Here is a 72089-nt window from a genome sequence, read left to right on the forward strand (position 1 = left end):
CAGCATCAACCACTGTCAAGTAGATGGCTGAGATGGGCATGCCACATCACCCCACTTTCAGTGCCCCACAACACGGCATAGATCCTTTTCCACTGGCATTCTCTGCTCAGCAACCCTGCCCTTCCCAGTTCACCAAACTTCTTTCTGCCTTTCTACTCCCTACACTCCTCTCTGCTATCTTCATGGGCAGCTTTTATTGTCATTCCCATCTAGCTCATCAGAAGATCCTTCTCTACCCAATACATCGAACCAGCCATCCCTTCCATGGCTTCTGCAGTTCAGCTTCTGTTCTATTTAGCCTCCATTCCAAGTTAACTCGGCCAGGGGCCCTTCTCACACTCTCATGGTTCCACTATGTTTACTTGTCGTTGTCAACATCTGCTTTCTGCCTACATTAGAATAAAAAAGCAGCTGTGGCTAGAGAGATGGCTCAGCAGTTCAGAGTGCTGGCTGCTCTTCCAAGGAACCAGGTTCTGTTTCCAGCATCCACATGATGACTGGCAAACATCTGTGATTCTAGTCCCAAGGGATCACTCATCCTTTTTTTTTTTTTTTTTTTTTTTGGTCCTTGGGCATTGCACACACAGGTGGTGCACAGACATACATGCAGGCGAAGCACCCATACACTCAAATAAATAATATTTTAAAAAATCCAATCATTTATACTTAGATTTACAATAGCTAGACTTAAATAAAACAAAAAAATTCTATCTAAATTCATGTACTCAAGAATTCTGTACTTAGTGATTATATTCGACACTGGAGACAAAGTATTCTCGCCTTTCTAGAAAGTTCCATTATCTACTGTCTCCCTTAAAAGACTTGCTTTGTTTTTGTTTTAGTCTAGCTAGTCTGCATCTCTTGGGCTCAAAATTAATATTTACTCTGTGAATGGGCTAGCTTCCTGAAGCAGATGGATTATATACAGTAGGAGAAATAATGAGGTTGAATCCAATATTGGAGCAAAATACTGAAAGAATGAAGTCCATGACAAGTGATATGATACTAGTCATGGCAGGTCACATGGATTTCTGATACAGAATGGTGGAACTAAGTTTCTAACTTAACGTGATTCTCCCAATAGCAGGAACCAGATGATCAGGTCAGGAGAGCAGGAGGAGAGATCTTCAGACTGCCCATGTAAGCCAGGAGGACAAACAACCTAAGGTTCTCATTGACTTCAGATATCACCACCCACAGTGAGACCAAGTTTGACTTTTGGCCCACATTACATGCACACTGTGATTCTACTTCATGTCATCAGTCAGGAACCCAGGGATTTAGAGATTCCTGTCTAGTGGCCATACTGTCTGGTAAGGGCAGAGGAAGACAAGCTGGCTGGTATAGATTTGTGTTCCATTTTTTGCTCTGTTTCCATGAAATGTCACCCACTGGTCACATCGATGTACTAAGCTGAAAGAGTTAAGAGTGGCAAAGGTATTTATTTACTTACTTATACACTTTCAGATTTCATCTTGAAACCACCATGAAATTGAATTTGGAAAAAGATGTAAGAGTCACAGACCTCTCTGAATGTTTCTGCTCGTATACAACTACATCCTTTATAGAAGTAGACTCTCCGGAGATCCTGGTGTCTGCCTAGAATTAAACCCACTATAGCACGAAATAGACTAGGTACAACATCCCAGGGTGTGAGAAGGAAATAATGTCACTATGAGTCCAAAATGTCCAAAATGAGCATGTGTCAAACAGCATGGACCAAAGTGAGAAGGGTGGCCATCATCCATGCTCTGTGTGTCCTCATTTTCTAATGTGTGAAACAGTTAAAAAACTGATATCACAATTTAATAATTTTAATTTTACATCTACAAAATAACACACATGCACACACACGCACACACACACATCCATGCATTCAATGGGGTATTTTTGGTCTGTAGAGCTAAGTAGTAAGAATCTGTTTTCCATTTCTTCCTTTGTTCCCTTAAGATGTCCTGAGAGGGTCAGCTTGATAGGACTTAGACTAATCATGTAAACACACCTCATAGTGTGTCTAATGAGAGTGTCTCCAGGAGGGTTCAAATGAGTGAGGAAGACCTACCCTGAGGATGGGCAACACTCCCCCATGAGCTTATGTTCCAGAGGGATGGAATTGCTCATGCATCATGGTGAAGACATGGTAACAGAACAGGAAGCTGGGTGGTCACATTTCATCTGTACACAGGAAGCAGAGCAAGAAAACAGGAAGGGCAGGACTCTCAACCCTTGAAGTCCATCCCAAGTGATGATCTTTCTCCAACAAGATTTTACCTCCTGAAGGTTCCATGACCTCCCACACAAAGCCACAAGCTGGGGACCAAATGCTCATAGACACAAGGCTAATTTTATTCAAGCCACCACAGACAATGTAGTAGAAACCGGTCACCTTCAAAACCACTTACAGGTTCACTGCCTTTAAATTTACTTCAGCTTTCCATTTTCTTTATTAATTACAGAACTATGAAGTAGGGATCACAGTTCTTCCATGTTTGGCAAAATGCTCCTAGTAATGTTAACATTTGAAAACAGGCTACAGATGGTTACAAAGTGTCCCAAGAAGTCTGCTCCGAACACATTAAGAGTAGCACAGTCTTAAATCTACATGCCTCTGGATTTGCAGTTTGTAGAACATTATCAATACTCTTTCCAGTAACTGAATATGAAACTCTGTGTAGAAGTGACTGGCATCTTAGCTCATGACTATAAGAATTAGGCCATGTTCCCTTGTCAAAGACATAGAGGTCACAATATAGGCTCCTCTAGGAGTGGTCAACTGGAGTCGGCAGCACTTGGACATCACTCTTGTTGAGTTAGTTGTTCAGAGCTAGCGACACCCGGTAGGGCTCACCTGCCCCAAAGTGCTCTACACTCTAAAGTTAAACCTGCTTTCTCTTTTCTTCTTCCTTTGTGTGTGAACATATTTTCCATTTAATCCCTTTCTGGAAAATGTCACTAGAGGTCCAAGAAGTATCTGCTGTTATCCAGTGGGCAGGTCTGGATGTCAGCTCTGTATCTTGCCTCTAAGGGATGAAGAGCTCAGATGCTGTTCCCAGCCCCCATAAATGCATCCCAACAGAGAGGCAATGAACTCCGTGAGCCTGTTGACTTTTACAGAGCTTAGTCTGTCTCCTCATCTTGTGTCTCGTGCTCTGTAGAGACTCCACTGCCCCAAGCTTGCATGACCCACAGAAACTGGGAGGGCATAAAGTGTATTCTCATCTAACCAGGGAGGAAAAATGGCCCTCACAGCGATGCTACCGTGTCCACTTCCCTCTTTGTGCTGTCTCTCTTCCAGAGCAGCCATAATCGAGCCCCGTGCTGGAACTGGCTTCCACGAGAGGGTGTGCTGTGGCCAGCATACTGCTGAAGCTACAGCCGCATTTCCACAATACATAATGTATTACCTAGTAGTGGGGGCCCGTCTGGCTTCGACCAGAGTGTCAGGGAGTCTAAGATGAATTTTCCTTATCTCTTTTTTTAAATCTCCACCTTAAACAGAAGCACAGCCGTCATGAACATGGTTTTCATGCCACGGCTATGGCCTTTCCGCCAGCCATCATTCACAGGATAGTGGAACTCTGATGATAGTAGGGGTGTGGCGGGGAAGCCGATGAGCCGTGTGGTCACTCAGGCAGTGCTCAGAATCTCTGGGTTGGTGCTGTAATGGGAGAGCACTTGCCATAAGATGAGCGGCCCAGATTTTTAGCTCTCAGCTTAATGGCTGATTTGATGACTGTTTTACTTATTTTCAAAGACAATTTGGACTCCGTGCTCACAAAGGGTCACCACTGAGTATCCATTTCATATGGTGGAGGGGGGGGGGTGTTCTTGGCTCTGCTGTGTGGAAAAGTCTGTGTAGATTCTGCATTGGAGAAGTTCAAAAGGAAAATGCATGATTGTTTTTCTGTCGTAGTTGGGGGAGTTGAAATCCTAGCTGAATGTGAGACTTGGTTTCTCAGCAGTGCTGTGGGACTGCCAGTGTGGAGCTGCAGAAGACTAAGGCTCCTGGGTTAGCTCTGCAGGCAGGGGCACAGGGACATGGTCCAAATATGTCTGCTTCCTTGGTCAGAAATTAAAGGGACCGCCCAACTATCAAGTCGGATCAGCTCATCATATGCTGCTAAGAATCACGACAAATCACCAAATTCCTTTTCATGTCGTTCAAGATCAAACATTTGAAATATTTAATATTCTTTATTAATTTGTTCTTTGAGGGGTTTATGCAGGTATATGATGCATTCTGATTAGCCTATCCCCAGCTCTTACCTCTCTGTTCCTCCAACTTCCATCAACCCCCACTCCCATCAGCTTCTTCCCTTGCCTACAAATTCCTTTCTCCCATTCATGGTTTTTGTTTTGTTTTATGATCCATGGGTTTGGAATGATTCATTGGAGCCTGGCGCACTCACCAGGGGACATACAACAGAAGCCAGCCAGTAGCCAAGAGTTCAGCAAAGAGCAATTAATTATTTAAAATTCTTATCTACCATCTATTAGATTGTTTACCATGCAAGAGAACAGCAGAGCTTTGTAGATAGACAGCACGTGTGCTTTACACACAACCACTGGATTCATGCTTCTCCACTCTCTTAGCATTCAAGCCAGCCCTGGAATCTCCCTCCCTCCCTCCCTCCCTCCCCCCTCCACTATTTATTTCCTCCCCTTCTTCTTTGTTCACCTTCTCCTCCTCTTGGTCATCATCATCATCTTCTTCTCTTCCTTGCAAATGATTGAAGCCAGGGGTCCTTCGCATGCAGGGCAAATACTGTACCCAGAGCTATGCTCACCCCTTTTATTCTGAGACAGCTCTAAGTTCTCCCGGATGACCTTGAACTCTGTGGTTCATGCAGTTTCGAACTTGTGCCCTCTGTCCTTCCAGGAGCTGACATCATAAGCCTGTGCCACCAGGCCCAGCCTTCCTCTTTACTCGTTCACTAAGGATATATGTGGCAATGCCCTTGGTTCACTGTCAACAGTGAAAGCAGGAAGGGACCCTGGGGAAGTGAATTTGTCCCATCCCTGACACATTCTCTTCTCAGTTTGGCTGTTAGTCATCTCAGCATGGAGCAGGTGAGGCAGCGGTTGAACTCTCAGCCCAGCAGTCCTGTGTGGCTCTGTCTGCGCATGGGAGGGTGTGTCTCAGTCTTGATTGATGCAAGGTATAAGAGAGGTTGACAGTTCTTTCCAGAGGGAAAACTTAGCTTACTATGGCTCTGCGTGTGTGTGTGGAGAGAGAGAGAGAGAGAGAGAGAGAGAGAGAGAGAGAGAGAGAGAGAGAGAGAGAGAGAAAGGATTAGTGTTTGTCTTCTCATTTGGGTTTTCATTTTATAGAGGAGAAAGGGCTGGCCTTGCCTGAGGCCATAGTAATAGGGAGAAATAAATGTAGAGGTGCATTTGAAGCCAGTGAAATCAATCCTTCTCATTCCCCTGTTTTTTTCCCAACCCCACCAGCTTCACCTGCACAAATCCCAAAGAACTGTCCTCATAGTCTCAGGCATGTGAACCCTTGGCCCCGTTGGATTGCGCTGTTTGGGGAGGGTTAGGAGATACGGCCTTGTGGAAGAAAGTATGTCCCCGGGAAAGGCTTTGAGAGTTTAAATCCTGACCCTCCTTCCAGTTCACACTCACATTGCCTGCGTTCAATGATGTGAGCTCTCAGCTTCTGGCTCCTGCTCACCATGATGGACTCTTCCCTCTGGAACCTCAAACCAAAGAAGGCCCCTTCTTCTATAAGTCACCTTGGTCATGACATTTTATCATGGCAACAGGAAAGCAACGGAGACAGCACTATTCCAGTTCAGAGTCTTAATAAACCATAGGAAGCACAGCTTCCCGTGGCTGTCAGGCTGAGGAGGAGACAGCACGGTATTGACAGTTCACCCTGTCAGTGTTGCCATCACTTGTCACTTTGCAGTGTCCAGTGAAGTTCCCTGATTCAGCCACACCCATGTGGGAGATCCTGCGGACAACGGTTATCAGGGCTTCCTCCCTGTAGAACACTGGGATGCTGAAGATCAAGAGTCAGTCTTGAGTTATCTTTAGCTCCCTTTACAGCAGTTTATGGGCCTCCTTTGACCCTGATCTAACTTCCTTTTGACCATCAAGTAAACCTTTGAAATGTTACCTTAGCAGACTATCAGCCTCTACCGAGCCCACAGCTAAGAAGGTCATCAGGAAACATTTGAGACCTATACCTAGAGACTTCCCTGTTTTGATTTAACGTACCTGCCTGCCATTTCACACCAATGTATTTGGTAAACACCATGATTTATGACTTTGCCTTTGTTCTGGGAATATAAAAATCGCATGTAACTACTTCCATGGTAGACTATTTCATTTGGGGCATCTTAAGTTATAGCCACCGATATTCCTCTCAAGAATATACCTTCTCTTACTCAGTTTGGAAAAAGAACCATGTTTCATATTGACACAGGAAGAAGGGCCTGACCCCTTTTCGGTTCTGTATCGAACAGGTGAACGTTTTATGCTGAGATTCTATGGGTCTATGATCACAGAGTGATAGATGTAATTTAAAAAGTGACATTTGGCCCTTTTTATGGCATCTGATCATAAAAGTAACTCGTGGTACAGAGTTAATGAACATTCCTCTTCGGAATAACTTTATTTTGTTAAGGGGAAAAAATCAGTTAAATTTAAAATTCTGTGGAGAAAAATTCACTTATTATGGAAAGAAGAAATCTGCTGAACCACCCAAAAATAACTCAGGCAGTTAGCGTCCTCCAGCTTGCCTGAGCTGCTGATACGCTTAGTTTACTACCTCGCTTCCATCTGCTAGAGATACCTGCTCTCGGATGGGGTGGTATTTGCTAGCTGAATTAATGAAGAATATAGCATCTTTGGAAAAGTATACCATTTTTGATGCATTCTTTAACTTGGGTTATTTGCTACAAACTTTAGAGTTAAATACACCAAATAATACTGGGCTCTTAGGCAAGACGAAGCAACCCCACAGTGCCCGACATGCCAAAAAAGAACATGAATTGTTTGAGCACCAACTTCTTTGTGAGCTAAATGAGATTCATGGGGCTAGGAGTCTAGACTTTAGTGAAAAGGAAGGTATCTTTCCAGTAGAGCAGTGAGTCTTATTGTGTATCATTTATTCAAAACCTATATAGCTTAGAGGGAAAAAAAAAACTAATGCATTTGAATGCTTTTACAATGAAGTGTTTAGGTGCTGTCTGAATCCATGCAGTGGAAATGGTTAGTGTCCTTGCTGGGTGGAGGTGAAGATGGAACCATGTTGGGTCTCCTTGGAACTCTCATCTAATTGTGCAGTGGCCAGATGTGTTGCTAGGATTAGTGGAAGGGTTTGGGTGTGAGCGTGTACCTCCTTCAGTCGGGGAATGGCGGTACCAACTTCCTCGGCATAGTGAAGATTAATTCTGTTAAAAATCACAGTGTCCTGACATAGTCTCCTTGGAGTGTGGCCCGCACTCCAAAACATATACAAGGGCCACGCAGTTAGCAGCGGCAGCCCTTCTGTGTGGGAGAGCCTGCAGTCTTCTGTCTTTCTGCAGTTGTGTAGGAATAGATGTGCTTTGGGAGAGATACCACTCAGGCTCTACCTTAGCCCCTCTGATTCTGTCAGCCATCACAGCTTCCAGACCCAGAAAGATGGCACAGAAACATGGCTGCCTTGGCTCAAGTTTAAATATATTGAATTCACTGCTTCTCCTGAAGAGATTTTGTTTTTGTTTTCACCATTTTGGATTCATAAAGAGGGCATGGCTTAGAAGGGAGTCCCTTTGTTCGGGGCATAGAACAGGAACAAGGAGATACCACTCCTTTGGATTGATACACAGAGCAACAATGTAAGATTTGATGTTGTTGCTGCCCAGACTGAACTTGAATTCTTTCAAATTAGGAAGACCATATCCTTCCTCTCCTTGGCTCTATGGCATGGCAGTTAGCAATGGCAGGAGGAAACATTGCACGCAGAAGTCTTCCCATCCCCTTTCAATCCACAGCAGCCCTCATAGTGCTGTTCCTGTGCACACTGGCAGGGGGACGGTGGGGAAAGGAGATGGACCCAAGAGATCCAGTTAGGGTGACTTCCTAGAATGGACTGCAAAGGCACTGATGGGAAGAGCTCAGGGCCTCTCCTGGGGTACAGCAGAGTCCCAAATGGAGCTATGCCTAAGCAACACCTGGGTACCCTCCCATACCATGAGCATTAGACATCCGGGAGCCAGCCTGATGGACTCAGGAAGGCTACTGAGGGAATCCACCATGGCAACAGATGCAAACAATAACGCTAGTAAGGGCAAGTACTTAACTTTTTAGGACAAACTGGGGATGCAAGACTAACGTGGTCTTAGAAAATCATTCCCTAGCCAGCTTGCTTATCTTTCCTTCCTTGTTCATTTCTATTTGACTTCTGTAGGGATTTTAAGATTTTTGCACCATGTCCCTGATATAATTCTTATGGCTGGGGCAATTGCAAGGGAATTTAAAAAACAGTCATTGTCTTTGAAGACCCTTCTTCCATGCAGATGCAACAGCATGGAGTGTGCCAGTGTCTGCATGGAGATTTGAATCCTACTGCTCTACATTGAAGACTTAAGTAGCAGGCACTGCCTTCACGGGCTGTGCCAATAGAATGCCACTGTGATGCCCGTCTACAGCGACAGAGGGAAAGCAAGGGGTCTGTAGCACAGGGCGGCACCTCAGCATTTACCTCCCTTCGGGTCCTTTGGTGCAGAGGAAGGTATGAAAACCAAAACCCCAAGTTGCAACTCTAGGTTTGAGCTGGCACGTGGAACCATCACGCCCCACGTTGTAAAACTGGACACCTGAGGAAAGATCCTGTTTTTTAAAAAAATATGGCACACAGCTGTGTGAAATAAATAATATATCATTCAGTCACTCACTCTACATTCATCCATTTGTTCATTATTTTCCACCTTCTGACAGCTAGAGTTAGAGTAGCCATTCTGTGATTTTGAGGATAGAAGTCACTCAGAATAAGAGCAAAGCGAGAACGAGCAAAGAGGTGCGGTTGTGAGCAGAGTTGTAGATGCTTGCAACACACCACATGCAACACAAAGTGTCACAATGAACATCGTTACTTCGTGCAGATCATATTTCCTGATGAACACAGAATGACAGCAGAGCGTGTCAGGGAGTAGTCAAAGAGGACTGGGAATACCAATCTACCGACATAAGTACCATGCAGTAGGATGTGTATGTTCTGAGGACTCATCCTTTAGACTTAAACCCTCTGCAGGTTGGGTCCAGAGAATCTGGCACTCTGTCAACCAATTTCTTTCTAGGGCTTGAATGACTAGCATGTACCTTCAGGTTTCTGGGTTTGTTTGTTTGTTTGTTTTCAGTCTGGGATGGAATGTTTGTGCTAGAGGAAATTTAGGATTCCATGACTTGACATTCGAGGAAACTGAGGCTCAGGAGGAGGAGACACTTGAGTGGGCAAACAGGGATATGATCTCAGTGGCTTGGCTGACTCCTACCCAGAACCCCTTCCCCGTCCCATAGGAAGGCAGCTGCAAGATTAAGTCAGAGAATGCAGCTTTTGACTGGGGCTCCCAGAGCAGCTGCTTGCCCATAGGCAGCACTGGGGAGCACAGTCCCTGCTGGGGGAAAAGAGGAAATCTGGGGAGGGGTGTGGAATATGAGAGGAGAGGCCAGGGAGGGCCAGGAAGAGTCAGGGAGTCTCTGGGATGCAACCACGGGCAGTCAGGGCCACCCCTCCTTCGCAAATCAGAAGCACAGCTTAAGGAAGGTACACACTTCTGTTACTTTTAAACGTAGGTTGTTAGCACACGGATATGAGAAATAAGAGCAGAGACAGGGTATGGCTGATATTCCCTGGAGCAATGTAGTGAAACTGGGGGCAGACTTGCCATGGGTAGAAAGAAGAAACACTGGATTTGGAGAGATTGTGCTCACCATGAGAGTGTGTGGTGAGGGAGAGAGATGGGTGGGGCTCGAGTGTTGGAGGGCATAGGGAATCAAGACAAACGCAAAATCAAGCCTGTGGGACAGTTGCTGGGTTGGTGAAAACCTGAAACTGAAAGTCCTCCTACCTTCTAGTCTTTGTTGTGAAGGAACAATAGTCTCTGCCCATGGCTGTGTGGCCTGTGGTACCTTCCAGGAGAAAGAACATAGGCCCGCACACCATCCATAAAGCACTGTGCCTATGGCTCAGCCAGCGGCTCACCTCTGCCAGAAGAGCAGAGCAAGTGGGTGGGTCCCTAGCCCCCTCCATCCCCCGAGGATGGCCTGGAAGACTGGGTAAGAAGTGAGCCTCGCAGGGTGTTGGCTGCTGAAGTGTGGGGCTCCTGGCTCTCCAAACCACAACACGTGGAACCCTTTATTGCTCAGATGCCCACCCAACGTGATGCGGAGGTTTAAAGGAGACATCCCAGTTCTGATAGTGACTGGGGTAAATCTGGCCCTGCAGGCAGGAGGCTGGGCAGGCAGAGTGTGTGAGCCCTGTTCTCTATGGATGGCTGTCTGCTCCCGGGCCTTCCCCTCCCAGTCTTCTCTGTTTCTCTTCCCTTGCTTTCTTTCTCCCAATCTGTCCCCATGTCTAAAATGGAAGACTATCCCTAGCCAGCCATGCTGGGAAGATGTAAAGCACAAGGAGCTGCCTCTCAGAGCCGGTATAAATACTGGCTCTAATTATAACATTAATATGGCTGGGATCATGAAACCAGAGACAACCGACATATGGCGAAAGTTGCGAGCCCCAGAACTGCAAATGAGAGATGCTTTCTGAGAGCGAAAGCATGTTGCCCCGGAAACCAGGCTGCCCTGCGCCTCACCCACAGGAGAGCACTGGGCTCTGGAGCGCCATGTGGGTAGGCTGGAAAAGGGGAGCAAGGAGAAGCGGGCTAGGACTGGCCCTACCTTTCGACTCTGCAAATGGCACCCCATTAACTTAGTCCTCATTGTAGGACCCCACACACCAAACACTGGAAGCAGAAGGCACGTTTCAGCCTCAAGGCATTCAGAGCCCCTTGGAGGGGATGCAGCGTGAACTCTAGTCAGCGAGCTGGCACGGCGAAGGCACGGTGAAGACCGAGCTCTAGGCGCAGCTGGCAGAGACGACCTCTTTCAGGGTGTTTTGAGTCTCAAGGGCTCTGATATTGGCAAGAAGGCGAACTGAGACGATGTATGGAACTTCTGTCCTCTGTAGGGCACTGTGGATGTGGGGCACCCAGCCCCAGGACTATGACTTTTTCCTCAAGTTCTACTGCAGCTCTTACTGATTATGCCCACAGCCTCCCCAGGGGAGGACTCAGAGTCCTGAGCATAAGTTTTGAAGGCTCTTACACGGGCTTCAGAGGCTGCCAAGTGCCACAAACTCCAACGGTCCACCCTGCGATAGCTCCACCCTGGAATCCCCAAAGCTTATGTAGGAAGAAGAACTGCCTTTGAGAAATCCAAGTTCTCACCTAGAAGGGTCGCTCGAGACAGCAAACGATTGCTTCCCATGTTCAGGCTGGAAGGGCTGGACCAGGTCTCCCACACATTCCAGAAAGGATAAAGCGACATGATTCTCTGGAAAGCGATGGAGTGAGCTGGGGTGTGTGTGCATATTTAGAAAGCACGCACACTTCAGCCAATGTATAACTCTTTGCCCCACAGTCAGAAGCAATGAAATAGTCCCGTTGGCAAAGGTGGGTGCTCCAGGTAGTGACTATCTCTGCTGCCTTGTTCACCATCAGAGGAAAAGACAGACCTGTCAGGCTGCATGTACAGTAGAGAGGGTTATTCATTTTCAATAACAATACAAGCCTATGCGAGGCGCAAAACCTCTGGAACCACATCTGCGGTTTTTATAGAAGGGCTGAAACGGTCAGGTGGCATGCCATTTTCACTCTCTCTGTCCCTTTCTCAAATTTTCACATCGATCCTACAGTATTAGTAATCAGTAATAATGAGCCTTCATTTTTAGTGAGTCAGTTTAACCACAGAACATGAAGAGAGGCACAGTTGACACCCCACCCCCACCAGTGAGCCGGGCCTTCTTAGATGAGGATAGAGAAAATGGGAGGGAAAGGATCAGGGTGGGGCCAAGTGTAGAGTCAAGTTTATCTCTTGGGGCCCTTTCTGGCACTGAGTAGGCTCATTATTCTTCGAGCAGACATGAACCAGGGACCTACTGTGTGTCAACTAAAGAGTTACTTTCAAACGAAAAGAGCTTGGTATTGGCATAAAAACAGAGAGGTTGACCAATGGAATCAAATTGAAGACCCAGATATATATCCACACACCTGTGAACACCTGATCTTTTACAAAGAAGCTAAGATTATACAATGGAAAAAAAAAGTGTCTTCAAATGGTGCTGGCATAACTGGATGTCAACATGCAGAAAAATAAAAATAGATCCATATCTATCTCCATGCACAAAACTCAAGTTCAAAGACCTCAATATAAATCCAACCACACTAAACATGATAGAAGAGAAAGTGGGAAGTAGCCTTCAATGCATGGGCACAGGAGACCACTTCCTAAATATAACCCCAGTAACACTGACACTGAGAACAACAATAAATAAATGGGACATCTGAAATTGAGAAGCTTCTACAAAGCAAAGGACACAGTCAGTCAATAATGCAAAAAAAAAGCAGCCTACTGAGTGGGAAAAGATCTTCACCAACATCAGACAAAGGACTGATCTCTAAAATATATAACGAACTCAAGAAACTAGACATCAAAATTCTAAATAACCCAATTAAAATGGGGTACAGAGAATTCTCAACAGAAGATTCTCAAATGGCCAAAAGATACTTAAGGAAATCATCCTTAGCCATTCAACATCCTTAGCCATCAGGGAAATGCAAATCAAAACAACTCTGAGATACAATCTTATACCTGTCAGAATGGCTAAGATCAAAAATATCAATGATAGCTTATGCTGATGAGTAAGGGGGGAATGTAAACTTGTACACCCACTTTGGAAATCAGTCAACCTACCTCATAATCCAGCAATACTACTCTTGGGCATATACCCAAAAAATGCTCAATTATACTACAAAGGCATTTGTTCAACTATGTTCATAGCAGCATTGTTTATAATAGTCAGAACCTGGAAACAACTTAGATGCCCCTTAACCGAAGAATGGATAAAGAAAATGTGGCACATTTACACATTAGAGTACTTCTCGGTGGGAAAAAAAATGACATCTTAAATTTTGCATGCAAATAGATGGAATTAGAAAACACTATCCTGAGTGAGGCAACCCAGACCCAAAGATGAATATGGTATGTACTCACTCATAAGCAGATATGAGCTATAAACAAACGATAGTAAGTCTACAGTCGTAATCCTAGAGAAGCTAAGTAATAAGGTGAACCCTAAGAAAAACATATACATCCACCTGGGAATTGGAAACAGACAACAAGATCGCCTGACAAAATTGGGAACATGGGGGTGGGGGAGAGAAGGGAGGGTGGAAGGGAAAAGGAAAGAAGGGGAGGGGTGAGGAGAACTTTGGGGAATGGGATACTTGAGATGGAGGAAGAGAGATCTTGATTGAGGGAGCCATTGTAGGGTTAGTGAGAAACATGGCTCTAGAGAAATTCAAGGGAATCCACAAGGATGACCCCAGCTAGAACCCTAAGCAAAAGAGAAGAGGGGGCCTGATCTTTACTTGCCCTGTAGTCAGACTGATGAATATCTTAATATCATAGAACCTTTATCCAGCAACTGATGAAAACAGAGGCAGAGATGCCATTAGAGCACTGGACTGAGGTCCTGCGTTCCAGTTGAAAAGTGGGAGGAATGAGAATGTGAGCAGAGGTCAAGACCATGATGTGTTCACCCACTGAAACAGTCTACCTGAGCTAGTGGGAGTTCACCAACACCAGTCGGACTGAGAAGGACCAAATTGGTCCTTCTAAGTGGGGTTGATAGTTGCATGGCTGGGGCAGACTGAGGGGCCACTGGCAGTGGCACCAGGGTTTATCCCTACTGCATATACTGGCCTTTTGGGAACCTATTCTCTTTGGATGGATGCCTTGCTCAGCCTGGATATAGTGGGGGGCCTTGGACCTTCCACAGGGCAGTGTGCCTTACCCTCTCTGAGGATTTGATGGGGGGAGGGGAGAGAGTGGGAACTTGGATTCGTATGTATAGTGTAAAAGGATAATTTTTCTTTTTTCAATATATGTATATACGCATGTATGTATACAAAGAAAGAAAAAAGAGTTACTTTCAAACTAATTAATATAAGGCATTGTCCCTGTGTGATATGTGGAGCTCCATGATGAGATCATGGAGTGAGTTCTAACTTAGGATTCATTTGGTCTGGAAGTAACTTCTCCCCTTCCTTCACTCCAGCTAGAGCGGCCCACTAGCCTAGCATTCCCAACAACTTCTTCAGAGGCCTGTCTGTTGGCTGTTGCCTAGACCTCCCCATAAAACACACACCCTCCTCGTCTCCACATGCAGATGCACACACACACACACACACACACACACATATGCACTTGCAAACACGCACATGCATGCAATGCAGATGCATGTGCACACAGCACAGGCATCCCTAGCTCGCGGCCTCCCTGGCGAAGCTCCCTCAGCCATCAGCTGCTGTTTATTTCTTCGCCTCCTCATTTGGCTCCTGGGAGGATGTTTCAGCAGACTCTTCAGAGAGAAAGGAAAAAAAATACAATAGCTCATTAAGCTAATGACCCTTAGCCAGGCTGGCTGCTAGCAAAAGGAGGCAGGCAGGGACAATTGCTAGCTTTCCACTGAATTGAGATTGCCTCCATGGCGGGCTCATTTGTTCTCCTCTCCTTTTGTTCCTCAGACTAAGAAGCATGGGGAGGGCAGCTCTACCTGCATCTGTGGGTAAGTTTCAGGCTCAACTTGTCACCCGAGAGTCAGTTTCCTCTGGAAAACAGCCATAGAAGAGATTGGGGTAGCAACAAGGGAGCTGATGTTCAGGTACTGTGCGTTTAGATGCTCGAGGCTTTGTCCTTGATTGGCTCAAGCCCTGGTGTTAGCATTTCCAGAGAACTGGGGCTTGGAGAAGGAGAGATCAGCTGATGGTCTGAATCCTACAAAGGCTCAGGTTAGACCGTACTGCCAGATTCTGACTGCATGCGTTTGTCTGTGTGCCATCACAGTCCAGGCATGTGGCTCCCTGGGAGCATCCTAGGGTAGCTGGTTTCTGTGCAGTATCCAGAGACACGAGCTTCCCATCTCCCTCGATTCTTCCCAGTGACTCAACTGCCTGACCCATCTTTAGTTTAGTATTTCAAATCTTCAGTGCTGTTCTAAAATAGTGATGCCCTGGGCCTGGGGGAAGATGCGTGGCTGAAGTCTCTGCATCACCTTTGTTGCTTCCTAGGGATCTTGTCTTTCAGACCCTTCCCACTGATGAAATGAGAAGACAGAGCTCTGTGCCTCTCCCACCTATTCCAGAACATTCTAGAACAAACAGACACACTGCATTCATTTCCTTCAGAAAATTTGGGAGATCTGAGGAAATTTGTTTTTAAAGGGACAGTGGGGTGGAGCAAAGACTTGAAAACACCAAGTCAAAGAAGAGACTAGCACAGAAACCTATTAAAATCTGTTAACCTCAAGGCTTGCCTATGGATTTCCTCTTTCCCAACCCCAACGAGGAAGTGCATGCATGACATTAACCCTTTCTCTCATGGCTACCTATTGAATGCCATGCTACAGGCTAGGTCCTGGCCTATCTACTTGGCATGTTCTGATTCATTTATGTTTGAGAATACCTTACTGGGGGATGGTAATTATACTATATGTCAAATGAGGAAACTGAGGCAGTCAAGTGACTTATTCCTCAATGGGCTAGTGCCAGCATTTCAGCATGTGTCCTCAGACTCCAGAGATGAGATGAGCTATACCTTCAAAGGAAAACATCCAACATTTACCCCCACAAACCCTACTTTCCCAGAATCAATTGTACATCCATAATTCTAGCATATGAATTTGGAAAAGTCATGCATATATGTGTACAAAGTGGAAAAACATCTCTCTACCATGAGCAACACCCTGAACAGCATTTCTCTGGCAGTACAGTACTGATGCCCCTAACTAAAGTCCCAGGATGTGCCCTATAACTCACTGTATCTGGGCATGACTGGACACACCAGGGTATATCATCATCATCATCATCATCATCATCATCACAACAGTTTGAGGGCTAGAAGAGCCGGCCTCTGAGAACAAACGTACACTGTGTAGGCACTCCAGCACATGATGAAGGAATCTCACTCATTAACATATTGATGAAAGGCTTTGAAAGGTCAGGGCTAAGGGACTGAGGGAAAGAAAGAACATGGTTCTTATGATTTTGCCATGTAGATATGCATGCTCCATGCCAAGCCAAGCTTGGGCATACCTGACAAAGCCAGAGGGTGGGATCTACCACTCCCCACCTAAAAGTGGGCACTAGAGAAGCAGGAGATCTCCAAGCTATTTACCATTTGCTTTAACAGAAGCCAAATCACCAATACTTGCTCCTTGAGAAGTAGAACAGAGACCTAAGAACCATAACTAGGAATAACCGAACTCACTTCAAACCTTTAAGTGTGCACACAGCCTCTTGATAGACCATCTCTAATATTTTGATGGGCATTTAGACCATCTCTAATATTTTGATGGGCATGAAAAACAGATATAGGTATTTTGTGCTTTGTAGCACATGACATGGGGCTGTTATTGGACTTTCATTCTGAGAAACAGAGAATCCACTCATGTCGTAAGACTTGATCATTCATGCCCCTTGTGCAGAGTTTCCTGTCCTGAACTTTGGGACCAGCAAGTCTCAATCACATCATGTGACACTAACGCTGGCTGCATAGTCAGCATCACACATATTGGCAGGGTCTTTGAAGGGTCTTCACCCTATAGGATGCATCAATGCAATGGAGTCTGCCCCTTTTTGCAGCTAGCTAGCTACCTGGGCTGCTTGTTTGCTTAATGAAACCTAGCAAGTCTGGATTGGGACTTCTGTCCAGTTGGGTGCTGTAGTCCCCAACCCACCTCTGCTTCTATTTCTATTTAAAAAAAAATCTAAAAATGCTGTAATGAGCCGGGCGGTGGTGGCGCACGCCTTTAATCCCAGCACTCGGGAGGCAGAGGCAGGCGGATCTCTGTGAGTTCGAGACCAGCCTGGTCTACAAGAGCTAGTTCCAGGACAGGCTCCAAAGCCACAGAGAAACCCTGTCTCGAAAAACCAAAAAAAAAAAAAAAATGCTGTAATGAATCCTCAGATACTCAACACTGAAATGAGAACTGCTAACTATTGAGTCAGTCTATTTTAACTAGAAAGAGACTTTTGTACTTTCAATGGGTTCAAAATATAACCAAGTTATTGGCTGAAAATTCAAGCAGAAATTTAAGACATTGACAAGTATCTAAAACTCACACAACACTTTTTAAACGGTAACAACTTGGATATTATGTTCTGTCTTTTATATGTGAAATAATTTTATTTGGAAATTACTGTATTTCTGTCTTAATAGATTTTAGTTTCTCCTTTTTTAAAAATCACATTGGATAGGACTATTGGGGATAATGGTACATCAGACAGTGTTATCTGGCTCCAAATAAAAATGCTTCTAAAATTTTTACATGTAGCTTAACATTTGATTTATATTTTGAATAGTTAAATTTTTTTTCAGAGTAAAGTAACTTCCTTGATTACTATCAATACTTCTTTAAATAAGTTTTTTTTCTGAAATGTTTTTCCTTCTTCTACCAATTGGATCATATTTATCTTATCACTCTGTCAAAAATGTTATGAAGTGCATTGGTAATTTTGCTGGTGTCAAATGATAACTGTATTGCTATGGGAAAGAATTTATATGTCAAAATTTAAAATGTATATATTTCTGGTTCATATTTGCTGGTATTTTAAGATCTATTTTACTTTCAAGTGTGTGTGTATGCTCACACATGTGAGTACAGGCTCCTGCAGAGGCCAAAGGTGTCAAATCCCAATAGAGTTGGAATTACTTGAGGTTGTGAACCACTCAGCATGGATGCTGGGAACCAACCCGAAGACCTGTGCAATAGTCCCTAATCCGAGTCATCTTTCCATCTCCATCAGTAATATTTTACATGGAGTCTTTCCGCAGTTTTTATCTATTGTCATATATCCATCATCTATCAGGTGACCAGTAATGTGGGCACAAAGGTAACATTCTAGTGCCGACATAGGAATATAATGATCTCAGCACAAAATGTTTGACAAAATGAAGGCTCTATACTTTAACTGATGAATAGACATCTAGATGAAGCATGATCTCTTTTCCCAATTCCCCCAGGCATTAAAAGCCGGAACAGTTCAGTTCTGGCCCTTGACCATATTGCTCCTGCTATATGCCTTATAGGTCCACAAAGCTCCCAGGTTGTCAGTACCATTCTAGACATGGCTGCAATGGGTAAATCCACTCTCATACTCACGAGGCCAATTGCCTCCTTGGTATTTTAGCTTAGGTGTTTTAGTTATTTCAAACTACAAGTGCCTAAAGTTGAGCCCAAGGCTTCTTAGGTAGGTTTCCTGATTCAGTAAATATCTTCATCATAGAGCTAGTTGCTCAAGATAGAAAACTGAGTTTAAGATTGACTTTTAACCCTCTTCTATGCACGAGTTGTCTAATTTTCCAACAAAGCATACTAAATAGGAGCAATATGTAATGCTTCATAATCCAAGAAGTATCATCATTTTTTAGCAAATACCCAGAAAATAAATATAAGGATAGAAAGTTAAGAAAAAAAAAAACCAACTTAACCACTGTGGAATATGTAAAGTAAATGGAAAATATATGCAAAAATCTAACTGGCATTTTATCAAATCTACTAAAAAATATATATGACAAAGATTTTAAGGTGTTTTGAAAGTAGCAGTCTGTATGTACAGGAGAACCAAAACCCAGTGCCATTGTCCTTGGCTGAGATGGGGAGGAACTTGGACTTCCCATAGGGCAGGGAACCCTGACTGCTCCTTGGACTGGAGAGGGAAGGGGAGGGGAGATGGGGAGATGGAAGGGAAGTGGGAAAAAGGGAGGAGGGGAGGAGGGGAAAATTTGTAAAATTATATAATTTAATAAAAAAATACAGAATTAAAAAAAAAAGAAAGTAGCAGTCTGGCGTACTACGTAGACAAGTATGGATACAGAGCCTTGAGGCTTTTACATAGTGGGCTGGGGAGATACATATGTGAAGGAATTAACGTATGAGTTCATCATTAGACAGTGACTTGGATCTGCTTGTTCACTCTGTTCCAGTGAGCATTTGCAAACCCATTTTTAAATGACTGTCCATACTATTTCAGCATGCAGAGTTGGATGTTTTGGTTATTACGTTTTTGTTATTATAGGCAACACAACAATAAAACCTATATGTGTCTGGATTTTATTAGGTATTTCATGTCTGTTTTTAGAATTGATTCCTGTGACCTAAACTATTGACTGTAAGAGGGAACAATTCCTTAAGACTACGTGTGCAGAGCAAGGGTTCTATATGGCCCTGGCTGAGCCTCGGCACCTTTCTTCCATCTACACGTGTTCACCCAAGAACACCGTGACCAGGATCATCCGACCTGGAAACTGAGAGACGATAAGAGATTTGGGGAGTATGACTCTCTGTTCTGCCACGGGGCTGCTTCATTTCTAAGCAATTCCTAGCAACTTGTGGAAACAACTCCTGACAGGAAGTTACAGAGCACCAGCCAACAAACAGTTCACACAGAAATTGGGTTCACTGGCCACTCTCAGGATACCAGACCTCTGACCGGTAGACACGTTGTGGAATGTCTGTTCTTCGGAAGACTCTTTGGTGGGTAAAATATAAACATAAAGCCCCCTTACTGTCCTCTATTGCTTTGTAGATAATTGCAATCTGATTAATGAAAATATACCCACGAGTAAATTAGCCATCTAAATATCCTTCTACTCTGGGAAGTTAGAGTCGCTTAGAGAGAACGAAATAAAAATAAAAACAAAGACCAAAAAAACCCATACGTTCCACCTGAGACCAATTAAATCCAAACTGCTGGAGGTGAAATGTGGGCTTCCGTTCTCTTTAAAGTTTTCCAGTCAACTCTTCTGCAGCCCGAGCTGAGTATTCCTGCCATCTGCCCTGCAGTCCTTTATTCATGAGCATTGCCAGGCCCTCAGTGGTGCAGGCTGCCAAGGAAGGCTTCACGGGGGCAGTGCGACTTGACTTGGACCTCAGAGGAGATGTAGGTTGGGCTGAACACAAGGATGACGTTATACATTACAGGCGAAAGGAATGATGCTAGCCAAAGTAGGTCAGAGAGACAGAGAGGGGAGCAGATGTTGCTGAAGGCAGGAGGGCTGGAAAAGGGATGACTTCAAACCAAGTGAACGGAGGGAAAAAAATGAAAAGAGACAGTGTGGGGCCCAACTTGACTTGAAATGCTGGAGTGTTCAAACCGGTGGTCCCCAGCCCCCACCAGACCCAGAAACACGTTTGTGTGCCTCACACTGTCATTTAGCATCCTAGGCAATGCTTCTATCGGAAGAATTTCACATAAAAAGTCAGACCTGCCAACCGTAGGGTGTGACAGGCAGGAAGCTGAGTCCTTTGGGTGACAGAGCACTCCTCAGTCCCACCTGGGGTGTACTGGACATACACACACAGGCTCACTGAGTCCTCTGGATCCCTTCCTCCTGTTTGGCACAGACCCTTTTGGGGAGGCAGTGTGCGCAAGACAGAGGAGCAGGCGATTGCAGACCCATGACTGTCGTTGCAGTGGCTCATGATGGTGACCTTGGACAGCTTCCCTGACCTTCCGACTACAGTGTGGAAGTGCGGACACCAAGAACAGGAGTCTTGTGCCCTATGAAGGCAAGATGAACCCTGAGATTTGACGGCTCTAGCTGGAGATGGCTTAACCCTGCCAACAAACTGCATGTCTGGCAAGCACGGAAGAGGTAGGTATTCTATCTCCATAGGTACCTGCCCTAAGGAGAAGAGCATTAATGACACCTAGGTCATTAAATTCTACTTTGTCACCATTAAAGAAGTAAATAAATATCACATACTCACAATCATACATGTAGCTTTGGTCCAATATGTAGCCACAGAAATGTCTTCTCTAGAAAGAGCTGCTGACCTCACCCAACTACACCCTACTAGGAAATAAACTTTGCCTGAGGAGCCTGGAGTCAATCTTTAAGGTACTTTCGCATCCCACAGATTCTGAAACGATGCTGTGTGCTCCACTGACCCGGACATCCGTCCATCTGACTGCTGACTTTTCCTTTTTCTTGACAATGTAGTACTTGCAGTCTGGGGCTCTCTAGAGCTCAGCAGAACAACGATGTAGTAATTGCTGATATCGTAACTCAGGCTCCCCAAGTTGCTATCTTTGGATGCTAAAATTCTTATTAGGACACCAGCAGGGTCTCTGAAAGCCTGAGGAACACTGGCTAAGCTTCCCTTGGCTTGTTGAGAAGAAGCAGTAAGGGAGGGCAGGGGGGTTCTGCCAACCTGGGCATGGTTTGATAGATGCTGCAAGTTTCACCACCCAGAGACTTAGTGTGAAGACAGACAGCCCTGTGTCCCATGCCTGGCATTTTTGCCCCACTTGGGCTAATTCAACACTCAATATGTCCAAACGGTTTCCAGCCTGTGCTGAGTAGTTTGTCCTAGATCCACGCTTGGAGAACCACTGTTCCATAACACTTAGTCTAAACAAAACTAACCCTTCAGTGTGCCTGGTTGCTCACACCACAGTGGGGGCTCTTCTTCAGTCCCCTCTCGGATCTCTGTTGCTTCCAGCAATGGGCGAAGAAGAACAGGTAATATAGCCAGCACCTGGAACTGCGGTCATCAGGCAAGAGGTTCCTGCTATAGTCAGCTTTGGCATCTGTGTTTCTCCTCACTTGCAAGTCGCAGCCAATCTCAGGTAGAATGCCTCCCCTAGTGGGACAGCTTCCCCAGATCTCCTCTCCGACTTGGGGCTCTCCCAAACCTTACAACTGGAACAAACCCTGACCACCGTAAATCACCACAGCAAGTACCTGCCTTCCTCTGGGCTCTGATGTTCCACCCCGGCTTACCAGCATCTCTGAGCATGCGCTGTAACATTTGTATTACTCACCTGCCACACCCTGGAAGATGAGAAGTCTGCAAAGCCGGGTTAATGCAGGTTATTTGCAAAAAGCATCTTTGAATCTCCTTTTAGGGCTGGAGATTTAGCTCAGGGCTGGGGAAATATTTGCCTAGGATGTTTGAGACTCTGGGTTCTACCTCAGAACCACCAAAAAAGCAACACACACACACACACCTCTCAGAACCTCCTTTCACTTATGTATCTGCCTCCAATGAACATTGTAGTAAACTATGATCTTGCCAACACACACACTCACACGCGCACGAGTGTGTACACACACACACACACACAGAGAGAGAGAGAGAGAGAGAGAGAGAGACAGACACAGAGACAAAGACACTCATATCCATCTGCCGTACTTTGAAAGAAAATGGCTCTCAAAGGGAGTGTCACTATTAGGAGGTGTGGCCTTTTTGGAGGAAGTGTGTCATTGTGGGGGCGGGCTTCGAGTCTCAAACATGCTCAAGCATTGCCCAGTATCTCAGTTCACTCCTGTTGTCTTGGGATCAAGATGTAGGACTCTCAGCTACTTCTCCAGTACCACGTCTGCCTTTTTTCTATCATGTCCCACCATGGACAATAATGAACTAACCCTCTGAAACCACAAGCCACCTCAATGAAATGTTTTTCCTTTATAAGAGTTGCCATGGTCATGTTGTCTCTTCATAGCAATAGAAACCTTAACTAAGATACCATCTACATAAAAAAAAAACCAAGAACCAAGCTCCAATAGATAATCTGAGAACAGAGTAACCAGAGCTCTAAACACAACCAGATTCTGGAGGAACTTTGATTCAAAATGGAGGAAGCATCCCCCCCCCCCCCAGGTTTCCCTTTTGCTTTGAGTTGTGATGGTGTAAGACTCGAAGCCTATGTGAGCGGTATGCATAAATGGTGTCTGTGTGTGCATGTGCATGTGGGGGGGAGGAGAGAGGGGGAAAGAGAGGGAAAGAAGAAAGAGTGGGGAGAGAAAAAGGGAAGGGGGAGGAGAGTGTTCTGCTTCTCTTTTTGGCTCTGGCTTCTGTTTTTGGTTAGATCTTTAGTGAGTCCATTTGGTGTGATTCTTACAGACGGCAGGAAAGGGCATTAGTGAACCCATGTACCTGATCATCTCCAGGGCACCAACATTACAGGACTAAAGTCTTGCATTTCATTAAGTTAGAAGATTAGTTATCCGATAATGGGGTGCAAGAACTTCTCTAGACCAGGGGACCAAACACATCACAGGCTTTTCTGGTACCTGACCTTCTGTGGTTTTTCTAGGACGTCTTAGAAAAACGTGTTGCATTTGCAGTTGGATAAACTAGTGTAAAGTCACAACATGTCCATTAAGCAGGAATGAACTGGGGTCACCTGTGTCCCATTAAAGGTGATTTGCTACTTAATTCCTGTGGTAAAATTGGAACTGTTAGGCCCAGTGGTGGAAGGGAAAGAGATGACCATCACAAGGTTGATTGACATGCTAACTACTCAAAGTTTGGGCCAAGTTTATGTCCACCAGTTGAAGTGCGGTAGTGCTCTGAGACCACAGAAAAATAGTCATTCTAGAATGTTCATTCCTCCTAGGAATGACATCAGTTCCTAGGAAGAATCTCTTCCCATATAACTTGTGACCCTATCCCTTTGCACATGCATAAAGGTGCTTAATAAGTGTAGTCTTCACTTATGACTTGGGTTTCTACAAACAGCTGTATTAAGTAATGTTAATGATTGTATAAGCTCATAAAATTGAAATTCTGACCTTGGTTGTTTACTTAATTAGTTAGCTGACACCTCATTTTCTGGGTTCTTGAATTCCTTGAGAAGACAATGAATCAAATATGCCTCACATTAGAGGAAAATGATATTATTCCCCAAACTGTGGCAATCCTACTGTAATCTTTGGATGATGCTAAATTTGCTAGATTTGCCTAGAGGGGTACAGTCTGTAAGTGTCTTGCAAGTTTGAGAACCATTGTGTGATTTCCCAGAACCACATTAAAGCCAGTACTGGAAGCACATATCCATCATCCCAGTGCTGGGGAGGTGGAGGCAAGAAGATCCCTGAGTCTTCCTGGGAGCCCATGCAGCTAGATCAGTGTGCTCTCTAGAAGTCTCAGAAATACAGTGGAGAGTGACTGGGCATGACCCTCTGGCCTCTAGATGTATGCATGTGTACATGAGCACATAGACACACACACACACACACACACACACACGCACACGCGCACGCGCGCGCGCACGCGCAGAACTCACTCTCAAGAGCAGTAGGAATCTGGGAATGCACTGTCAAGGCTCAGCAGTGCTAAAGAATGCATCCCATCCTAAAACACAGCTGACAGCATGTATCGGGCAAATCCCTTCCCGCCACCCCAGCCACTTCATTTTCATTACCTAGTATTTTAAGAGTCATTATCCTTTAATATGATCCTCAAATTATCCTCCAAGCTAAGGTAAATGCCGGCTGCTTTTGCCATTTGATTTCTTTATAGAGCCACATAGCTGATGGCCACAAAGCCACCAACAAAATTGGTTCAGAAGCACAGAACAGAAAGCATTGTTATCAAAGCCAACCTGGTTCTTTCACTTTGGTGGACAAGTTGCAAACAGATTAACAGACAATCATGAGCTAGAGGTGGGAAGACTATAAAATCTTTCATTTCAACTTCCTTTGCCTTCCCTCCTCAGCTTCGGTTGTTCCTTTGTAAACTTTTTTTTTTTTATTATTATTTAGCGATTACTTCTTCAGCTGGCAGTCCGTGGCAGATGCCAGTCAAACGGCAGCAGTTTATTGGGTAGTTACGAGGGTGAAATCAAGTAGCCATTCTGCTAATCCCTTTACAAGGAAATAACTTTCCACATAAACAGTGGAACTTATGTGGCCATTAGCAGATGCTCCATCAAGCGACCAAAAATATACACATTTAAATTCTTAAGCACAATCTATGAACACCACGCAGATGGTTTCCAAGAAACTGTACCTAAATTGATTACGATAAAAATGATCTGCTGCGATTGTTTCTGTCAAAAGGGAGAAGAGAATCTGTCCCAATGTGTCGCTCTGCCCACTCATGCAGAGAACCCAGCTGCTGGGACAGATGTTGCTCTAAGCACTTTATTTTAGGGTCATTAAAATGGTTACAGGGGTTAGTCATTCAGTGTTTTATAAATTGTGCTTACTAGCTGAGCTCAACAGATGCGACGAAACTTGTTTGTGGTGGATCCGAGGCAGAGTTTCACAGCAGACCCACCCTGGGCTCAGATGCAGGGAACGAGGAACAAATGGGAAGGAGCAATTGAAACAGAAAAGAGCACAGAAACCCTGGTATCTCTGACGTGGCCCGCGTTTTCACGCAGATCGATCTGTTTATAGTGCTGGCTGAGGTGCGTCGTCCCTGACTGTCCTGGTGAAGCTGTCTCAGAGCCATGCCTGTGCTCATCCACCTAAGGAGTTTGGGATCGTGTGCTTTTGCTGTGTAACTACAGAGTTTAAGTCAGCCCCCAACCTCCGATTTTACTAAGTGTCAAGGCAGATCTTCCTAATGCTCCTGGAACCTTCTCCTTTGAAGATGATGGTTTCTAAGCTTTTCGGAGAATACGGTTCAGCTGTCCATCACACATCAGGTCCTACCCATAAGGCTATGCTTTCTCATCATGATGAAAGCCAGTACACCAACCCAAACCCAGGTATCACGCCTAAGTCAGTCTCTGTGCAATGGTGGCTTAGCCATGAGACTGGGAGGGTAGCTATCATCATGGGAACTGTCAGCCTCTTCTGACCACTGTTTAAACAAGCAATCCTACATTCCCTTAGAAGCTGGGATCAGGTCTGACTTCCCCTTAGAAGCTGGGGTACAGGTCTGGTTCTTCCTGAGAAGCTGGGGTGCAGGTCTTGCAAATGGTATACAATAGGAAACCCACATTCACGGAAGACAATCTGATCAAGGCTGAAGGGAGAGAGGTTTAAGACACAAAGGATGGGCTGCGGGTGGGCCTAGGAAAGCTGGCTTTCTAGAGTGGACCAGCTAGAAGCATTGTGGGGGAAGTTGCTGGTCAATGAAACTGAGACAGGTAAAGGCAGGGACTATGTGACATGTAGAGGCTCTGCAGAGTTAAAAATAAAGAAATAAAATATTACGGCTATACATGAAGGCAGATGAGAAGACGGTACAACACAATATTTTCACAAGTCATTTGGGAGGGAGCGGGGAGATCCCTATAAGGAAAGAACATATTTGACAAGCTCAAAATTAGGTAGTGTCTCCATACCCTCACTCAGTTGAGATCCCTACAGCCAAAGCTCAGAATTTGAAGTAATAAACATCTGATTTTGAGGATTCAGTGGAATGACGCATACTTCTTCCCGGGTAATTAGTGTGTGGCCTACTTCATATTTCTAGAAAAACTACTTATTTCTGTGGTAATACTGGGAAGCACAAATCCCCATCCACCAGCTTCTATGGTAGGCTATTCGGGAATCAGCAGGAAAATTTCATTGATTTGTCCTTAGCCAGGGTCACCATCAGACACACCAAGAGAGAGTTCCATACCCCATGCCCAACCAAGCTCTCAGAAGTCACGTGCCTGGAGGACTGAGAACCTACAGCAGGGAATCTATGGAGTCTAAGCTAATTCAACTTGAGAAACAATGCTAGAGGCCTTCTGGAATAAATAGCCAGACCTTAAGGGTACAGAGAAAAAACCTGTCACTTCTGGTTGAAATACTGAACTCAGAGATGGAGACCAGTTGGCCTCTATACTTCCCATATCAATACCTTTGATGTTTGCATCTGGGATTGCTAAATTCTCCTCCTTCCCTCTCGCTGTCTTCAGTACTGGGCATCGGCCCAACAAGGGTTTGTGGGATCCTGGTCTGTGCTCTTCCAGGGTCTCTGCTCCACTGTCACTATACATCAGCTTCCTCTCTCTGCGCTGACCACTTGCTATACTCCGTTCCTTTCCTGCCTCTTCTCTATACACTGCATGAACTTGGCAAGGCCAGGAAGAAAGGGGAGATCCCTGACTACGAGAGTCCTAGGCTTCCGGCCATGAAAGGTAGGCGAACAGGCAATAAAACCAAGTGATGAGAACTCAGGGGAGCTCAGATGGACTGAAGAAGCAACCTAGATGGGGAAGATGCTGTGTATTGGGTCTAGGGAACTTCCAGAACTTGAACTCAAAATGAGATTTCAACCAGGAAACCTTGGTTAAACGATCTCTCCATCCTGTTGAGAGACTAGGAGTTAGACAGAATCCCTGGTAGGTACGTAGGGAGAGAGGCCATGAATAGGTAATAAAGATGGTGAAATTCCAAGATGGCTGGCTTCTTCCTCACCTTCCTAACTTGAGATCAAAACCTGGCCACTTCAAAGATTTTATAGGCTTTTGTTTCCTACCAGCAGGCCCCCTGATGATGGACTGGCTTGGAAAGTTCAAGGCCTGCTCAGGACATGCCACATAAGAGTTGCTGCCCAATCATCCTACATTACAGGAGGAAACTACTTCAGAGGCTTTAAAACCCAAGCCCTCAAGAAGAGACCAGATTTTTAGCTTCCTGAGTCTCCTCTCTGCTTAGCAGAGGGTTTTTTCTCTCTATGTCTTCTTCATGGGTGTGTTTCCTCACCCCCAATGAATACATTTCTTCAACTGCTGATTTTGTCTGGGGTGATTGGGGCTTCTCTGTTGCTACCTGTTTTGCTTCAGTTTTTTTTCCTGCCTTTTAATTCTTTAACTGGAAGAACAAATGAATCCAATCAAGACTCATAGCTGGTATCACTTTCTTCCTTATATTTCTCTCATTTTGTTTTCTTCTGTGGCAGAGAGAATGGACAGAGCAAATTGTATTCTATGAACAGGAATGATGCCCAAAAGCCCATGGCTGAGAGGACAGCCATCTTTAAGTCTGCATGTGGAACAGGAAATAAAAATTGAAGAGCAAGGATTATGCTACAAAGTACTTAGATCCACCCTAGGTTCTGGGAAAAAGAGAGGATGATGAAATCCAACCCCAGAATGAAGCTGCTGTGGAAATGAACGCCATAGCTGGCTACTGCCCTGGACAGTTGGACAGAAACCAGGGTTTCTGGGATCTCTGCTCGTGTTGCTGGTGGGTTTGAATCTAACAAGGATGCAACTCTCAGGCTGTTCTAGAAATAATCTGGGCAGATGGTGGTCCCTCACTCAGAACAAAATGGTGAAACAACTAATAGGAGCATTTGCAAACATCTTAGCACATCAACAGGTCTCCGGAATGGATTGCTGTAGGGCGTGAACTGTTGCCCCACTGGTCCTGCTCCATGGATGGTGTGTGATGGGACACAGACCATTCACCCACATTTACCAGGCAGTGTAGAAGCCACTTAGCATGCCTGAGTCAAAGATCCCTCCTATCTAATTACCATAGAGTAGGCAATGTGCCTTCTCCCCTTTGCTAAGAGTCTATTAACTTATCTAATCATGTTGACTTTGATGTGGGAGTTGGTTATGAGTTTGTAAAACAAATACAATCCATGCACTACTCATGGTATTTGTGATCACATGAATGAGGTAATTTAAAGAATGGCTGGTGTGGGAAACCCCTCTGTGTGCTATGAATATGTTTTATTACTATTGGTTAATAAAGCTGCTTTGGCCTATGGTAGGGCAGAATATATGTAGGCAGGAAAACCAAACTGAATATAGGAATAAAGGAGGGGGAGTCAAGGGAGATGTAAGCAACTGCCAGAAAAAGGTGTGAAGTATCAAGTTCAAGTATCATGGTAAAATTTAAACTAATAAGAAATGGGTTAAATTGTAAGAAGTAGTTAATAATAAGCCCGAGCATATAGGCCAAATAGTATATAATTAATTGTAAGCCTTTGAGTGGTTGTTTTAAATGTGGCTGTGGTACCAGATGGGGCATGGATCCACAGAAGACATAAAAAAGTTTTAAAAGAGTTCTAAATGCAGAAAAATGTAGCCCTCTGGGCTTGTCTCTCCTGCCAGCCATAGTGGAAAGATGCATCTTTCAACAGCTGTCTGCAAGATGGAGCTGGCCACCAGCTGTCATGAGCTAAGTTGCCTGGTGGGTTTCTACAGTCTCACACAGGCCTTGGTACAGAGAGGCTAATCAGTGTGGCAGATTTAGCTTTTGCTCACACAGAAAAAGTTTGTGGGCTGGCTGCATGCTACCTAATGTCAGCATCAGAGGCAGGGGTAAGCATGAAGCTCATTGCTACCTCTGCCATGTTAAAAAGCTGAGCAGGACAAAACCAACAGCCAAAGCAGAAACTCTGATCCTAACCACACCTGTTTGCACAGATACGCAATAAAGACAGATCCAAACAAAAAGAAAACCCTCTAAATGGTTGCACTGTGTTTAATAAATGTACGTAGGCTTTAAAAAGAAAGAAAATGGGTATAGGAAGTTATAGAAAGAAATCATTTTTAAAAATATAACCAAGTCTTTAAGGAGACAGCAAAAATAAAAGTATAATAAGGCACATAAAAATGGAAAATACAAAAGACAGTCTGGGTTATGTATACTATTGTGTTTTCTTTGAATTTTTGAATGTTAATGATCTAACTGCAGAGAGACATTTGGCATCTTAACTTCAAAATTTGAGCCTAAGGATATGTTGCTTTGGAAAAGAGGTTCTGCTTTTGTTTCCACAGAAGATGAGAAGCCGGGGATTCCTTCCAGGCCAAAATGGTTTGATCTAGTAAGACTCCCTGAGAGGTCTTCATGGAACAATGGCCCAGGTGATCTAACATCCTAAAAAGCAACTGACTGAGACGACACAGCCTCATAGATTACTACAGCTAAGATTTAACCATAATGCTAAATTTTCTCAGGATCCTCATAAGATTACCAGTGCCCCAATCAGCAGGAAGTAGTATTGAAAACTACATCCAAGTTCCAATAATATTGTTTATAAATATTTGTTCTTATTTAAAGGGGGCTGGTTACAAATCGTTAATGGTCATAGTCAATTTCTTTCTAAAAGAAGAAAAGGGGATATGATGTAGAAATGAAAAAGAGGTAGATTATTGAATATAAATCAAACCAAAAAACAACTGTTAATCTCAAAATGCTTTATATTGGCATAGATTTTGGTTTATCAATACAGATATAAGGTCAATTTTGTTATACTATATATTTCTACTCTTGTTTAAGGTATTATGTTTATGCAGCTCATTTTAAAATGTCATTTATAGTTAAGAAATACAAATTAATAGTTATCTATAATAGTCAAACTTATAGTCATATTAGTTAGGTTTCCTAGATATGCAGAGATATATTTCAAATAGATAAGTAATCTTTAACATTTCAAAGACCTACAGAATATGGCATTTAAAATGTTTTAAGAACTTAGATTTTTCTTAACAGTGACAGATGTCTGCTCCTGGCAGTACCAATTACTTCAAGAGGATGATGGGCATCAAAAAAGCTCCTTGTGGAGTTTGTTTTCAATGTGGCAAGACTAGCCATTTGGGCAAGAAACTGCTCTTGCCTGGACTGCTTGACAGTGTGCTGTATAAATGGGACATGCAGACTCAGAAAAGTAACTGCTGAACTTGTTAAAACAAGAGGGGAAGTCTTTCATGGTTCCTGCTTCATTGAAGAGTCTGACAAATATTCTGCAGGACCTAGAAGAAAATAATTGACAAACTGCCAATATATGTGGGCTGTTTCAAATTTCCTGCTTTAATGATATGTCTGCCAGACATTCTAGGTTGAAGATAGATGTCCCAATGTTACAGAAGAACTTTGGGTGACTGTCCAGGCAGCAAGATATCTGTCATTTCTAGAGTTTTGGAAGTTCCTTACAAAGCACTTCCTGTTTACTTAGGTAATATTATATCCTTCTGGAGTCTTTGATGGAGTTGAAGACTAGATAGTTATAGTTTTCCTTAGTTTTGATAAAGATAAATTAGATATGAAACTTTTGATTCACAAAAACAGGATAGATGGTAGATTATTTTCTTTAATTTTGCCAGATACAAATATACTAAATACTGTAACTGTAATACTCACTTAATAACCAGTTTGTTATATGTAATTTTACTATGTTAAAGTTACAACCTTTTTTAGTTAGACAGAAAAGTAGAGATAATTTGGGATGCCCCTCTGTATGCTATGACCTATGGCAGGGCAGAAACTAGGTAGGCAGGAAAGCCAAACTGAACACAGTGAGAAAGAAGGCAGAGTTGAAGGAGATGCAAGCAGCTTCTGGAGAAACAAAATATGAGGCAACAAACCATGAGCCTTGTGATAAAATGTAAACTAATAGAAATGGTTAATTTAAGTTGTAAGAGCTAGTTAATAATAAGCCTTAGCTAATAGGCCAAACAGTATGTTATTAATATTAAGCCTCTGAGTGATTATTTTAAAAGTGGCTATGGGACCAGCTGGGTAAGAAACCTCCAATTACAAATGGCCTTAGAACCTCATCCCTTTTATATTTATCGTTTGGTAGGATTTTGATGACTACATATATAATTGTCTCATGGAGTCACATTGCATTTCACTCCTCTGTTAATGCAACATGGAAACCAAGTGACAACAGCAAAAGAACCTCAGTTTGCCCAAGAATTTGGCATAGTGTCTGTGCTAGGATTTGCACAAGAGTCTGTACATTAGTCATATGTAAACTTCAACTTGGGAACTTCTGGAGATAACCTTATGAATAGTCATGCTTTGGGACAACCAGAAATGGGGTGCCTGTGGCAGCGGAGAGGACTACTCTATCATCAAACAGGAAGCTAAAATTAACCCTGCCTTCCTTAAGACGTTTGGTCAGGCCTTTGCCACAGCAACAGAATAATGACTAATAGAAAATTTTCTAGATACTGGAGTGGGAGAAAATGGCATAACTTTTAGCTCCTAGAATCTTCAGCTCATAATTAAATATCATACTGGTCACCAGGTTCAGCTTCCTAATTTTTATAAAGAATCTTTGTGAAGAGAAATAATTATTTTTTTTCTCAGTATCTTAACCCCTGAGAGAGTATTCCATGTATAATATACAGATATTGTGTACACACACACAGGGTGAGAGTAGATACACATCTACAAATCAAGCGCACTTCTTTTATCTTAGCCTGTCTTTCCTGCTGTCTACCCATGGATATGCACATGCTCCATGAAATCTACTACAGATGTTGAGGCCAGAGTCCATGGGATGTATCTGAGTGGTCAGCTCATCTCCTTTCTATTGCCAAATAAAGATTTCAAATTCAAACTTTTCAAATTCTGGTAGGGTACAAAGAATGTGGAACAAGCCTCATCTTGTAAGGGGAAAGCATTAGTCCCAAAATAGGTCAAAACCACAAGGTCTGACATGTCATAGTCACTTAACACTGAGGAGACTGATTCCTTCTCCAGTTTTCTTTATTCAGTTTTCAGCAGTTCTTTCTGGATGTTAGGATCCTGTTGAATCATGGGCTTTCCACACAGCTGGACTGGCTCATATACATACATTCATACATACATACATACATATGTATATGTGAATATATAAAAACTTTTATTATATAACTTTAATTATACGAAAGTTTTATATATGTGTATATATAACATGTATATTATACACATATAAAATAAAGTGGTTTATATAAAAGTTATACGTGTGTCTATATGTAATATATACTTTTAGGGAGTGGTGTAAAACACTCTTAGTATTATTTGGGTGTTCTGAGTTCAAACTCTTCAGCTTTGAGTTCTCTACACAATAAGGGAGCTGGATTCATTAAGAAGTAACTACAGCAGAGACTAAGCAACCCTTCTTGAGGATTGATCAACAGTTAGTGGTAGCTAACGGAGAAGACATTATGAGACACCCACCTTCCCTGAGCATCTATAGGCAGCTAATGGTTGGTGGTAGGAGGGAAGACATTTCCTTCAGTGGCATATCCACTGGTAAGGTGCCCATGCTCCTGTAAATAATTCCTGACCCATGTTCCTCTAAGTAACTCCAATTAAACCCATTGGTTCACAGACAGAAGATAGGAAAGCTGAAGAAGAAAGGGCTCAATGGGAGTGAGAAGGGGACAAAAGAGGATACTGGCATGGGAATATGATAAAAATACATTTCTTTTGGGTTTTTCGAGACAGGGTTTCCCTGTGGTTTCTAGAGTCTGTCCTGGAACTAGCTCTTGTAGACCAGGCTGGCCTCGAACTCAGAGATCCGCCTGCCTCTGCCTCCCGAGTGCTGGGATTAAAGGCATGCGCCACCACTGCCCGGCGTCAAATACATTTTTATGCATATATGAAACATAATAATGAAATCCACTATTATGTATAATTAATATATACCAACCAAAAAATCTTTTTATAAAAGGAAAAAGGAATCTTCATTATGATGAAACTGGGGCTGGTGAGATGGCCAAGCCTGAAGACCCAACTTGAGTTCAGTCCCTTTCAGACAGGAGACACACGCTGAGTGAGTTTCACAACATTTGTAGGCTAACAAGGTATATGTGGAGACAAGCCATTAGTGTGTTTAGAGTCCGTGAACAGCGTACCAGTACTGGAGTGCTCCGCGCGCATGCTCCTAACAACCTTAGGGTTCCCAGTCCTTCCCATGACCTCCAGTTGAACTCTGCCCACACTGTGCTCTTCTGCACGTCCCATCTCCCCTACGAACTCCAATTTCCTCAAAGGCGGTGACTGAGTTCCACTTTGTTCTCAGTCTCCTCTCCACACCACAGCACAGTCAGTCTTGCCCGGTGGGCGCTCAATCAACAGCGAGCGAATCGCAATCAAACGAGATAATTGCAGCCTTCGCTTTGGAGGGAACCATGGGCCCGAGATGAAACAGCTCGGGAAAACAAATTGACACACAGAGGTAACAGATGGTAGTGGGGTTTAGCTTCTGCATATGACCCGTATTCAAGAAATATGGTGGCATCAGGGCATGCGTTGAGATTATTCACTCTGTAACGGTGTGAAACCAACATAAAAGAGTACAGGATCCGATTTATTAGGAAAAGCGTCACACTTCTAAAAACGTGCCCCGCTTATGCAGAAATAGGCAAGTGAAGAGAGTTTGAGGGATAACCCACCAAATTATGGCCCATTTCTTCCAAACCTTAGAAGGTGTTATGGTCTCCATTTGGCAATACCAGAGTATCATGCAGCGGTTATTTTTAGTTATAAGGAAAAATCTTAATTTAGAAAATAATTGATATGGTTTCCAAGGGTGACGCTGTTTGGAAGAGGTCACCAGGGGACTTGATGAGATTGCTCACCAGCAGTCCTCATAGGCAGAGGTGGTGACGACAAGAACGGTGTGCAGGACCAGTACATGTGAGGACCGTGACTGTGTGCCCCGCCCCAGTCTTTTCTTGATCTCATGGCTTCTGCTAACAGCCTTCATGATCTGCCTAATATGATGGAAAGGCAGGTTCCCTGATCCGCCTTCATGACCGGTGTGGCGGGTGTTGGAGCCAGCTGGAAATGTTACCCATCTGCACACGGGAGTGCGACACGGCTTCATCTGAAGCCCTAAAGTAATTGTGAGGTGCTGACTGACAAGCGTGCTTGTCCTTTACAGAACTTTGGCCTAGAATATTTTCCACCTCAACAAAAACAAAACACACATTAAAAATGCCCCCAGATAAAGAGATATTGGATTTAAAATCCCCATGAAAATGACTCAATTCCCAACCATCTCATTACATTTTCTTCCATAAGTTTTGAAATAAGGTGGAAAAAAGTTGTCAGGAGTCCTAATTGAATGATAAATAATATAATAAATGAACGTATGCAATGCTGAAACACTCATAAAGAGGGATTTTTTTCCTTGTTCAAAATACCTTTTTTTGTTGTTTTCTGTTGTAGATGACCTTGTAAAAATCTAGAATAAACAGAAACCAGCGTAGGAAACAGTCACTGAAACTTTTCACTGGGGGCTGCTGCTTGTGACAAACACGCTGGGACTCCGGCAAGTCACACGGACAGTGTCAGGCAGCACATGGCACGCGGTTCAGAATTAAACCAGCCCATTTCTCTGATCCCCGAAGACCTCCGGGATTGACAACCAGAGACAGATGGTCTGTTGCAATGGCTCCGGTGTGAGGCCAGAACCTCCACGTAGGTGAGCCCTCTCCTTGCCAGGCCTTCATCTGGGCTCCCTGCAATGCACCCTGAGAACGTCTCTGCCAAAGGAACTCTGATGACAGGAACTTGGGGTTGTGGCTGGAGGGCAGCTTTGAGCCTGGCATGGTAACCTTGACGTATGACCTGGGGACGAATCTGGGTGGAATGGAACTCTTCCAATGGGTTGTGTGCTGTTTGAGCCTCGTAGGCCTGGCTGGGGGGGAAGGATGGCTTCTGTTTCTTTGGCACAATGCTCTCTGCTTCGGCATTTCTTTTGCCATTAATCACATTAGAATGGTCTGAGAAGCATCATTTGATTTTAAAAAAAAATAAAGGTTGTTAATAACGTAGGGGGAGGTTATGGGGAAGGTTGTTAAAATGATTAACAGAGGAAAGCTATGAAGACGATCAGTTTTTAGGTTTTCTATGAAGTCCTAGGTGTGTGTGTATGTGTGTGTGTGTGTGTGTGTATAATGAAATGTATGTTATATATACATACATATAATTATATACATAATCTATAATAGCCATTATAATTCTCCACACTGATGACATCAAATAGAAATTTATGAATTTTCAGCATCTTGCTATATAATAACATAAAGTCTTTTAATATCTTTTAAGAAAAATGTGATAAGAAAGTTTGGGGAGTTGCCATAAGTCCCCAAACTTCTCAAGTGAGATCAGCGAGGCAGTCAGATGCTGGAGTGATAACCCAGAAAATCTGCGCCTTCTATGTTTAGAAGAAGTGATATTTGTGAATATTTACCACAGTGCTTATGTGCACTAAGTTTGCAATAACTGACTGACAGATCCCACACTGAACTTCAGAACCAAGGAACCACTGGGCACCATCCTGCTTCTGCGCTCTCGACTGTGTGGCTTGCACACTGCGATTTCGCATCTCTTCCATTTTTCCTTTGGCTAACTCCTGAACTTATGGAGAATCCTCTTAAAGAAGCCATCCCTGACTTTGGCATGTCCGTCTTCAATTTGTACACAAAACCTTTCTGACTCAACGAATCTTTCCGCTCTGGTGATCAAACCACTGATTCTCTGAATCCTACACTCTCAGTACCCTGTCCTGAATCCATCCAGTCTCCTCCTGATGAGGATCTAAATAACAGAATTCAAGTACAGTTTAAGATAAAAAGTGGGGGAGATCTGGTACAGCTCTTGACAAAATTATTCAATTTAACTTAAATTGTGTATATGGTACGAGGTAGGTGTGAAGTTTTTTTATCTTTGACTATCTGGAAGTTCTAGTACCATCTGACATAAATACATTTTATTATGCAAATCACACTTTCATTCAAGTAAAACTCAAAGAGAATAAAAAATGGTGTATATGGCCTGCCCATTTGCTAGTATTTGCCATTGTTCTTGGGCCCCTTTTGTGTTTATGAGTAGAACGATATCTGACTTCCATGTTGTTTCCTGTATTTGCTTAGAACAATCCAATTTCATCCACTGAAAAATACATAAATAAAATTTAAAAAATAGTAATTTTGGAAAGGGACTCGATCTAACAATTATATGTAAAAAGCAAACAAAACCAAAAAACCCTTCTTTGAGGGCAAGATAGAGAAATGAGCAAGATTGAAAAATGCTCCTAACAGGGCACTGTGAACTTGGCCATATTTTATAGCCATATTGGCTGATTTATTCTTAATGGAAGTACCAAACATGTTTAAATTTTAACTTGAATGTGAATTATCTATTTGTCTAAAACAATTTTAGAAGGTGTTATAATAAGACGTGAAAATTTGAATACTGACCACTGAAGTAAACTGCTTAGTTTGACACATTTTCAACAAAATACGTGGGAAAATGGACAAAATATGTCCAGTTACTTTTTCAGATGTTGGCCCATGGTAACTGACTGTAATGCTTGAGGTGGGAAACACAAATAAGCGGAGTCTTAGGAGTAACCCGATCTTCTTCCTAGAGGTGCCTAACCTTTGCATTGCTGTTGTTTGTTTGACAGAGAAAGCCAAACAGAGGTGGAGGTCTTCATCGAGGATGCAGAAACCACGAAGTGTGATTGATGGCTGTCCAGGAAAGAATCCCATAATGAGTTTTGAAGAGTTCACAGCTATTCCAACAAAAACGCCACAAATAAATCCATGTGCATGTGTGTGCACATGTGTGTATATGTGTGTATGGATGTATCATTGTATGTTCATGTGCCTATGTGTACATGTATGCATGCAAATATGTTTATGTGTGCGTGCATGCATGTATCCACTTATGTGCATGCATTCGTGTGTTTGTGTGTATATGCATATATCCACTCATGTGTGCATATGTGTGCATGTATAAGTGTGTGTGTATGTGTGTGTGTGTGTATGTGTAAAGGTACCTCATCAAGTCTGTGGCTGAAGTCAACTCTTCATGTATAAAGTTTGGATACAGGAAAAGGCAACAGCTATAGACTGATCGATCCCCAGAGCACATACAGAGCTGAACGTCCAACCAACCATAGGCAAAATGAGCTGATTGAATACCTGGAGCATCCAGCAGAGACCGAAATAAACATGTTATGGAAAGAGCTAAGTTATCCCTTGAATAAAGTTTGTTCTCTAAGAAAAATCAAAATTAAGTCCAAAATAAGCATATTTAAACACACACACACACACACGCCTCACATCTCAACTGTCTTACTAAACAGAGTCAACCAGTCAACCAGCCTTAAAGGAAAAACACAAATAGACATCTGATGCTCATGACATTAACATCACATTGTGCCATCCTTGAGTGCATGGCACACACCTTTTTTTTTATTAATTAGCTAAGAGAAAGAGTTGGTCCAATCAGCTATCATCAGACTATCTATTCAAGATTGTAAAACTGTTAGTGTAAGGATGCTAAAAGACTTAACGGACAACATGAACATAATCACTTAATAATTTAAAGGGTTATGATAACATCTCATGGGATGTCAAATCTGGAAAGTTACCTAAATGCGAAATCTTCTATAGGATCTTCATTTCAAACTAAATACCATGGAAGAAAATATTAAAGTTCTTGAAATCCAGGTAGAGGTTATACAAACTGAAACACAAAAAGAGAAAAAAAATGCCTGAAAATAGTCAGAGAATCTCGGTGTCCTGCAGGCAATAGGAAATTATCGAAGTAGGAGAGAACACTGAGTACAGAATGGGGGGGCATCCCTGTCATGCCCCCTCCTCCAAGGCTCAGGGCTCATTGTGGAAGATGAGGAAGACAGAGTGTAGGAGATAGAAGCTGTGGGTGGTTTCCAGACACCACAGGGCTGCTGCACACATGAGTTAGCATGTGACAGAACACACAAGATCTGTGTAAACTGTAATCAGAGAAAATTCCAGCCTGAAGAGGGGAGGTGGGCAAGTAGTTCCACCACTGCCTATTGGAATTGAAACCTGTGGGCAGATGGAGAGTCTTATTTATTTATTTATCTAATTGTTGAATGTATTTCTGGTAGGTCAAGCACCAGGGCTCTCCTCTTGGCTGAAGAAAGCGAAGAGACATGCCTTCTCTGATAAGTAGTGATGGAGTTCCTCCTACTTCTGTTCAGGTTGAGGATCCACCATCCCCAAATCTAAAACGCTACACATATGAAGGCTTTGAGTGCCGGAATAACGCTCAAGATGTTTCTGATTCTGGATTTTCAAATTGTAGAAGTTTAATATCCCAAATTCTGAAGACTCCAAAATTTGAAACCCTTCTGGTCCCTTGCATTTCAGATGAACATCACTCATCCCATATCTGAAGAATCTAGGGTAGTACTGGTATGCGATTTTAACATCAGATGAATTAATGTCCATTTAATTTCAATGCATAGTCCAAGTGTCTGTATAGTGATACTTTAAGCCCTAGGGAACCTGGACTTTTCAGAACAGAACAACTATTCATTTCATTCCAAATACAGTTTGCTGAGGGCATTGTTCAATGGTAGGGTGCATGTACCACATACCTTGGGCTTCATCCTGGGCACTGTAAAATCATAAGATTTAACTCATGGGATGAATGAATAGAGAAACAATAATGTAGGTGAACTGCTTTGTTCCCAGAGAAGTCTTTCCCAGCCTAGTTAATTCCAACGACCCCAGTCAGAGTGTCCAAAACTCTGAAGTAGGAAATTTCTACTGATGTGCTAAGGTGGTTGATGCCTGAGGATCACTTTGTAGCCATTGCATCTGAATTGAAAACATCCCCTTCTTGAGGGAGATTCATGAGGATTCATAGCAAAGCACAACTTATAAGACTTGGGGATACACACAATTCACAAATTTCAGGAAGTTCCCAAAATGAATGAACCTCACAAGGCTGCTTCCCCAAAGATGTATCAGTACTAATACTGGATAGAGGAGACTCTGGCCTGTCTAGTTGGCTGCAATTCATGCAGGAAGTATCAAAAATGCAGCATTCACAAATTCTCACTCCTACTGGAGTGAGGTTTTTTGGCTTACAGTGGCCTTGAGTTACCCATGCTCCTGTAAGCAGCCCCTCACCAATACTCTCATAATTAAGCCCAATGAACTAACTAATTTGAAAGGCTGGATTTTGACCTATCATCAGTGCCATATCTGGGGTAAGGAGACATCTGTTCACACTTCCCCAAGAAGTCACATGATAAGAATATGCATTAGGAAGTGAAAATTGTATTGAAACCCCAGATTAAAGGGAGGTACCATCCAGTCTGAAAGAAGCTCCTCAATGGGCCTCATCCTCAGAAAACAGAAAACTGCTCAACCTCACTCATTATAGGTTCCCTAATTTGTCAGAGCACAGCAATGATGGAAACTGGGGTTACCAGGAAGTTAATGGTGCTGGCTCAGAGACCTATGTCTCTAACCCGGAAGATGGATTTCCCAAGCCTCAGCAGGCAGGAAATCCTCTGAAAACAATTCTTTTGGGTCTGTAGCCACTTACAATCACTTGTGCCATTGTCGAAATTCAATTTGCGAGCTAAACAAAGGAAGAGTGGAGAAAAGCGGTGGATCACCATGCAGCTGCAGACGCTCCACTAGGCAACTGCCCCGCATCACCGTGGGACTATTTCAATGTCTGTTTCTTCTTTCCTTTGTCTCAAATCAACGGGGATAGTGAACGATGATTGTCACCCTGGTAGTGTCCAGAACAGTCAAAGAGAAGCCTGTGGGTCTGTCTGTCAGGGGGTTTCTAAGTTGGGTTAATTATAGTGAAAGACTCACCCTGAATTGACTTGGAACCAAAATGTGGTTCATCCCATGGACTTAGGTTCCAGACTGCATAGAAGAAGTCAATGACCAGAGGCACTCTCAGCTGTCTGTATACTGACTGTGGGCACAGTCTGACTAGCTGCCTCACTGGTAGACTGTGCATCTGTGAACTGTGAGCCAACACAAGCCCCTTCCCTCCCTTAAGTCACTCTGGTCAGATATTTGACCAACCAATTGGAAGAAATAACTAATACAAATTATCTAAATAAATCGAACCTATGAATTTCAAATCTGGAGCTGATTTTATTACTTTTTTTATAAGTTGAGGAAATTTCTGATCACTCCTTTATAAATGGATACATATTGCAGCAAAGAACTAGATAGATTTCATATGAATTTTCGAAGGCTTATATCACCACAGAATAAGAACTATCTGAATTATTGCAGATTTACACAACCCCCCCACCTCCTGCTGTCATAGTATTTGTGTTACCTCATTGAGTCTGTAAGTGGGTTTCTGCCCCCAGAAACTTCTGGAATGTCAAAACATCTGGTCCATTGTCAAGCCTTTCAGAAAGAATGGATGGCAAATACCACTTCTCCCTGGGACCTGAACTGAGTGCTACTTGGAGTCAGGGACACATGCAGAACAGGATGCTGGACTGTAGCCCTTAGGTTTACAAAGCTGTGTAACCGCTGCAGAAACATCCCTCTTGGCATAAGGACGCCAAGCTGTGCCAACTCATTGGCATTTATTTGGTGGTATTTTTTAAATCTTTGTTGCATAAAAATGTTTGAGTTAATGAAAAGCTGAAATGCGTTAAAAATAAAAATGTTCATGCTTAGTTTTCCCCACTGTCCCCCATTATGAGACTTGCTAGGATGGCTAGAGAACTCGGTATTCCTGGTATTTAGCTAAAGGAGTTTTATTTTTATTTCATGGAAAGAGTTTCTACAGCTTAAAATGTCATTTTAGAGTCAGATGCAACAGTACTTACTTTATATTGTTCTACCTGACATTGAGCAAGTTGCTGAATCTCTTTCCCCCTAACTTTTCCCACCAACAAATGGGAATAACCATCTGCATTAAAGCCACTTGACAGAGAGAAGGACACACACACAAAAAAATCACCTGATTACTGTGGAATTCAGGGGCTCCTAAATATCCCTGTCCTTATCATTATGTAGACATTTTACCTCCACAGAGATGTCTGCCAACTCAGTGAGATGATAAATGAATATACAGTAGCAATAGCAACGGTGATTACCAGTGAGGGGAGGGTCTCTGTGCTCTTCTGATGCTGTGGCCTGTTCTCAAGTTCAGGAAATATCAGCTAATAGTCTAATCAGAGACCTCTCTGCCTCTCTGAAGTAGCTAATGTCAACCACAGTAGACATATGGGGATGGAAAGTAATGGATTCAATACAGATGAAACCAGTAATTTTGTTCTCAACTACTTACTAAGTGCAGAAATAAACACTAGTTTCGAGAATAAACCTGCAAGTGGCTGTGGAGGCTGCTAAGGTGGTCGTGTGCTTTCTACATACTTGAGAATTCATTAAAATGTGTCAGGGCTAGGGGTGTGCATTTATAATCTCATGGCTGGAGAGTTAGGGACAGGTAGATCCCTAGGACTCACTGGCTAGCCAACCTAGCCATGCTGGTGAGCTCCAGGCAAAAACGAGAAGCTATCTCATAAAACAAGGTGGAGAATAACTGGAGAGACCTCTAATGTTATTAGTCTGTGTCCTCCACAAACTGTACATACATCTGTACCAACACAGACAGACAGACACAGACATACAGACACGCACACACACACACACACACACTGTATATCTGACCAATACATCTGACAAATATATCTAGTTGTTTAATTCAAAGGATGTGTGTGTGTGTGTGTATGCGCGCATGCGTGCACGCAGGCACAACATTCTACAAGGAGCTGGCTTTTCCAGCACTGGAGATGTTGAAGAAAACCACTTCATGGAGAACATTAGAGAACAGTGCAGCCAGTCACAGTATGGACAAGAAGACTCAGCTGTGCAGGCAGCAGGTAACAACCCTGGTCTCTGGTCTCAGGCACACACTACTACATGTGGAGTGGACCTTCTAATACATTGATAAGTTTTTGAGACAGTCTCATGCATCACAGGTTGACAACTTTAAACTCATAGAGTAGTCCAAAAGTCACTAAACTTCTGATCTTCTTGTCTCTACTTAAACTAGGACTCAAGACTGGGCCACTGTGCCTGTTGTATGCTAGAGCTGAGTATGAAACCCAAGGCTCTGTGCATGCTGGGTAAAGGCTTTCCCAGGCGAGCTACATCCCCAGCCCTTGGTTGACTTATCTTGACTACACATTCCACACCATTGTGGTTTTCCTTATAATCTCCCCCTCCCCCAGTTAAACAACATCCCTCAGTGGATGAGTGAAATACCGAGACCATATGCTAGTCAACAGTTTAAATTAACACAATTGCACCGTAGGAATCAATACCACAAACCTCCCTCAAACATGTCGTTTTAACAGAAATAAGAGAGGAAGAAAAAATATATATGCAGTGTGATATCGTTTCTAAAACATTTTCAAGCCTAAAAAAATACATTTAAAAATTTCTCATGATAAATAGGAGCCATTTTAAACAGTCGCCTAGGAACACACACGGCGGCAAATGCGTAACAGTGCTGACTTCTAGGGATGTGTCAGGGAAGTGGGAACTGGGCGACACTCACAGACCAACCAGCAGAGGAACGTGGGCATGTTTCCACAGAGCAATTGAAGGAATCTAGTGTAGGCTTCAAACTGACCGGTGGGACTGATACAGACTTGTTTGATTATTTTACTCACTATTCTTATCAAAATGCTTATAATTCTCTATATACAAGCACATGGATGAAGAATGTTACTTGGAATAACAAAAACTCAGGTTTTATCTTGGCTGCAATAGAAACAAAACAGTCTCTTTCTGTTCCGGCCCTTTCTTGCTGTCTGCCCTCTCTCATGTCTAGGAAACACTGAATTGTGCATTTTGGTAGGCTGACACATTGCTGCCTTCACCTCCAGAGAGAATATCGCCAGAGAAGAAGTTCATTGAATGCAGTTGTTGAATTCCACGCTATTTTCACATGGCATTTGGGATCCTTTATGCTCTAGCTAGATATCCCTGTTAATAATCCATACGTGAAGAGAGCCGGGCGGTGGTGGCGCACGCCTTTAATCCCAGCACTCGGGAGGCAGAGGCAGGCGGATCTCTGTGAGTTCGAGGCCACCCTGGTCTACAAGAGCTAGTTCCAGGACAGGCTCTAAAAAAGCTGCAGAGAAACCCTGTCTCGAAAAACCAAAATAAATAAATAAATAAATAAATAAATAAATAAATAAATAAATAAATAAATAATCCATATGTGGACCGTCAGCATATACCCCTGCTCTGTGCCGTGGGTCTCATCACCACCGTCCCAAGCCATCCTTGCCATCTCTGTTCCGTGGTCCAAGGTTCTAAGTATTCTATTTCTTTGCCAGCTGAGTATCGAGCTGTGGAAGGCAGCCTGACATTGCACAGTGAGCCCAATGATGAGAAGAGACTAATAATAGTGCTCCCTCCCAGAGTGTCTCCTCATCAGGCTGATGCCCCCGGGATACTAACACAATCTATACTACATGGTTTTTTTTTTTAACTTTTGTGGCTATATAAAATATTTTGTTGAAACACACCAGGCTGGCTTTGAACTTACAACTTTCTTGCCTTGGCATTGCAAGTGCTAGAATTATAGATGTATGCCCCTTGTCTAGGTAGATGTATTTAACATCTCAGTGGGGGCACAGGGGTTGTAGTCCTGATTGTCCCTATTTGACAGGACAGAGGAAGACAGGAGAAGGGATTTGCTTCCTTCTACGGCTGAAGGAGATTTTCTCTAACTGCACTGTCTTCTGTGACGTGTCCTCCAACCGTCTGCTCCAGTGTCGTGTCTCTGATGACATGACTTGTCATTTTTTTGCTTGTTCACACTTCTGTCGGGGCTTCCATCAATGTAGGTTTGGTGATGGCAGTGGGCAGGACTCTATCTCTCCAGAACATGTCCAGAAGAACATCCCCGGGGCAGCCCCTAACCTCCACAGCAGCCCTACCCCCCCGTGAGCAGAGATTTGCCCACCGGAGATTATGACAGCATCATCTCTCCTTGGCAAAACTCTGGGCCTGAACATCCTGCCCTGTGCATTCTGGACACCACACTGGGAGAGAAAGCCCCGTTCTTCTGCCTCATAAGGGTGAGGAATCTACACACGCAGGGAGGGGCTCAAAGAGCTCAGATGACAAAAGAGCCTTCCATCCCCCTGGTGCTTTCAGAACTGCTGTCATGGCCATCGGTGTTGGGAGGTCTCCCCACCCCCACCCCCTGTTCACATTCTGGGTCAGGTATATTATCTGTCCTCTTTTCAAAAACAAGTATTTGTTTTGTTAGTGTGCGTGCAGCTCAAAGTAGACAGGGACTTGCAGGACCCAGGTCTCTCCTTCCACAGTCTGGGTGCCAGGGTATCAAACCCAGTCACCAGACTTGACTGAAGACACGCTTATCTACTGAGCCATCTCACCAACTTTCTCTCAGCCTGCATTTTCAGGAAGAATCATATGTATGAGTGATGGGCATTCGCTCGGGTGCTGAGGAGGCCAGAGACATCTTCTCTCCCTAGAGCTGGAGTCACAGGTGGTGTGAGCCACCCGACCTGGGTTCTGGGAACTGAACCTGGGTTCTCTGGAAGAGCAGCAGCCCCGCCCCATTCCTCCCCATCCCTGTTTACTATTGAAGGACGGAGCCTTTCCAGAAACGGAAGAGCTGACTAGTGTTCTCTATGGGGTTTTCTTTGATTTTCAATGATCATATAAAACATTAGGTTTCAATGTGGCAATTTCAAACAAAACTTGTTATTGATATTCTCCTCCCCCTCCCTTCTGCCGCCTCCTCCAGCCTCCTCCTCCACCTCAATCACATCTTCCTCCTCTCATATTGTGTGTGTCACCTTCCCTTCCCCTCCACCTTCCTCAGAACCTCTTCTCCCTCTCAGGGCCCTTGTAAGATTCTTATGTTTCACTTCAGTTGGCGCTTCAGATTCAGCCATTCTGATCTTTAATGTCCCTTCTTCATGTCACGACCCCCCAAAGTGACAGGGCCCGTACCAGAAGGACTGAAAACAGAAGCCAGGCAAACCCTTCTTTATAAACTGATTATCTCAGATGTATTGTTACAGACACAGAAAGATGGCTTTTCTACAGAAGGGTAAGAACCCAGTGGTCTCTTGGTACCATCAGAACAGCTGATATAGTGAGGTTACGGACGGACCCCAGAGTCAGTCTGTCCAACTGTGATGACACCATGAAGCTTATTCAGGGTCATTCTGAGGGACAGAATGAAGAGAGTGGCACAGTAGCCAGGCTGACCTCTGTGTGGACGGGGGATGTTCCTCACCATTTAAAGACAATCATGGCCTCTGGAGTCTGTGTTGAGCTTGGATGGAGGAGTCTGGACCAAAGTCTGGCCTCAATGTAAGGGTCCACATTTTTGTAGAACACTCGGCTTTCTGGTACTGTATCAAGATACCTGAGGTTAATGCATCTTATGAGAAGGGGACCAGTTGGTTTGGGCTCCTGGTTGCAGTTCCATGATTGTTGGTACTGGTGCTTGGAGCTGTGGGGACAGGAAGCTGCTCAGACGAGGGCTGAGATACAGGAAAGAGACGAGGAAAGACCATTAGACCCTCTCCTAGCTCCTACCTTGAAACCCTTGTCACTCCCTTCAACCACAGGGTAAGAAAGTTTCAGCATGAAGTTTGCAGCATGAAAACCTGCAAAGGGGGGGGGGGGTGCTTCACATCTGGGGTACCCAGTTTCCTCTCACTGTTAAAATATAACAGAAGACACACCTCTCAGAGAGGCTGTGGGGTTTAAAGGCACGTGTGTGTGTGTGTTTGTGTGTTTGTGTGTGTGTGTGTGTGTGTTTGTCCAAGAATTCATAGAAGCAGAGCAGGTCCTCCAAGTACCAGCAGGGCTGCCGCTGCTAGAGAAGAACCTAGGAACAGGTACATAGTACCCGTGGGCCCCGTGTACAGCACCAACCTGGGATGCAGACATTTGATCTTCACCTATTTGATACCAACTGTTCAATACTTCTACAAAGGATATTTTCAATTAACCTTGTAAACAAATTTCAAACCTGGTAATGAAACTGTCATTTAAAAAGAAGTCAGAGAACAACAATAGCAAGAGATGGCACATCATGAAGTCCGTCTGAGTGCCTCAGATGGCACAGATGAAGGATGAAGAAAAATTGAAGATGCAATGGCATATTCAGAGAGACAAGGACTGTTGGCAATCGGGGTATCTGAAGGGAACTGAGGTGTATCCTGGCTTCTCTATTCGTCTTCTCTTTCTTGGACAAGAGACTTTCCACACGTAAAGACATGTCTCCTCCTAACTCTAATGAGTGGGATGGAAATGATGCAAGGAAAGGAAATCATGCCTGGGAGCAGGCACTGCGCACGCCTCTTCTCCCTGCCCCAGCCTGATCACTCCAGGTGGTACCATGGAAAGGCAGGCTTGGGAAGGCACCAGGAGTAGGCATCTGGCTGCTGAAATCAGCTACTTAAGACTCCTTGGAATGGTAGAGTGAGCGGAAGCTAGGAAACTTCTAGATGGGAAGGAAGTTAAATTCTAAGTGGACAGACCAACCTGAAGTGCTCTCTCTGTGTCCCTGAGCTTTTTTCTGTAAAACGCTGGTGTGCGCATGCGCACACCAACACCTGTGATTTTACATGAATGAAAACTGGAGCTGGCGGTCTGAGTGAGCCTCCCATCCCACACTAGGAACAGTCTGGAGCAGAGGCAGGCAGCGGGGACCCTCCACCCCCTCCACAGGTCGGCTGCACCTGGGACTGCAGGCAGCCTGCACCCTGCACCCCTCCACAGGTCGGCTGCACCTGGGACTGCAGGCAGCCTGCACCCTGCACCCCCTCCACAGGTCGGCTGCACCCGGACTGCGTAGGTGTGTTTTTCTCCTCTTGTTGATTCGGTTACTGAAAAGAACTTTTGATGGAGACCACATCCTTTGACTGAGTATCAGGAAAGTTTATTAAAAGCACTTCAGAGAACACAATGAAAGCCCAGCCTATCTGATCTGACTGTGTCTGCCTGATGCCTTTCTCTGACACAAAGTTATAAACACACCTCCGCCATCAGCTGTACTTTCCCTCTTGAAAAGCGGGCTCGGAAAGTGTGCTAAGACAGCAAGCAGGCCCTGCTGGGATAAATCATGATGGAGTGAGTTCTTTACCGCAGATAGTCTGAGTTCCCCTTCGCACCTCCGGAAAGCACGCCTAACTGCTGGTCACACATCCCATGGCACGGCCCAGCCTCTGGCAGCTCCCAGGAATGTATCCCTCACAAAGAGCAAATAGCTTTCAAAATGTCCTTGCCTTTGGTCAGACTTTCTTCATAAAGGTGTGCAGCTGACCCTACTTCGTCCCTGACTTATCTTCTCCTCAGTTGTTAGTGTGAATGTCATTTCCTTTGGGCTGTTGCCCTTATGTTCAAAATCTGAGCAAGGAGCTCCCTTCAGGCCTTGGAGAATCTCTATAACCTTTGACCTCTACCTCTGCAATGACCCCAGCACAGTTACCAGGCTCTAGTCTTTCTCAGCAGTGATAGGAGTCAGGTGGGGTATGAGACCAGTGCGTTCCCTCCCTCTCTCTCTCTCTCTCTCTCTGTGTGTGTGTGTGTGTATGTCTCTCTCTCTCTGTGTTGTGGGTGTCTGTGTGTGTGCATGTGTGTGCAGGATGTCAGAGTACACATGTGCGTATGTGCATGGTCTCATGTGGAATGTGGGTGCACACTTGACGATCTGATTCTCCCACCACCGGCTCAGGAATGCTTGGCTTATAGGTATGCACTATAATAGCTAGTTTCTTGTTGGTGGTGTTGGTGGTGTTTTTGTTTTTGTACTGGGGTCCAAAACCAGGGGCTTCATGCATCTTAGATAAACACAGTTTCTTGACAGAACAGTCACAGATAAGGACCAAATGTTGAGACACAGGAGCCCGTGGGGGACATTTCACAGTCACACCACAGCCAGGAGCTTTGTGGCCAGCGGTGGGAAGTAACAGCTTAGCATAGAGTGCCCAGCTCATCAGTAAGGATGCTGTTCTGGGAAATGTCATCACTGAGCCACAGCTCTGCTTCAATGTCTCCCACAGGAACCAAAGACACCAGTGATGCCTCCCTTTGTAACTAGAGTTCCCGGAGACCGTTCCATCACTGAACTTAGGCAGGAAATATGACCGCGAAAGGGCCAATGGCAGGTTCCTAGTGCTCATCATCACCAAGTGGACCAAAGGTAACCTCACTGGCAAAACAATTGTTAGGAAAGGATGGTCTAACTCTCCAGAGACCGTGTATCTTCAAATTCAAACAATGGGGAGGAATTTAGATTTTGGGGGCTTATAGAAACATTTTCAAATATTTCTTCCAACATGAGTTGAACTCGGATCAAAGAGCAACAATAAAAACCAGCCTAGGGTAGAACTGTAGCCAAGAGGTAATAGCACAGCCCTTTCCTCGATGCCTGTGTCAGTGAGCGTGTGTACGGTATACACACTAGTCTAATTGTTCATTGAGCTCCCAGGATCCACCCATCTCACGTGCCAACACCAGGGTTATAAACACACATGGCCATGCTGTTTTTACATGGGTGCTCCGGATTTGAATTCAGTACTTCTTGCATTTACGCTCTTATCCTGCAAGGCTCTCTTCCTTTATGATTTGCCAGAAATGTGTGAAAGGAAAACCAACTGGGATCTTAGCGTGAGTTTGAGCAAAAGCCAGTTTTTTTCACTTTCGTTTTTGAAGAGTTCCCAGAGCTACAGAGGTTAATACCTGGGAAGGTATTTAGAGTCTCTGAGCTGCAGCAATCCTGTGAAAGAGGGGGAAGCCAGGATTCCAATTCTTGGAGCAGCAGGAGAGCAAAGACACGCCTAAAGGGATTAGATACTAGTTTATAAAGCCAAGACAAGTGGACTGAAGTCCCTCCAAAGCCTGTCTGGGATGAGTAATTTACTTTTGTAAAAACACCAAGATCTCTTGCCCTGTACACAGCCGTCTCTACTGAGGGTAAAATAGGAATATTATTAAGATGAAAACAGAGTCCTCAAGGGGCAAACAATTCAATGGGTAAAATATAAAAAGCCAAGAATCACACTCTCTGATAGAAAGAGGAAAACTGAAGGAGATGGTTTTGGCTTCATATATTCATTTATTTGTCTATTCTCTAAGCACTCTAGAATACTCATTAAACTCAAGAACTTGGTTCTGTGTTGGGACGTTTCTTGCCCCATATGGAAGAACACAGGTGTTGGCATAGACCGTTAACACAGTGGCACAAATGGAACACTGGAAGTAAGTACCCTCTGTGTTTTGACGTGGTAACCACTGACCTGCCTACATTTATGTCAATTTGACATAAGCTAGAGTCATCTGAAAGGAGGGAACCCCAACTGAGAAAATCTCTTTGTAAGAACCAAAGGCGTTTTCTGAATTGGTGATTGATGGGAGAGAACCCAGTCCATCTCTGGGCTGGTGGTCCTTGGTGCTATAAGAAAGTAGACTGAGCAAGCCAGTAAGAAGCACTCCTCTTTGGTCTCTGCATCAGCTCTTGCCGCCAGGTTTTTGCCCGGTTAGATATCATGTCTTGATTTCCTTTGATGGCGAACTGTTTTATATGGGACTATGAGCCAAACAAACATTTTCCTCCCCCAAGTTGCTTTTGGTCATGGTGTTTCATCACAGCAATAGAAACCCTGGCTAGGGGCCGGGCGGTGGTGGCGCACGCCTTTAATCCCAGCACTCGGGAGGCAGAGGCAGGCGGATCTCTGAGTTCGAGGCCAGCCTGGTCTACAAGAGCTAGCTCCAGGACAGGCTCTAGAAACTACAGGGAAACCCTGTCTCGAAAAACCAAAAAAGAAACCCTGGCTAGGACAACCACCGACTTAAATTTCTTGAGATTTTTTTTTTCTTGCTTTCTAAATTTAAGATGTTTTCGCTGACTTCATGATATCCCCACAGTACAAAGTTGTGCCAGGTAACGTCAGCCCAATTCTAAGTGCTCAGAGAAAGTACTAATGCCAGCAGGAAGGTGGTGGCTTTGAGTATGGAGGAGACAGCTTATATCCCCATCAGTGCCCTTGTTAAGCCAATGCTGCCTTCAAACCCTGATTTAACGTTTCCTTTCCTAGGTGAACTTCATATCTAGGACTATTCAGTTCACTCTTCTGGCTCCCTCCACCAGACAAAATTTATTACCGTATCTATGATATCCTACTGCTAACCAATTGAATATCTTCCTGTCCTATTAGCATAATGTATTAAAGAGATAAGGAACCATGCCTTGATCATCCCTGTCTCTTGACTGTTGCTCATTTGGCAGGGTAGGTTGTTAAATCAAGAAAGAAAGCAGCAGGACTACAATGGGGCCATTGGCTTGAGACGAGAATGGTACATACAGTGGATGTGACTCTTTTGGCGCTATGAAGAGTGTGACAATGGACTCCATGAAGGCACTTCGCTCATGGTGGATGCTCCCCATATGATTATATATCCAACTGGCTGTTGTTAGCATGTTAGGGTTACACATACAGATTTGATCAGGCCACTGCTTTTCTTGAGATTGCTTATATGGGATCAAATGCAGAGCACATCCATCTTTGATAATTTCCTCAAATATACCCTGCCCTCTTTAACCCCACTGCCTATGGACTCCCTGGAGTCTCCAGATCCCCAAGCACTTTTGAGAACAAAGTCATCTCAAAGGTGTTACATGGTCTCTGCTGGATATATTATCATCTGGTTTTCATATTCCATTCACAGGAAAATCTCAATATATTCCTCCACGCAGCCTTCACCCTCCCCACTTCAGACACCAGAGCCTTTTCTTTTCACATGACCTTCTGTGTTGTCCAAGGAGACATCTCTTCTGTCAGAAGAGATGTTCTTTAAAAGAGACATCATCCCATTTGGCTTTTGATTACCTTAGAATTTAGAGGAATGTATGACTCATATTAGATCCCCCCCCCAAAAAAATAAGACAGAGAAAAGAAAGATGAGGGTGAAGGAGAGAAGGGAGAAATGGGGGAATACAGAGGGAAGAAGAGGAAATGGCAGTCATCCAGGCTAGAAGCCCCCTGTGAGTCCTTGATAATAGCAATTGCTGTAATCTTCTAGTCCAGCTGTTGGAAACTGGGTGTCTGGCACCACGAGCGAGCTACCTGCAGCCTCTTGTTTGCTCCATACACACGCACCCTCACTTAAAAGACTGAAGAACGGCACTTAACTTCTGTACCCACTTTTCATAAAACAGATGGACTCTTATACAACTGGCAGAAAAGTTATGAAGAACAGAGTGAATGAGCCACTGTCACTTCGTGTCCTGTATACACAATTTACTTCACTTTGAAGTGTGTGTGTGTGTGTTGTTGTTGTATGCATGTGGACATAAGAGTACAGCATCCAGGGAAGCCAATGGCATCAGATACCTTTAGGCAGCATGACAGACAGCTGCAAGCCATCTCATGTGGGTGTTGATGGTTGAGCTTGGGTCCTCTACAAAAGCTGTATGTGCTCGTTACCAGTGACCCATCTCTCCAGGATCCTGTACTTACTTACTTTTGAACTGCATAACCATGAGATACATCTCAACTGGACGGCTAGCGTTTGGACCACCACAGTGAGCCTCTTTGTGATGAAGTATAGACAGGTTTCCTACCCCTAGATTAGTGATGAGCCCCAAGATAACACAGTATTTATGAGATTGGTGCCCATATATAGGTATATACACATTATGTATGTCTATACACATATGTATGCACATATATAAATTTATATGGATTTTCCCATTCAACTAGATATTTTCATCTGGGGTATATGATTTTGTTTGTGTGTTGGGCACATGTGGTCACAGCATATATGTGGAGGTCAGAGGACTCCTTGCAGGAATCAGATCTGTCCTTCCATGCTGTGGGTCCCATGACCAGACTCAGATCATCAGACCCCACAGCAAACACCTTTACTACTGAGCCACCTCCCTTGCCCTCTACTCTGTGACACATTTCCATACATAGGATTACTAATTTTAATATAGGGTTAGGGTCTCTCATAAAATTCGTGAATAGAGAATTACTGTTCTGCATATGCACAAATCCTTGGTGTTTCTAAGGTTCAAGGAGGAATGCTTTACTTAAATTTACTGGGATCATTAGTTATCAGACAAATCATGAGTCTAACAACATTATGACTTCAGGCTTGTCAAGCAGGCATGTTTTCATTTCTCATGGTATGTTGTCTTTTATATATGCACTGTTCATATTTATATTATTGTGTTTCTTGTTTTCATAATCTATTTTGAATTTGGGAGATGTGTAATTTTTAATTTTCATCTCAGCTTGTTATTTAATATTGTATATATTATTTTTGACATATAGGTGGATCTTTTTAAAATAGAATCATTTCTATCATTGCATGTGCTATTACACTTACAAATATTGGATTGATTTAATTATAGATGGGATAGTACAAAAGGCTACATCAGAGGAATAATCACCTACTTTATTTTGAGATGAAATCTTGTCTGTGTCTGATCGTGACAAGGTGTGTTGATTTGGAGGAGCTCACGGGAAGGCAAGAAGGGAGGGGCATGCTGAGGACAGAGTCTGAGCAGGAGAGGCACAGGCCACTCTGACTCTCCGTAACCCTTTCTTGTCCTTGGGAATTTTCCCCACTGTCTGGGAGAATACCAGATCTGAGCCTATAGAAACTGGTATTCTGAAGAATGCAACTTATGGATGTAAGTATCCCATCTGCAATATCCAAAACAGGTGGTAGAGGAGTAGAAATCTGGAAATCTAGTAATAATTTTGGTTTTAATTTTTAGCCGATATTGGGCTTCATATTCATGTATTTCTGGCCAAACAGTCAGGTTTAACTGTTTCCTTTCTGTTGCTGGTCAGAAAAGGGTCTACTGAACCACAATCAATCAATGAGGAAAGTCAAGTTAGGAACTGGAAGGCAGACAATTATCTGGAGATCACTGCATTAGACCAATTAAACCAGACTCAGGAACACAAAGGCCAGCCCTTCCTCATGCACAGATTCTGTAATCTTACACATCTGTATGCACACCCATCATCATCCTCATCCGCATCACCATCATAGTTAAAGGGGAATGAGGATGGAGAAGTGTTGGAGAAGGTCGCTTATTCGTCCCGGCCACCCAGAACCAAAACAACCAGATAAAAACTATATTATTTAAAACACTGCCTGGCCCATTAGCTCTAGCTTCTTATTGGCTAACTCTTACATATTAATTTAACACATTTCTAGTAATTTGTGTATTGCCATGTGGCTGTGGCTTACCAGGTAAAATTCCCAGCATCTGTCTCTAGTAGCTCCATGGCTTCTCCCTGACTCTGCTCTTCTTTCTCCCTGCCTTGTTTAGTTTTCCCCTCCCACCTAAGTTCTGCCTTGCTATAGGTCTAAAGTAGTTTGTTTACTCATTAATGGTAATCACAGCATACAGAGGGAAATCCCACATCAGAGAAGAGGATGTCTGCAGGAAGTCAGGAGCATAAGTGGACTATGTGTGATAAGAAAGCCAAAAGAGGGGCTGCGGGTAGAAAGGAGACCAACAATAGGAGGATGGGGAGATCAGGAAGAGCAGTGAGTGAAAAGTATTGAAGTAGCATGTATGTGTGTGTGCACATGTATGTCTGTGCAGGGGTGTGTGCGTGTGTGTGTGTGTGTGTGTGTGTGAAAATTCCACAGTGAAACCCAATGCTTTATTTTGTATGCTAACTGAAACTTAATCTTCAAATGAGTGCTATGAACTTGTGAGCCCTTCAAAAGGAACCTAGTGGATTCTCCAACTGATGCCCAACTCCTGCATCCCCCTTCATACTCTGCTTCCTCCCTCACCAGGTAACCAATTCCTTGTTCACCTGTGTTTACACCCTCCACAGTAACTGGCTTCTGCTGCTGAGAAGTCAGGACCTGCCTTACTTCACTGATGAAGCAGAAGTAATCAAAGGAGAGCTAGCTCATCGTTCTGACTTCAAAACCTGTCTCCGTGTTTGACCGTACTTGCACTTACCATGGGTTTTTACCATGTGTTACTTCTCCCTTACCCTCATGTAAGGATGCCTCCAAATGTTCACTAGAGGTCCTGGTTAGTTTTATGCCAATTTAACAAAGACTAGAGTCATCTGAAAGGAGGTATCCTCAATTGAAAAAAAAAAATGCTACCATAAGATCCAGCTGTAGGGCATTTCTTAATTAGTGATTGAGGGGAAGGACCCAGTCCATTTTGGGTGGTGCCATCCCTGGGCTGGTGGTCCTGAGTTCCGTAAGAAAGCAGACTGAGCAAGCCATGGGAAGCAAGCCAGTAAGCAGCACCCACTATGGCCTCTGTATTGGCTCTTGTCTTCAGGTTCCTGCCTTGCTTTAGTTCCTGTCCTGACTTCCTTCAGTGATGTGGAAGAAGAAGCCAAAGAAACTCTTTCCTCCACAGCTTGCTTTTGGTCATGGTGTTTCAACATAACAATAGTAACCCTAAGTCATTGGGCCAGACCTTAATACAGATAGTGTAACACTGTCCCTCTTTATTCACACCCCTCTCATCTTTGCTCCATGCTCTCTCTCTCTCTCTCTCTCTCTCTCTCTCTCACACACACACACACACACACACAGCCATTCCTTCACCTTTCATGCTAATTAAAACGTATTCGCGAATCTCTGCTTACCGTTACAGCCCTGTCCCTAGAAGAGGCTGTCCCTGCCCTTGCCAGCTTTCCTGAAACCATTCTAGTTCAAGCTCCTGGCTGGTCCAGCCACCCTTGAACCTCCCTCCTGTCTGCACTGCTCCACAAGTCCTCTAGACTCTGTGGTAGGGCTGTGAAGCTCTGCAGATAACTTGTTCACGAGGTAAATCAGACTTGAAATAAAATTTACCCACAGACCCCTGCTCCTATTAGACAATTGTCATTCACGCCATGCCGACGCCTGCCTCACTTCTCGCCAAGTGAATATGACGACTGGGATGCCTCTTGGAGTGGGAACATGCGGCTTGTCATTCTTGTGACTGGCTTTCTGCATTCATGTTTCCTCTCTTAGGGTTTCACTGATGTCATCATCCATAGTGCGGCTTTGAGGTTCATCCTGCTTCAGCATGTATCAGCGTTTATCTACTGTAGGACTGGATCATGTCCCACTATATACACACTGTATATAAGACTAATCAGTGCCCCATCATATGTATATACTATATGTGAGAAGACTCCATGCTCCATCATCTGTACACACTTGGCAAGACCAAATCCTGCTCCACACTATGTGTGCACCATAAGAAAGAATTGTCCCCATGCCATGTGTACCCTTCATATAAGAGTGCATTATGTCCTGTGGCATGTGTGCATGCTAGGTAAGACTGATTCACACCCCAAGTGTGTGGACACAGTACTGGGCTTGTCTATCTGTGATGCAGGTTGTTCCTATGATGTGGGTGCACACAGCAATTCTTTGACACTTTACTTTCTATTATATTCCAAATTATATTTCTTGACCATGGAGTAATTCTATTTTGTTTTTGTTTGTTTGTCTTTTGGGGGGGTTAGTTGCTTCTGAGCAACCACCCTTGAGTTTTCCACGGCTGCTACATCACTGTACCTGCCCAATCACAACACCACACCAGCGGTTTACAAACTTCCAGCCTGTCCACACCCGCCCCAAGAACAAATGCTCCTTTTAAACACACTGAGGCCAGTGAGTGCTGGACACAGGTGCCCTAACCCACTGCTAACTATATCACATACACTTCTGTCTTAGCATTTCCATTGCTGGGATGAAACACCATGACCAAAGCAACTAGTGGAGGAAAGGCTTGTTTGACATACACTTCCACATCACAGCCCATCACTGAAGTCAGGACAGGAACTCAAGCAGGGCAGGGACCTGGAGGCAGGAGCTGATGCAGGGGCCAGGGAGGGGTGCTGCTTGCTGACTTGCTCCCCATGGCTTGTTCAGGCTGCTTTTTTTACAGCACCCAGGACCACCAGCCCAGGGGTGGCACCACCCATAATGGGCTGGGCCCCTCTCCATCAATCACTAATTAAGAAAATGCCCTCCAGCTGGATCTTATGGGAGCATTTTCTCAATTCACGTTCCCTCCTCTCAATTGACTCTAGCTTGTGTCAAGGTGCTGTCAGGACAGGGCCAAGGCAAGTGACTTCACCTGTGGCCACTGTAGTTCTGGGGCTTCTCTCTTTTCTCACACTGAAACCATACTGGTCTTTCTTGTAAGCTCCAGTTTATGTCTTCCTGTCTGCCCTCCTTGCTGTGATAAAAGTTTTAACAGAACAGAAGCAAAGACACACCAGGGTGTTTGAATTCATGGGACCCTTTGACATTCACAACTACATGCCTCGTGTTAAAAATTACATGAAGAGCTGCCCTTGCCCATGCCTCTCATAAGGAGAACGACACACAACTACTGTGAGCAAGGAGAAAACGGTGGTGGTGACAGTGAGAACATTCTAGCCACATCTTCCCGTGGCTTTGGGCAAACAAGAGCAGTGCGATCATTCCCTATCCCAGCCTCAGATCTGAACTTGGAAGAAAAGAAAACCAACAGGCTTTCCCTGCCCCTGAATGTGACAGTTAATACTATCACCTTGCCAGGGTGCAGAATCACCTAGGAGACAAATCCCTGGGGATGTCTGTGAGGACGTTTCTAGACTGGGCGAACTGAGGGAGGAAGAGGTATCATAAAAGTGAGCGACGCTCTTCTGTGGGCTGGGGTTCTGGCTTGAATAAAGCGAAAGCAAGCTGAGCACCAGGGTTCACCTCTCTCTGCTTCCTGCCTGCAGATGCCATGTGACCAACTCCATGAAGCACCTGCCACGGTGCCGTCCTTGCCTTGATAGGCAGTGGTTCCTAGGAGACTCAGCTCAAGCAAACTTGTGCTTCCTGGGTTCCCATGTTGTTTCTAGTCCGAAAGAACGGCTGTAGTGAGAAAGAAATTCTAATGAAATTGTAACGATTATGTGCACCTCGGTGGGGAGGAGCCCAGAGGCCTCACAGTGGGTGAGAGATAAATACACCATGCAGACAGATCTTAAGTGAGTTTATTGAGATAAAGGGAGTGGGGAGAGAAGAAAGGGGGCAGAGGCAGAAACCTGCTGACTCTCCAGAAGAGTAGGAAGAGACTGGAAATAGGCAGAACAAGTCTCTCTTTTTTGTTTGTTTGTTTCTTCGTTTGTTTGCTTTTGTTTTTCATGAAGGGTTTCTCTTAAAGGGACCTTTTGCACCTGTGTACAACCTACATAGTTACATAGTGGCCATAGGACCTGGGGCTGGCCAGGGTGCTGCCTAAGTGCATCCTGCCAGGAGACAGAGGCCAGCATAATGCCTGAATCCTAACAATAATCCTTAATTGCATTCCTCTTCTGCTTAGAAACAGTTAAGCACACAGTTTGAAATAAATGTGAACTTATAGTCTTAAAGATGAAGACATAATAGCAGCTTTGATCACCACTAGTTGCCAAGACTGATAACCTGAGTTCGAAACCTGGCATGTACACAGTAGAGTTAACCAAATCCTGAAAGCTGTCCTCTGACCACTACATGTACACTGTGACATGCATACACACACATGCATACATGCATACACAAACACACAGACACACAGACACACACACACGTAAAAAATATTAAAAAAATAACAAAAACAATAGTAGCTTCTAAATGTGTATGCTAAGGAAGGCAATGTCACTTTTAGCCCTGAGCTGAATCGAGTCCGCCTGTGGCGCTGTTGCTGGAGCTCCCCAGGTCTGATGCACCTGCTGGCTACCTGATGGAGTCCAGCTGAGGTGATGATTGCCCAGGCACCAGGCACATCCAAAAGAACAGCCTGAGCCTGGCCATGCCATAAATCACTTCCAGGCCTTTGCAGGTGCAAGCCAGGCAATTTGATTTTGATTACTCTTGCACTCTAATACTCAGTAAATAAAGTCGTAAAATTAAGGGGCAGCAAGAACCCAGGATGCTAATGCAGAATTAAGCACTGGCATGCTCCCGTCCTTGTCCCATTCCCTTTCCACATTCTAAAGACATCAGCTCAACAGCATCTTGACCGGTAAAAACCCACAACAGCACGAGAGGAGCAGAACAAAGCAGACTCAGCATCCCTAGGAATGATGAGCGAGAACTGTGTGCATGGCACAGAAGTCATTATCAGCACTCCTGTCCTGCTTTCATTTCTGTCGACTCTGAAATGTCCCGTTTATACGGAAAGGAGAGAACAGGAATAATTTGAGGCAATTTAATTGCTTCTCATTCCACTTTTGAAACCATGTTACGACGTTGACCATGTGGTCTGGGGAGCCTTCAGCAGAGTGTCTATTAGCCACATGTCGCCCCACACTTGTGAACGCCTGCTGATATGTAAGACAGTGTTGGAATGTGTGGAGCTGAGGAAGAAACCAGATCCCAAGATTCCAAAGGCAAAAGTTCCTGCTTTTGAGCTCAGTGCACACGCAGAAACACTAATGAAGTTTTTGCCGTGTTTGGAATCAAACCCAGGATTTTGATGTAAGTGTTGTACCACTAAGCTACACCCCAGTCCTGAAATTTGAGAGGTTCCTTTTTGTTTTGTTTTGTTTTTATTTGCAACCAGGGACTTTCACAGTATCATAAAGGGCATTCATTTTTTTATCTTGCACAAATAACATCATGCTTCATATTCAAAGAGAATCCAGGTTGGGCTTTTCCATGGCTCTCCACCATGGAACCAGAAATACTAACCAGATAATCTGAACAATTAGGCAGAACACACAGATGCAAAGCATTTACATCAGAAAAGACACACAAATACCTCTTGTGACAAAGCACACCATATCAAATTCATAAAACCCTAAAAATTTATAATAAAGCAAGCATAATAACGATTTTATACAGAAAATTCGCAAGGTGCAGACCGACAAACATCTCTTCATTTCGAGCTACCACAAAAGAGCAACTCAATTACAAAACATAAAAGTTTCATTTGCTGTAGACTATAAAGACAACAAAAAGGTAGAGAATAAATTAAACCGGGATGGAGAAAGACTTGTATGCTGAGACATACTTTAAAACTTTGATCACATAAGTTAAAGAATTTTAAAGACAACCATGGTTTTGGATTGGAAGAATTCATATTGTAAAATACAAATACTACCCAACTATCTGAACATTCAACATACTATCTACCAAATTCAGACACCCATTGGCAGAAATATGGAAGCTAAGGTGATATTAGGGAGTTCTCAGCACTGCTCAGTGAGAAACTAAAACATGAGAGAAATGGTCATTTCTCCCCAATTTCTCTCATGGGCTTAAATGGCTCTAATCATTTTTGATTCATTAAGTGATATGCAAAGTGAAAAATTATTGTTTCACTTATTAAAGATTTCAAGAATTAAAAAAATTAGTTTAAGAGAAAGTATACTTCTACACTATCTGAAAGTGTAAAGAGCTATTTAATCAAACCTATACTGAACTTAAGATATGCAAATACATGTAAAATTATGCACAGTCTATCTCAAGAATTTATCATAAACATAATCTAAAAGAAATATGTTGATTTCATGTACAATAGCAAGAGACTACCAACACCCACACCATTTTTAAAGAGCAAACAGGCAGAGGATTAATCCACACTATGTGCTACAGGTCTCAGGACAGACACACAGAACTGAGAGCCTATGAATAGCTCACATGGCTCTAACTAACTGATGTTTGACAAGGCGACCAGTTCTGTTTATGGGAAAGGAATAGAACTGTTTGTTGTCGCAAACAGTACTGAAATTGAAATTCATATCTATGAAATAGACTCAATAGAATGGATCCATGTTCTCAATAAAGAGCAAAGTTCATAGACCGCTTAGGAAAAAAACCCAGGAGTCCTGCTCCATAACCTTGGATTTGACAGCAGATTCTTAGCTATAACACCAAAAGGGTGATGCCAAACAAAAAGGGGCAGCAGGCATCATGCAAAGGCAGAATAACATAGTAGAGAATGCCAAGACACAGAAAAGATATCAAAGCTCTTTCAATAGACTTTCGTAGTGTGAAGAGAAGTCTTTCTGAAGAGACAGTATACGCTATGATTCCAACTAAGGTACCTTCTGGAAAAGCAAAACCAGAAACAATTAAAAAAAAAAGGTTGTTAGGGCCAGGTGGTGGTGGCGCATGCCTTTAATCTCAGCTCAGGAGGCAGAGGCAGGTGGATCTCAGTTCACTAATTGGGCGTTTGAGGTCAGCCTACTCTACAGACAGAGTTCCAGGACAGCCAGGGCAACACAGAGAAACCCTGTCTCAAAACAGAATTGAACAAAAACCAAAACCAAAAACCGAAACCCCCAAAACAAAACACAACAAACAAAAAGATTGTCAGTCAGGAGAGGTGAAGGAGGAGGTAGCTGTCCTGGCGGAGGTAGGGCTTCTCATTGCAATCTGCAGTTGCAGATTCTGTTCCTACTGTGATGGTGGCAGACGCTCATCAGGTGGAACGTGGAGGACAAAGCCATGCCATGTAAGAAGACGTGGGCATTTGCTAAGGGTAAATAACAATAAGGTAGAAGATAAGTTCATCACCTTTGACCAGCACAGGTCACCTCTGCAAAACGTTAATGACACAGAAGCCGTGCTCAGTTTCTTTTCCTGTCCGTATGGTAAAATACTGACAGAACAACTTTAAGGGAGAGAGAACTTGTTTGACCTACCTTTCTCAGGGAACGCAGTCCTTCACGATGGGAAAGGCAATGGGAGGACAGTGGAGGCAGGAGCAGAAAGTGGGCTGGTCACTCAGGAAATAGAAACAGGAAGTGAGGTCAGGCTGCAGAGCCTCAAGACCCTCCCCCAGTGATCCATTTCCTTCTGAAAGGCCCACCTCTTAAAGGTTAAACCTTTCCAAATAAGTACGTCCACCTGGGGACTAAGGGTTCACACATGAAATTCTGGAGACGTGTCTGACAGTCAAACCACAGCACTGTGGGAAGAGGAATCAGACTCTACTGATTCATTTTTTTTTTTGACAAAATTAAAATTACGTTAAGAAATAATGTCTGGCAAACAAAATCCAACCAAAACATAATGCAGTGACAGCTGAGGAAGTAGAAACCTGATCACAATCATTTTTTTAAATGCTTTTGTAGTGACCCTTTGAACTCTCTCTCTCTCTCTCTCTCTCTCTCTCTCTCTCTCTCTCTCTCTCTCTCTCTCTCTCTCTCTCTCTCTCTCTGTCTCTCTCTCTCTCTCTCTCTCTTGTGTAAAAATCTAGGGCTTAATCTTTCTCCAAATGTTTGATATTGCCCATAATGTGTGAGCTCACTGTAATCTTCACTGTCCCTTTTTTGCCCCTCAAAATATCACACCACAGCAATTGTTACAAATATCAAAATGAAACAAAACCAATTAAAAACAGAGCCAATCAAATGAGAGTGGTTTTCAGCCCAACTCGATCCACATGTTGGTCTCTTGGCACTAATCCCACTATGGACTGGGAGTTGCATATGCCTTTCATAAAACTGATTTTGATCAAATTCTTTGTTTAGTTTAACTCGGTGCTGTGATCTGTGGCTCTATCCACTCGTTCCACCAGAACGATGCAAACCTCTGCTTCTTATTACACTACATCCTTGTAGCCCAGAAAGTCATTTTGTCAATAAGGGATTGTTACTGAAGTAAAGATTTATGTATTTTTCCAGGGCAAGTTCCAGTGAGGTAAAACTCAAGTTGCTTTCATCTGTGGATATTGATTTGCAGAGTCGGGGATCACATTAAGGATTACAGTTCCCCTTTGTGAAGAGGTTGCTAACAGTTTTTTTTTTTAAAAAAAAAAAACATTTTGTGGTATCAAAAATGTTCTGTATTTCGACTAAACCTACCTCCCTCAAACCTCCCCCTTCTGTGGCCTGTTTTGGGTTATAGAACACAAATATGCAAGTGTCTTCAGCAAAACTATGCTCATATTTCTTTTAGGATTCAGCCATACAAAAATGGGAAAGCATATCATAAAACCTTTGTTTTATGATTCCTCGTGGTTCTTTAAGGAAAGTCCAGTACCTTCCAAAACTGTTTCCTGGATGTCTGTTTAATGCTATGAACCACACAAAGCACTGGAAACATCATGAACTTAGAAGGCCCTGATGTTACCAGGAGATGGACAATAAGTGCAAAGCTAAGGGTGAGCCAACAACAGACTCCATGGAAAAGAAGGAACATTTGCAGAGAAAGGGAACTTGAAGGTGAGATGCTTATTATCCCTAAGGTGGTAATATTTTTTTTGTAATTTGGTATACTCGTGTGTGTGTGTGTGTGTGTGTGTGTGTGTGTGTGTGTGTGTTAGGATGTGTGCATGCCATGGTATACATGTGGAAGTCAGATGACAATTTTATGGAGTTGGTTTTATTCTTCTATCTTTTCATGGCATCAGGGTTAAACTCAGGTTGTCCGTCTTGCTGCAGGTGTCCTTACCTGATGAGCCATCTCACCAGCCCCAAAGTCAACATCCGCATAGAAACTGCGATAATAAAGCAGTATTGAGATGATAAAGAGATGTCCCTGGATGGTTGAATAAGGCACAGGTATCTGAAGACATAGCCTGAGAAAGCTAATTTCTTACTCATAAGATTAAATGATCAAAATTTCTGTGCACTTCCCCAAGCCAGAGTTCTCCAGAAGAAGGGATCGAGCATATTCAGGGAGTTGGCTCACAGGTAGGAAACTCCAAGGGCAGAGACTCTCCATCTCTGACAGGCAGAAAACATGTTTGGCCTTGCTTTCTCAGCTTTGCCCTTCAAGTGTTCCCTGTACACATGTTCCTGAAAGATATTCTCCAACAGCCTTACTCCCAAGATTGATAGACACCATCCTCTAGGGAGGAATGTCCCTCATTGGCCCCACCCCTCATGTCTACAACTAATCATTTGCTATGTTACCTGAGGGACACCCAGTGGCACACCTGAGGCTCCTGGGAAGATGCTATGTTAGAAGGTCTAAGTAAGACTTCTATCAAACTGCCCAGTGTGGATTCAATAGTTGGGCATGATGATTTTCTCTGGACCCACTTGAATGGTGGAAACCAGTGTGCAGTGTTTTATTTGCTCACACACCAGAAAGATAAGTATGGCATGTGTTTTCCTTCCAATTGTTGAGTAGTATCTCAAGGAATAGAATGGGGAAACAGTCATAGTCATAGATGCTCTGCTGGCCAGTAACCAGGGTAAGATAACTCTGTTCTCAGTCAAGACAGAGGAGATGGCAGCTTTGAGGACATCCAGCAGTAGAAGAGCCACACCTCCACACTGACTGGAGAGAGGCCAAGCATACTTGGGGAAGGTACAGGTCATCGATGTCTTCTTTCCTCCATTACTTCGTGGGGGTTGAGTTAGTGGTTGTTATTGTTGTTGCTGTTGCTATGTTTATGGTGGTGGTGGTATACGTGTGTTTGGAGTTTTGTTTGGCTTTACCAATTTAACACAACCTAGAAGAAAGACCAATTAAAGAATTGCATTGATCAGACTGTCCTGTGGTCACGTCTGTGATACATTGTCTTGATTGATTATTGATGTGGGAGGACCCAGCCCACTGTGCGTGGCACCATCCATGGCTAGATGGGCCTGGGCTATATAAGAAATCTATCCGAGCAATCTAGAGAACAAGGCAGCCATCGGTCTCCTCTATGGTTTCTACTTCACGTCCTACCTGAGCTCCAGCCCAACTTCCTTCAGTGTTGGACTCTGATAGAGAAAGGTAAGCTACACTCTTCCCTTCCCTAAGTTGCTCTGGGTGGTGGCATTTATCACAGCAACAGAGGGAATCCAGAACACGCCCCTTACCCTGTCACCCACACAAGCGCAGTGGGTGAGCTCCAGGAGGCGCAATTGCTACTTCCCAGTAAAACAGTTGGAGCCAGGCCAGCCGTAGCCTTCAGAAGATGAACTCCGTGTGTAAAGCAAAAACCTTTTCGGGCTTTCCTTTGTGCTTTTGCAAAAAGTTCCAGCTCAGTCAGTATTCCATTTTACAACCAACACGGTCAAGAATGCAGGATATGGGATTTTGTCTTCTTGTAAGCTAACAGGTTTAAGCTAACAGGTTTAGTCAGCGACAGTTTCATGGATACTATGAAAGCAATTGGACAAGCATATAAATAAGTGTGTGTGTGTGTGTGTGTGTGTGTGTGCGTGCGTGCGTGCACGCGTGTGTGCATGAACAAGGTGCTTCTGAGTCACAAAAGAAGGCTGTGCCAGAATGTTGGCAAGTCAGGTCGGTTGCTGAAGCACTAGACCTCACATAGCCATACACAGAGTCGGGTGGCCCCTGCCAATATCACACCTCTCTTCATAGAGTAACCTCTTGCAAAGGCCATCCGAATGTTTTACAGTGGACAGTGAGTACGCATTTGGCTCCAGAGAGAAATGGTGTCCCCATTGCCCAAGGTTGTTTACTGTACGCATGTCCTTGAGACAATGGTCTGAAGCTCCACGGACCACCTTGCTCATAAAGCGTGAAGAAACACAAAGAATCATGGAAAACTGTCCCCCATCAAACCGCGTGGTTGAAGAGATGTCAATAAAATGCATCTGGAGGCCCGAGGTTGACATGCTTGGCAGAGTTCGAATGATAGAACAAAGCCAACGAGTGTGGAGCTAGAAGGGAAAACAGCAGAAGACGAGGCAGGGGCCACTTTGTTGTCTTTTAAAGCCTCACAGTTAATCGCAAAGAAAACAGAAATTCAATTTTCTGCTTTTTACTTTGTGAGGTGTAAGTACGAAAAAGGATTCACTTGATGATGCAAAATGCCATTAATTTAAACACAGGTGCCGTTCATGCTTCACCGCTTCTGCTCAAATCACATCTAGGGTATTCTACCCATTCTGTGACATAAAGAGCAATGATTTTCTCTATTGTAGAGGAAGTAATTGCAATCAAAATGGAGATTCCAGGACTCAGGTTCAATAACATGTTGATGATATCACCTGCTTTTTCATTCCAGATTAATCAGCAAGACAGGACTCCAGTATCACCAAGACGGGGCTGATGAAAGTAGACCTTTACCTTGGTGCTAGGAGTAGACTTTCTCTATTACACTGAGGGTTGGCCTTCACTGCAATGGTGAAGCTAGACCTACCTCCACCTCAGAGCTGAGGGAAGATTGACGCCACAGCACTGAGGATAAACCTCTTCCTTGGTGCTGAGAGTAGACCTCCATCATGGACCTAAAGATAGACTCCTTCACAGTGTTGAGGATAGACCTCCACCTCAGAGCTGAGGATAGACCTCCATCATGGACCTAAAGATAGACTTCATCACAGTGTTGAAGAGAGACCTCCACCTCAGAGCTGAGGGTAAACTGATACCACAGCACTTCAAGAAATGCTGGCTGAATTGAAGGAATTAAGTCATCTGTTCGCCACACTTAACTATCGCTACAATTTTAAAAAAGGGTTAATCATTATTCCTTGGCACTTCCAAACTAATAGCTGCCACAGTAAATTTTGGGAGCAAGAGTTATGGCACCTCAGAACCCTGCCTGAATGACGCTGTGACTGAATCGATTGCCTCTGTAGTTGTTCAACTTCGTACTCGCATTTCCACCCTTCCTTAAAATAATGATTGCACTTATATAGACGAGATGCAAGGCACAGAATGCTGTCTGGGTATTTCCAGAGAGGAAAACTGGTCTCGGCTCTGAGTGGCACGGTGCCTGTGGTGCCTGTGCAGTCCCAGCCCCACCAAAGATTCAGAAGGGCAACCAACCTTTAGAGCAGAAGTGAGGTCTATTTTTGTACTGCTAAAGGCTTGGTTTTATGTTTATTTGTAAAATTCTGGCAGCTATTTTGAGATGTTTCTGAGTTGCAATAAGAAACATTATGTCCATGAATTTGGAAAAAGAGGGAAAAAATTAAAAATAAGAACGATTTTAGCGTATGGATTTTTTTTAAAAAAATTCAAATTCATTATCAAACAGATTTTGATATTCTTGTGTGGGTTTTGTGTAGGGGGATGTGTCTCTCCTTGCTGGCTGTTTCTGGAAGATGCTTAAGGGGGAAAATAACAATCTTTTAAAAAGATTCTGTGTTCTAGTTTTACAAAGTACATTTTTAAACTTGTTTTTAAAAAAGTTTGTCTGCAAAGACGATGGCTTCACACTGACTGAAAAGAGGAGAGCCGCTGGTCAGTGGGATTCTGGGGTTAGATGCACCCCAAGAACAACAGGAAAGAGTTTCCAGAGGCTTTGGAGCCAAGGAAGGGGAATGGGTGACTTAAGTTCTTCAGTACAGCCAGCATTTCCTATCAGAGATGTAGTAGAGGTCTAGCCTCAGCACTGTAGTAGAGGTCTAGCCTCAGCACTGTAGTAGAGGTCTAGCCTCAGCACTGTAGTAGAGGTCTAGCCTCAGCACTGTTGTAATGGTCTAGCCTCAGCACTGTAGTAGAGGTCTAGCCTCAGCACTGTAGTAGAGGCTAACCCTCAGCTCCATGGTGGAGGTCTGCTCTCAGTGCCAGGACAGAGGTCTACCCTCACAGGTCCCTTTGTGGTGGAATCAGAGGCCTGTCTTACTGATTAATCTGAAACAAAAAGCAGGTGTTACTATCTATGTGATATTGATATTCTCTGGATCTAAATCTAGACAGGGCCTTTGTATGGCTTCGAGGGGGTCACTTTGTCTTTAAAGAACTGGATTAGACTTTAGGTTAAGAACCCACAGTGAGGGCTGGAGAGATGGCTCAGCGGTTAATAGCACTGACTGCTCTCAAGGACCCAGGTTCAATTCCCAGCACCTACATGGCAGCTCACAACTGTCTGAAAATCCAGTTCCAGGGGATCTGACACCTTCACACCAATGCACATAAAGTTAAATAAACCATAAAAAATTAAAGAAAAAGAGCCCACAGTGAAATTAAAAAAAAAAAAGAACCCACAATGAGTTAGTCGATATGTATATGTCAGGGGTATTGTTTAGCTAATGAAGCTGTTGTCAGGGAGGCATGGGAAACCATAGTCAACTCCCAGTACAGGCAGAAAAGCCTGTCACAGTGGTGCACTGGGGATGTATAGACACTGAGTCCTGGGGGTTTGCCAGGCGGCCATGTCTCAAAAAACAATTCATACCTAAGGAATGGTATACCTGAGACTGACTTCTGCCTTCCACAGGCACACATGTATACACACACACACACACACACACATACACATACATACACACAGACACACACACACATACACACATACACACACACACATACACATACACACACAGACACACACACATACATACACACAGACACACACACACACACACACACACACACATACATACCTGCATTCAGGACCATGTACACACAGAAATCAATAACATTATTAAGGATCCTATTGCATTCAGTGGGCATATCAACTATTATTTTAACCAGTACCATTTTACCTGAATACAGGCAAGGTACCAAGCTTCAAATCATCCCCACTTAAGAGAGCTGTGGACAGGCGTGGGAGACATATTTTCTCATGAATAAATAGATAAAACAAAGAAATGCCATTTCCAAATGAATGGGGCTAACTCCAAAATGAGTTCTGTCTGGCTTCTAAACCCTCTCTTGCTTGTTATTCTGCTGCACATCTTGGTTGTCCTTGATTCATCCCTACCCTGAGTTCTTACAAGGAAAAAAGAAAAGAAAAATGAGAATGAAGTCCTGACTAGCACTTCCTCTAGGATCTGTAGTTTTTATAAACACATTGAGAAGCACCTTCGATACCATCAGTGTGTGATGCTGTATAACGGGGAGGGGTGTGACATCGCCCATGTGGATGCATTGCTAAGGGACAGCTCACTTTGCATCCCTCTGCTGACCGGCGAGTTGCAAGGCAAACACCATTTGGCATGCATGCCATGACTATTTAGCCCTGTTCTGTGATCGACTTGCTCTCAATACTCTCAAGACACAATTTGGCACCGATTTACATGTTGGAAGCATGTACAAGCTGAGCCCCGGTGAATTTCAAATGATCAGAGAATGCTGTGTGTTGATTTCATATCTGTTCGGCATTTTCAATGATCAACTTTAAGTATTGGAAACAATGCAGTTGAACTCAACACTATACCTACCTGATGCCAATGATCTTGAAATTCCAGAGAGGATGAGATGATGTAAATGTGATGGTTAGCGCCCACCGTTAACTTGACAGCATACGGGATCACTGAGAAGACAGATCTCAGGGCATACCTGTGAATGATTACACAGATGAAGCTAATTGGAGGGGAAGACCCACCTTAAATACAGATGGCCTTGTTCCATGGACTGTGGACCCTATAGGAATAAAGAAAAGAAGGCAAGTTGAACATAAGCACTATTCACCTCTTTCTGTCTCCTGACTATGTTGGGGGCATGAGACCAGCTCCATCTACATCTGCTGCCCTGCCTTCACCATCATGGTGGACTGTGTGCCTTAGAACTGTAACCCCAAATCAACCCTTTCTTCTTTCCTTCCTTCCTCCCTCCCTCCCTTCCTTCTTCCCTCCCTCTCCTTTCCCTCTCTCCTTCTTCCTCCCTCCCTCCCTCCCTCCCTCTCCCTTCCCTCTCTCCTTCTTCCTCTCTCCCTCCCTCCCTCCCTCCCTCCCTCCCTTCCTCCCTCCCTCTCTCCTTCCCTCCCTTCCTTCTTCCCTCCCTCTCCCTTTCCTCTCTCCTTCTTCCTCCCTCTCTCCCTCCCTCCTTCCTTCCTTCCTTCCTTCCTTCCTTCCTTCCTTCCTTCCTTCCTTCCTTTTCCTTCCTTCCTTTTCCTTCCTTCCTTCCTTCCTTCCTTCCTTCCTTCCTTCCTTCCTTCCTTCTTCCTTCCTTCCTTAAGTAGCTTTTGTTAGGTATTTTGTCCAAGACAAGAGAAATCAACAGAGGATTTCTGTGCAATCTGAGTCTGTAAGTACTGTGCACAGAGAAACGTGGTTAAACAAAGGCACTAGGACTTGCCAAACACTCAGCCCTTCTGTGGCAATCTCACTATACCACTTGAGGCCAGCTGACTGCCCAGCTCTGTTAGCTGAGGAAGGCATGTTGGCAACAAATCCTTTCCAGGGTTGCAGAATTCTTTGGTCAAATTCAGGGTGTGTTATGCTTTGAATCTAAAATGATCCTGAAGGCTCCTGGGTTAAAGACCGAGCTACATCTAATGGGCTCAAGGATGTCTTTCCATTGCCATTATCTTTTGCCTCACCATGGGCCCACAGAGATGAGCCATCATGGTTAAAGTTTCTGGAACATTTGTCCAAGATAAACCTTAACTCCTTTAAAGTGTTTTCCTCTGGCATTCTGTCACAGCAATAAAAACCAGACTAATGCACTGACCCTTGGCCACCTGACACTTTAATTTCCACTTCAAAACATCCTGACTACCCAGTCTTGCAGAACCTCTGACCTGTAGGGCTGTCAGTTAGCAAGTGGGTGTCACTTTGAGCCACTAATTTGGTGCCAGTTATTCGGGAAGAGAAAACAAGTACTATCTCCTGCAGTCCTTCTGCTCAGAAGAGAAAACAGAATTAGCCCTTAGTAAGTTTATGCACAGGCTACCGAATGGTTTTGGATGCTCTCCAGGTTATCCGATTTTTCAGTCTTAATTCCCAGCAATCCTGTGAGGTGAGCATTACCTGCCACATATCGCAGGTTGGGAGAACTGAGACAAGATACTAGTATTTCACTTAAGGAACTCAGGCATGGGCTGGAGTTGGAAACTGCTGCTGGGGTCTCATCCCCATCTTGTCCTTCTTCTACCTCATTTTTGTGAATGCCACGGTCCAGGTGCTTTGCAAGGCCTAGGGCAGGTGCTTATGGTACGATGATCACATGGTTTGTGCACAGAAAAATAGAGATAGGGACATCTACACGTGTTTTCAAGGGTCATGCGGCTAAAGAGTATCCATTTTTAAAACAAGATTGCATTCTGTAGGCAATTATCCTTTGATTTCTCATTATATACATGCAAATTCTGTGCATATGTATGTACTTTATATAATATACATGCAATATATATTATTTATTAACATGCACCTACAATATCAGAGATGAATTCTTAGTTCTCAGGATGGTATTATTTATTAACATGCACATACACAATTTTAGAGATGAAATCTTAGTTGTCAGAATGGTAATCACTGTACAGCCCAGACTCGTCTGAAATGTATCTAAGTCTCCTGCCTCAGCTCCTCCTGTGCTGGGGTTAGAGGTTCACAGGACTGACTGCCTGGCTGCCTTTTATATTTCACTGCCCCCCTTCCCAGCAGGAATATATAGAAATTGTGTAAAATGATCATTGCACAGATGAGAAGACCGAGGCTCTGGAGTTCAAGCTACACAAAACTTGATTAACGGAACTCTTGACTCTCAAATAGATCCTCTCAAATAGATCCATCAAACTCTTTAGGCACACTGGCTGCGACGTTCTCCAAAGTGGGAAGTCTGGGCTTGCATCTCTTGGAGATGGTGCCCAGTTTGAAGAGAGTCTCGGTGAGTTCTTTTCTTAGCCACACCTCAAGCTGTGACGGTGACATCATGGCCACGGTCTGAAGAGGGACAGCAAGAGAGGGGAATGAGTGAGTCTGAAACACAGCTGCAATGAGGGTCCCTTTATGGCTAGAAATAGCCCTCTCACCCTGGGGTCCTGCATGCTGTATGAGGGAGGGAGGGGTGCCCAGGCAGAGGTGGCGGCTGGCTGTGAAGAAGACAGCATCCTTGATTAAATTACCATCAGGTCACTTTCCAGAGCGTAAATGAAATACTTTGCCTGGCAGTAGTCGTAGTGTTGTTGTGGAAAGGCTGGTATAAGGGCGAGGTGTAGAAAAATGGTGTACTGTGTTTGTCGAAGGACCGCGTGAGCCTGGCACAGTTCAGGAGAGGTCCTGCAGGGATGTGCCTCCCTTACTTACGGGAATGCTGGCACCCAGCGAAGACTTGGCTTGCGGGCCGTTAGACTCAGTTCTTTTGAAATGGCAGAGTAGAGGGGACAGAGAGCACACATTCATTGTCGAGGTGAAACAGGTCAATGCGGGTGTGGAGGCCACAGGAGGCCATTGTGCAGCTGCAGAGGAAGCAGGGCATACTCCAGCTAAGGTTTCCAGGGAGCAGTGGGGCCAGGAGGGCTCGACAGGGGCAAAGCTGATCTTAGGTTGGGATCTACATATCAAGACCTTGCTCTTCTTTGCGGCTCTTAGTATCTGTGGTTAACTGATAGCAGCCATTCCCAAAGATGCTCATGCCCAGTTCCCAGCACCTCTGAAGGCAGCATGCACATTGCAAGGGCCTTTGGGGGTGCAATCAAGGGATTTGTGTTGGTAGAGTGGCCTGGACTCTCCGGGGTATCCTTCAGACCACACAGACTTCCATGAGGATGGCAGGAAGGTCAGAGAGGCCCCCGTGCGTCTGAAGTCAGTGGATGCTGCAGCTGACAGAAATGGGAAGGTACAGAAACAGTTTTCCCCGGAGCTTCCAGAACATTCTGCCAAGACCCAGCTGGAGCCTGCATTTATTATTTTCCTCATTGCTGCTACTAAACACCTGAGAAACGCAACATAAGGAAGAGCTTGTGTTGGCTCGTGGATGAGGATGCAGTCATGGGGCTGGGAAAGC

At 44.0% G+C, this 72089-nt stretch overlaps 1 long non-coding RNA gene across 1 annotated transcript; it reads left to right on the forward strand.

Annotated features, from left to right (window-relative positions):
* Nucleotides 1–14808: 14808 nt before the first annotated feature.
* On the forward strand, nucleotides 14809–37369 carry LOC119807623. Its single transcript, XR_005284320.1, has 4 exons — nucleotides 14809–14839; nucleotides 19413–19807; nucleotides 20748–20928; nucleotides 37160–37369. It is a non-coding gene; the product is annotated as an uncharacterized LOC119807623 (long non-coding RNA).
* Nucleotides 37370–72089: the final 34720 nt, after the last annotated feature.

The sequence above is a fragment of the Arvicola amphibius genome, chromosome 2 (genome assembly GCF_903992535.2).
Source record: "Arvicola amphibius chromosome 2, mArvAmp1.2, whole genome shotgun sequence".
Classification (NCBI taxonomy): domain Eukaryota; kingdom Metazoa; phylum Chordata; class Mammalia; order Rodentia; family Cricetidae; genus Arvicola; species Arvicola amphibius.